General features: G+C 35.3%; 2 protein-coding genes and 1 pseudogene across 2 annotated transcripts; all 3 read left to right on the top strand.

The window, feature by feature from the left end:
• Positions 1-31,548: 31,548 nt before the first annotated feature.
• On the top strand, positions 31,549-33,966 carry LOC136854434 (piggyBac transposable element-derived protein 3-like; annotated as a pseudogene).
• Positions 33,967-52,366: 18,400 nt separating this feature from the next.
• LOC136854433 (uncharacterized) lies at positions 52,367-54,032 on the top strand. Its single transcript, XM_067130727.1, has 2 exons — positions 52,367-52,699; positions 53,085-54,032. The coding sequence occupies exons 1-2, from the start codon at positions 52,367-52,369 to the stop codon at positions 54,030-54,032; spliced, it is 1,281 nt and encodes a 426-aa protein (XP_066986828.1).
• A 97-nt stretch (positions 54,033-54,129) lies between these two features.
• LOC136854432 (uncharacterized) lies at positions 54,130-54,755 on the top strand. The gene is made up of 2 exons (XM_067130726.1): positions 54,130-54,247; positions 54,385-54,755. The coding sequence occupies exons 1-2, from the start codon at positions 54,130-54,132 to the stop codon at positions 54,753-54,755; spliced, it is 489 nt and encodes a 162-aa protein (XP_066986827.1).
• Positions 54,756-72,089: the final 17,334 nt, after the last annotated feature.

Below are 72,089 nucleotides of genomic sequence, written 5' to 3'. Positions count from 1 at the left end.
AGGTTTTTGCATTTCGTTTGGACTGCCGTGCGACTTCACTAAAACGGTAGCCACTACATTAGATTCACACATTCCCCGGTTCCTTTGTGATATTTATCGGGTCATAATCCGTTATCTGAAAAGGAGTTATTTCTAAAACGTAAAGTATATTAGTTATTGCTTTCTTCAAAGGTGGAGAAAACTAAAGAACTGAGATCTGGAGGACGGAAAAATAAAGAGTAATCACCACAGACATTGCATGATTTATTTCTTGCTGAATTTGAGGATCTGAATCAATATCCAGTCAACATTTACAAGGAAAAAAGAAAGAATCATAAATTTCTAAGATTATTATAAAAATCTTTCCCTCGGAACGAGAAAACGCTCTCCTGTTCCAATAGAATTCTCTGCGCCAGAAAGACAGAATTCTCTTTCGCCAGCATAGCACAATTTTTACATCTGGCTACCGCACAGCAATCCACTGTTATTCTCTTTAGATCACGTCAAAATTTGCCATAAATACTGATAAAGTATAAGAGAGTCAGTTATGGGAGAGACACTTCTTTTTTCAAGGGAGGGGGGAGTGTGGGTGTTATTAGGCCCATCGACATGAAGGCAGAATTTATTCGACAGACACATGTTTAAAAAAAAAAAAAGAGAAGGATATTCACTAGCGTAAACATCCAACTGAAGTGGCTTTCCTGATAGTGGATTACTTCTCATATTGTTATTTGTAATTACCAATTCTCCTCAGTGAATTTCCAGTATTGGTACTTGCATCTTTAAATTTAAATGCTTTAATTTGGTAGTTTAAGAGTGACGTAAGACATGATCCCCCCCAATTGCACAAGTTATTGCTCTTATACTGTAAATAAGGAGGTGCATTCATCATAATCTGAGTTTGGGAGGACCAAGAAAAAAACCTCAAAAATGAACGAAAGATAATATAGCATGAATTATTTCTTGAAGAAACCTGTGATTTGAAATAATTTTCGAAGAAAAGTCTAGCCAACAATTTCAAGAAATGAAGGAACGTATCATAAATTTCAAAGAGCAGTAACAAAAAATCATCCCAGTGGAAAGTGAAAATGTTTTCCTGTTCCAATAAAAGTCCACACGCATGGGAAATCAATTTTTTCAAATAAGCAGAATTTATAAGCCTTGTCCAGCGCATACGTTCCATTTATTGTTCTATTCAGATTATGTAAAGGAAAAATGGAAATAAAACGAAAATATAGTAATAAAAATACAAATGAGTCAGAGAGCGAATACGTAGATCTGGATCAAATTAAAGAGGATACGCTTAATTCTATGAAACTGTAATTTTATACTGCAGACAAAGCAATATCAAGTGTGACTAACAATCTAAGAGCATCAATATCTGATTTCAGTTAAATTGCTTATGAAATATCTACAATTCTGTTCTGGGAATAGAAGGTATACTGTGTCTGGTTCGTAAAACAGAGCTCCTGGCAAGCAAAGTTAAAAATGGTGCTGAACATTACAACACATTCCTGGCACAGAGTTCCATATCAAAAGATTTTCCCTAGGAATTTTTCCTGTCTCTGCTTATGTGACAAGAATTTAAGGAAGAATATGTTATAGAAAAACAGATAGAAACTGCAGTTTATCGAATTCAGTTTTACAGTATTAGAAAGACCAGAGTTCAAACCCTACATGTAGTAGGTAGTAAGTTGGCCAAGGCACCAGCTGTCAGTTGAGACACTACCACTACAGAGATTAAGGTCAAGGCCCTTCTAGGGTTGGCCAGCGCAGTCTGTTGTTGAGTCCCTTTCTGATCATAGGCTTTTCTATGCCCACATCAGCTCTGAATAATCTGGCATATCCCTTACTATGTTTTACTGTTGACACTCACATGAAAGCACTGAACGGTATGCAGACCGTTTGCCGAAAGACAGCTGGTCGAAGACAGTTCTTCGAAAACAATTAGTCGAATGATCAGCTGGTCGAGCTGTCGAGTGGTATAACGGCAATTCGTCGAAAAACTATTAAATATGCTTATAATAAAAACAAATGGAGAGGAAATTTTTTTATTAATTCTTTCATTTTAATAATACAAAGAACAAAGCCGCTTTTAAGTAAATTTAAGATTTGAAGAAATTTTAAACATGAATATTTTAATTGAAGTGTAAATAAAATCAATTTAACTAATTTTATAAATTATGTGCAACTGCTTTTAGGAAATTGAAGCCTTTTTTCTGTCATAATTACACACAGTATTTTCAAAGGCTCATTTACTCGAACACAAGTATTGTTTTTCTAGAAATACTCATTCCCATTACTCCATATTCGATTAAATTGTCATTACTCTCTTGTTCTTTTCGAATTTTTCTAAATAATTTGGGAATCGTCGGATGTTTCACCGAAACACGTCTATTCAAAAGCATTGTACCATCCTTCTGAAGGGCTGTTTGTCCATGGTAAACTGTCTTGTACTCTACTGTAAACTGACCACATATCTATATCAAAAGTTGGTCTTCTTCGTCTGCCTCTCTGAGTCATCCCTAGCCACGTAGTTTCGAAGCAAACTAAGAATTCACCTAACGCTTCATTGGACCTGCATCTGGAGACTCAATCATTGAACAGAGAACACACATCTTGAGGGGGTGCAAATGCGAAAACTTGTAGTTGTTTGATTAGAAAAGAGTTGTTAACATCTCTACCATGTTTGGAGACCATGTGACTGAATTTTCTCGCCAAAGACACTGGCCAAAATGAAAGAAAAACCAGAGATACTAAGTTTTGAGAAAATTTCTTAACGCTCTTTATAGCTGCCAGTTCAAAATCGACATGAATAAAGGAAACACATTGAGTTTTAGCTTGTTTTATAAAGCTGAATATTACATCAGACGTCTCTTTATCCTTCTGGTTTGTCAAGCAGTATGTCAACGGTAATGTTTTATTATCGCATATTAGGGCATGAATGGAATACAACTGAGTTTCAGTCGGTGAGCAATCAAATGTGCTGTCACAGAACCAAGCGCATTTCTGAGATAAGAGATCTAAATTTCTATCTGTGCCATAAATACTCACTTTGTCATCTTCGTCAAGTTTAAAATTTTCTCCTCGTATCGAGAAATTTAAATCCTCATTTTCATGCTTAGCCCTCGTCCTATTTACTGTGAGTAAAAGAGAAGACTTTTTGGGCAGTGCTCCAGCAACGCTTCGAGGTAAAGCACTTACAGCATTATCTGGTATGCAGCCAGTAACTTCTTCAGTTTCATAAGTCCGTTGTTTTATTTGATCAATTGCTTTCAAAGCAGTATTAAGCGAATCGTTGGGTGGCTGAGAGTGCTGAGAAGGCTGACAACCATCAATCACACCATCAATTGTTTACACTCCTTGCGTTTTTCACATCTCCAATAGACACGTTTTATCAACCAAGTATGCAAATCCTTCGTAAAGGAGTTTTCTTGCACCTCTTTTAGTCTCGATGAACTCCATTTTACTAAGGGGATATGGTTTTGAATTTAAAACTTTTAATTTTTTAATTTTTTAAACTAAAGCATGCTAAACTACGAAAATGCTTATTATATCCACATCATGATAACGTAAATGGTTAACGAGCCAGTTGAAAAAAAAATTAGCCTTTTTGACCAGTTGTCCTTTCCATCAAATGGTCATTCGACCTGTTTATATTTCGACCACTTGTCTTTCGGCCAACAGTCAGGCTACCTTGCACATCACTTTTATATATATAACAAGCCCTTTGTTGGCCGACTCGGTAGAGCTTCAGACTGTCATTCGATGGGCCGGAGTTCAATTCCCGCGGCCGGCTGATGAAGAGTTAGAGGAATTTATTTCTGGTGATAGAAATTCATTTCTCGCTATAATGTGGTTCGGATTCCACAATAAGCTGTAGGTCCCGTTGCTAAGTAACCAAATGGTTCTTAGCCACGTAAAATAAGTCTAATCCTTCGGGCCAGCCCTAGGAGAGCTGTTAATCAGCTCAGTGGTCTGGTAAAACTAAGGTATACTTACTTACTTATATATATAACAAAATGATATCCTTACAAATCTATAAACATTTTGTTAATAGTACTCAATCTGAACACATTTTATTTCATCATAAAACATACACATACCTATACCCATATCCATAACCAATCCATACCCATATCCATATCCATATCCATAACTTCCGGTTATGTACAAATATAAAGCATGGAAAAGGAATGAGGAAAGGGGAGGGGAGGGAAGAGTGATGGGAGAGGTGGAGGGAGGGGAGGAGGAAGGGGAGGGAGGATTATCATTTTTCCATGAGGAAGCTGAGGTTCCGGGGAGAGGGGAGCGTTGTTTAAGGACCACACTGCTTAAAACGTTTTGGGGGGAGAGGGAGGTGGGAGGAATGGGGACATACACACGCATAAACAAAGCCAAGGAAATATATTATATATATATATATATATATATATATATATATATATATATATATATATATATATATATATATATATATATATAAGCCAAAAATGGGGGAGAGGGAGGTGGGAGGAATATATATATAAACAAAGCTAAGGAAATATATTATATATATATATATATATATATATATATATATATATATATATATATATATATATATATATATATATATATATATATATATATATATATATATATATATATATATATATATATATATATATATATATATATTAATGTAAAAATAAAAGGTGGATTAATATATATTAATATTAGCTACATATAAAATATTGTATTAATGTAAAATAAACGGAAAAGGACAACATATATATGACATATATATATATATATATATATATATATATATATATATACATATACATATATATATATATATATATATATATATATATATATATATATATATATATATATATATATATATAAATATATATATATATATATATATATATATATATATATATATTTATTTATTTCTCTAGGGATGGCTATAGAAAATAATGTCCGTTGCCTTACGGGTTTCAACAAGCCTTTTGCGTGAAAGTTGCCAGACTCTGCCCTCCTCTGCCATGGCTTTAGCCAACCACACTCAGCTGACTGGCTGGTACTTAACTCTCTGCATTGGCCAGCAGAGAGAAACAGTTTTATAAAATCCTTACGTCGTTGGTTCTTGAAGAGAGAAGCTTGAGAAAACAAAGTACACTTTGCTGAAAAAGTTTCATCTAGCTCTCGATTGACGACTGAATAACTGAATAGAATCAAGAAATGATAAACCAAGTAGGAACTGAGGTAATTTTTTTCATTGTCTTATATATATATATATATATATATATATATATATATATATATTATATATATTGTCATGTTTATGTATATATATATATATATATATATATATATATATATATATATATATATATATATATATATATATATATATATATATATATATATATATATATATATATATATATATATATATATATATATATATATAATATGTAAACAGCAAAAGTACATCTGAATTTATTTTTGACGAAAAGAAACTTCCTTGTATTTATCGCATTCCCGCGAACAATCGTTGCCGCGGTGACGTTTTTCAAAGTTTTCGCTATCAAAGCCCTATCCAAAGGATTCAGTGGATGGTTACCTCTACGAAGCATTTATGTGTATCTGCCTTTTAGATATCAAATACAAAGCTGTTTTTCTATATACAATTGCTTGAAATATGTGCTTTAAAGAAATGCGATATTCTGTAATTCTTCTGAATCTGAAGAAGGATTAAGTTAGACCAGATTATTCTATACTTTCTAATGAGGGACCTTTCATTGCTTTAATGATTAATCATTCAATCATATTTAGTTACTTTTAAAGGCAGTTGAAGACAAATGCAAGTCTAAAAAGATATAATAACGCTAAAACATATCACAGGCAATTTACTTTACCAAATGAGGAGGGGGTTGGAGAATTTTTTCCTAGTTAGTATTCAAAAGATAATTATTACAAGTAACCATGAGCAGAACGGAGAGCTCAGCCAAAAAGAAAAAAAAGAAAAAAGAAAAAAAGAGGCGACTTCAAAGGACATAATTCTCGATAATCCCCAGGTAAGCGCTTCCTCGAGGAAACTTAAGAAGGATAAAAATTCCGAGTTTACGGACAATTAGGCTAAGGTTTATGTCCCCTGATCTTGGGTTTTTTATCGTACCCTCTTCTTTGCCTACGCGTTCCAGCAGTTTTCGACATTCCTTACATGGGATTAGCAAAATTTATTGTTTTATCTATAAAAAAAAAAAGAAAATATGAACATTTAATGAGGTTTGGAACAAAATATTTGTGGTAAGTCATTAGGGAAAATCGTAGTCCACACCAGATTTTGTTGTTCGTTGCAAAATTCTTTGCGACTTATTAAACGTAGAATGAAATGGTATTTTACTCTCAATGAGCTAATATTTAATCACTCCCAAATCTCAGATCAAGTATGTATGAGGTATTGCACGTGGCTCTCCTTTAGTTAATAGCCATTTCTAAAAGACGACAAGGTCAATTGGATACACACACACCCGCACACACACACACACACGCACACACGTTCTAACTCTCCTCCTCAACTCTCATTTTTCAGTCAGCTCACTTCTTAACAATTTCAGTGTTTCTGGCACTCTTATTTACTATGCTTCTCTAATCCCATATTCCCCTTTGTAATCTCTGCTCTGAAGGTTTACAGTGATCTTGTGTATTTAAAAATGGCAAAGCATCTTATTCTCGCACGGTTCTTGAAGGAGTTTGTGGACTGGGGTCCTGCCACATCTTGAAATGATTAAACTCAACTTTTTAAGACTATGATAGTATTTGATTAAATTCAATAAAATCTACTATTTAGGTGTTTGAAACCCTTCGTATCTCGCTGTTATAAACATTAAATCATCTTCTGCAATTTGATCCCTGGAATGCCTTTTGTATGGCAAGATTTAGCAGGGATTTTCTTATTGTTAACTCTGATGCATATGGCAGAGACCAAAGAAAGCCTTACAAAACTTATTGTATATGTTATTATACTCTACTTAAAACACATCTACTTTGTTATTTATTACGTTGTTGGCCGAACATTTTTTCCTCTATTCTAGTTGAATTTTACTGGCTTCTGTTTTCTTACAAGCTCTTTTCCTTTTATTCACCAACGACCGACTTCGATTTACTGCTTCTCGTATTCTTGCTTTTTCCTAAACATTTAACCTTCCATATTTCTTCCTTCACCTCACACGTGAGTTGTTTTTATCTAATTCTCAAATTTTCATTTCTTCATATTTGCCCTGGTGAACAAATATGAGCGGTATTCTGCATTCTAGTCACATTTATTGCCAGTTTGTTTGGGTGCGCAAGATAAACCAGATCTGAACCTTTCATTTCTCCCAACATTTTTGGTGTTCAGGTTATACCGGATAATACCGCGGCCATCCAGCCCTTTTTAGCGGTTTCCTCAAATTCACTGCATTTCCACACCTGCAAAACAGAGTTCGTCTCTCTAATGTTTTGTGTGAGTGCTAATGCTTTACTGTTAAGGAGATTCCATTACTCCTAAATTACACTTTGTTTCATATCGTTGGCTTCTATCTAATATCACTTCTTTATGGTTAATTATCTAACCTCGCCCCGCCACCCGCCCCCCCCCCGCCACATTTATTCCTTGTTGGAGGTTATTTGTTGCGCTTGTATAGTTTATTATCTACCTTTATTTTTTGTTCTTTCTTTTTCCTTTGTGAAATATCTCAACACACTAAGGATCTGAATACCGCTGCGCTGGTTTGCTTCCATGTTGCTTGGAGGTGACCATGTGAATGACTGAGGTGTGTCGGTCCTTGCCCTTGGAACGCTTTTGACCTTGACAGAAGATTAAAGAGGTGTGGCAGCAAGGCTAAAACCTTCTGTCGCATTGTCAAGCAAACACTATGTTTAACGTCACTGAATAGTCAAAGTAATTATTGCAGAATGTGCTTTTCAACGCGAGTACATTCGCTATTTAAATTCTTCCATTTTCAAACCAACAGTAAAATCCTTTAGCATACGCCGTATGCAGCGCTGTGGAGGCCGATGCAAACTTTTTCGTGTCGTTTTACATTGTTTATGATAAAATAGAAAAGAACGAGACTTCCATCTGAAGCATGCAATGGAAAAGTTGTTAACAAAATCAACTACGCCCGTATTGGCGTCAAGGCACAATGACGAAAAACCCGAACCTTGAGTTGCCAGACACAACTCGTGACACGTCGCTCATAAAATACAATGAAGTTCACGAACACATAATACTTGAGCAGGATAACAAGACACAAGTTTAATAACATTTTAAAAACAGCAGCGTTATTCTTGAGTACAAAATACATAATACCGAAACTGGTAAATAGGTTACCTCCTTGAAAAACGCCACCATCGGCTGCGACAATTGTGTCTACGTATTGCGTGGTCACCAAAATATTCTGTAAACATTGGCTAGACTACCCTCTTGCTCCGTCTGTAAGCTCCTTCACTACTCGTTAATAGAAATGAATTCATCAGCGACAGATTACTGTACATGTTATATGTATTAATGCACAATATCTTATATATAATGTGGGAAATATTACAGACACAATGCCGCAAATGATCTACATTCTCTCAGACCGCCATGAAGGCTTGGGGAAGGTAAAGCAGCAAAGAGTTCGTGGGGTCTGGAATCATAAATCACTTTCTAGATATTATTTTGTCCCGTGTCTTTAGTTTTTTTTCTTTGTTAAAGCCTTATGTTGACATTGATATATCTCTAATAGAATTATTTCTTACGGATCTAAAAATTTTCGTACTTTATTTCCCTCCTTGACAGATGTGGATCAAATGTAGTTGACATGATCAATGACCCCGACATTACTGCTCTCTAGATACATTTCCATTTATTTCGAGGTGGCTTTTTTATTTCTCTTCCAAAGGCACCAGTTCTTTCACAGCTTTGTTAGGCTATCGCGGAGAGCATGTCCTCGTTTCCTAAATCGTTCAGTTATCACTTTCTTTGGGGTTACTTCTCGTTCTACCTACTTCTCTCTCTCTTTCTCTCTTTACCCTCCTAAGAAATGCCTAAAGGCAAAATGTTAGAAATCCGCTAACAAGAAGGTAATCTCAGGGGGAACTTTGTAAACGTAGGGAAATTGCAAGAATAAAAATCATAGATTACTCATAAAACTAGCAATTTAATTAGTCTCTAATTTTCAAGACAAAGATACAACCTTGTCTCTTCATTACATTATGAAACTTGTTATATATGTTTCCAGCTAAATATATTTAAATATAACTACAGTTCAAATTAACAGGCTTATTATGTAATTCAGCACTACGGTGTTTACCATAAACCCAACTTTGTATATCTTTTGTGTATATGCTTTTAGTCATAGATAAATCACTAGATAAGAAACGTCTCTTAAGAATCCCATCTAACATTTGGTAGCAGAGCGTCTGATCTGGATATTATTCAACACTGAAGTTTACACCTTGGATTTATCGTTACTGTGGACTTCACAACGTAAAATCATGATGAGGATGGGAGGTGACTTCCCCTTCACCGCTGGGGATGTGGGGATTTGCGGTCATATGGCATGCTTTTACCTTCGTACACCCGGTGTTAGGGCCTTTCAGGCATGGAAACTGATGCCCCGAAATCGACCTGTTTGGAAATTTGCTGCCGGAGGACTCGGAAGTGATGGACTGTTTGGAGAGTGAGCCGTTAGGTATCATGGTCTTCGCTTGGATGAGTTCATAAATTCACACTCGCCAAAGCGTCGGATCAGCACTGATACTGAAGCACATCGTGAAGTAATGCTTGAAGTGGAAGAAACTTACTGAAGTAATGCTTTCATGTAGAAACGCGGTGATTGTAATGTCAGTCTTTGTTGATGCGATAGCTGAGGGCAACACATAGAGAAGATCTTGTGAATTTCCTTAAACGGTATTAGCGGCGAAATACTTGTGAGCTGTCTGTCTTTCCCAGAAGGTCTTTATGTATTTTGGCCCAGTTTGGCTTGGAACGATCCTAGTTCTCCCAGTGGTGATTTTGCTTAAAAATGAGTATGTTTTCATTTGACACTTGACACTAAAAGATGGGCATCATTCTGGTGATATTAGTAAGCTGGAAGAATTTGGAAAATAAACAAGATTACAGGAGAATTTGGATTTTTGCAATGTAAAAACTTGCAATGGCCCTGTTTGGTCATATAGATGCAGATGTGATGATTAAGCTGAAAAACTAGAGCTAAGAAATCCAAGGATGCGGAGGCAAAAGATTTTAATGGATCACTTCCGAAATATGACCGTTTTTAAGCTCAAGATGCTCACAATGGATACTAGATTATCTCAAACTTACTGTGATGTTTATGATACGGAATATGGGAACCAGACTGGATTACATTATGCACATGGAGTCAACTCACAAGACAAAGGTTGGTGATTCTCGAGTCGTTGGGTCCCATTTGACAAATGTGTTAGCACAACAAACCGAGATTTTGTCAAGGCTTTCGGAAAGCACCTCGAAAACGAAATCTTTTCCCAATACGACGACACAGATTACAAAAGCCAAACTACCACCGATTTGGGTTGGACAAACTTTTGAAAGATTTAAGGTTGAAATTGAAGATTGGAGCACTAATAACAAAGATAGTGAGTACAATGAATATACTGATTTAATTGAAAGCTTGAAGAAGAATGGAGAGAGTAAAGAATATGTAATTACAGTCGTAATAGATCGTACAGTTAATAGTTCTTTGAAGACCGTTCAAAATGTTTTTAGAAATTCTGGCAGAGAAATATGAAAACTAAGGCTGAAAAGTGTATGACATAATAGCGAGAAATTTCTTGATAAGTTTGAAAGTTTGATGGCTGAAATAGCTAGGGAAAAAATAAATACCTGTCTCAATTATGTAATGAGTTTGTTAATGATAAACGCAGCTTATAAAGGAGGACAAATAACTTCGGATGAAAAGACCCGCCTTAAAGAAGTTATTGAAGATGGGATGGAAAGAAAACCCGTTGATGAAGAAAATGTTGTTCATAAATTAAAGACTGAATTTAGAAAGCTGAAAATAGAAAACAATAGAGATTCTGTGGCAGTTAAATCTTTTGACAGCTCCTCTACGTTTTACACTGATAATAGAAGTCGCTATAGAAGTGGAAGGAGTTTAAAGAATCACCAAACTTCAACAGATATAGGAGGTCCACTTCGAATCCTGGATTTTGGAGGACGGAGTCCGGTAACTACAGAAGAGAACCTCCAGGACTCACCCAGGGTCGTCTTCAAGAACTCTTTAGATCATCACTTTCAAAACTCACACTTCTGTAGAAAGATTCAGCAGATCACCTAACTTAGGTTGCACCAGATGCGAAAGTTAATGACAGATTATAAAAATCTTGAAACAAAGTTGTGATAAGCTTATGAAAGAAATGACTGAATTGTGCTGAACTGATAAAGAATGCAAATAATGTCAGATTTGTGTCTGAAGAAACAAGGAGATCGTGATTGGTCGTACTATGGAAGTGCACTCACAAAAGTTGAAGAAGTGGAAGTTATGATTGCTTTGACACTGGGTGTCCAAACTCTCGTTGGAAGGGAATGGTTAAACAGATATCTCTGCTCAAATAACATATTAAAGCGAGGATTTGTAAAGTAAGACTTGTTCAGGATTTCAGGTTTGAGATGGACCAGTTTTTCACAGCACAGAAATAATTAGTCTTCCAGTGTCATGGAAAGAAAAAGATACTGGAAGATGGTTTTGTGAAAATGTTGGTGGATGCATATGTGATTAACAACGCCAAGAATATTTCTTTCTGTTTGGGAAAACACCTTGGGAATGGAATGTTGATATCATAATAATGTTATGGACATTAATTTACATAAATAAAAAGATTTCAGTTATACGACACTTTGGAGTGACATCAGGCTTTACAATTATATAAATGTGGCATCGGACAACAGATGAAACTGTTTTCTTTATAAAAAAGGAAAAAGATGTACAAAGTTATAGAAAAGTAAAGAAAATTCATGAGGTAACCAATCATAAAGGAGAAGAACAATTAATTTGGGCGTATAGAAATGCTAATTTGCTGAATGATGAAATCAGGAAAATTATAAAAAGAGTTGTAACGAACTGCAAAGTTTGTCAAATTTGAAAGATCTTGGGAAGGCCAAAGTAGCAATTCAAAAGTAATCGATTTTAATCAAATATGGCTATTGATTTGAAAACAGAATGGAAGTAAATACTTACTTTGGATGGTCTGCCTGCTTCACAAGATTTATTTCTGGTGTAGTCATTTCCAAACAAGCGAATGGAAACTATAGTTAATGCTTTAATAATGGCTGGAATTAAGGGTTTGGGTTCCCTTTCAGTTGGCTTTTTGGGCCCATAATGGAACCGAATCTAGAACAGGGCTTAAATGAATATGCAAGTAAGTTTATTTTACAGTAAAGTTTGGTCCACCATATTCTCCTGGAGTAATGGATTAAATGAAAGAAACCATCATCGGCTGATGTTATGAACAAGAGATGTGTTAGATGCAGACAAAAGATAGATTTTAAAAATGGCGATAAATATGGCAGCATGGACGCCAAATACAAATACAAATGTAAATATTTTGGGTACGAACTCATGAGATTGGTGACAGGAAATCAGTTATTTTCCCAGGAATCTCTGTTGGAAATCTAGCCACAGAAAGTTTATTCGATAGTGAAGCAGTGTCAAAGATTATGGAAAGGCACCATGAGATAACTAAAAACTTTAGGGAAGAAGAATATGAAAATAAGTTAATTATGGCTTCCAAGGTAAGCAAGGGTAGCTTTAATGACATAAAATGATGAGGGCGATCTTGTATTTTATCAGGAGAAAATCATAAAGTTGGTCTGGGCCTGTAAAAGTATTTTGTCACAGAAATAGAGATGTTTTTATTTGGGCAAATGGTGATTTAAAAAAGGTAGCTGATTGTAAAGTACAGCCTTACAGAGTATATGCCCGTGAAGACGATAATAACGATCAGCTGAATAACAAAGACACTGCCAGTAGTCAGGGGAAATATGATAAAGAAGAAAATACCTTTCTTGAAGAGAAAGATGAAGTAAAGGATGATTTACGAAGAAGCACGAGATCTCAGTCTAGAAAAGTTGAATTTTTAGTAGAGGCAGAAGTCGAGGAAAAAAAGTGTAACGAAATTAGTAACTATGAGGAAGAGAAAAATAAAAATAAATATAATAAAGGAACCACAGATTTTAAAAAGTGTAACGAAATTAGTAACTATGAGGAAGAGAAAAATAAAAATAAATACAACGGTCCACAGATTTTGTTGACAAGAAGGATGATGCAGGCATATTGGCTTAAGTCTGAAAAGCTGAATGTTTTGACTTTGACAATACGGCATATGTGGTGGGAGCTCAGTTAAGTATCATAAGTTACCTGGAATTGCTTTTAGTTAAAGAAAAAGAGTATAATAATCTCACGGAGTTCAATACTTTTGAAGAAGTCAAGGATGATGGACAACAGAGTGTCAGCAGTCGGTGGGTAATTACAAAGAAAGAAAAACACATGATGGTCAAAAGAGTGATTATAAAGCTAGGCTGTTGCCAGAGGCTTCAGGAAGAATGCAGGACCTCGTTGATTCTCCCACAGCTAAGTGAAAGAACGTATTAAAAATAATATTTCTTAGCTGTGGCAGTAAATGAAAAGTTTGATCTTCAACCATTGATATATAGGCTGCCTTCTTACAATCAAGGGCACTGCATCGAGACGTTTTTATTGAACCCCCGAAGGACTTGAAGAAAGAAGGTGTACTTTGGAAACTAAAGAAGCCTTTGTACGGACTTGATGATGCTAGTAGAAAGTTTTGGCTTAGAATAAAGGATATTTTTAAGCAAGAAGGATTGAAGAATGTGAGTGGCGATGAAGCATTTTACTATAAGTATGATGGAAATAATCTTGTAGGAATGGTCATTACCCATGTTGATGATTTCAGCATCGCAGGAACAAAAATATTTGTTAATAATATCATAAAAAAGGTTAAGAGTGTTTTAACTGTGTCAAAGGTTGAGAAAAATACATTTAGATTTACTGGCATAGATATACACAAATCAGAAAACGAGATTGTCATATCGATGGAAGATTATGCAAAAAGTATTGAAGAGATACAAGATATACGTAAAGCTAGTCCTGATGATCTATTGACAAAACAAGAAATGAAAGTCTATCGAAAGTATGCAAGTAAAATAGGCTGGCTAGCTGCGAATACTAGACCAGACTTATCGATAACTGCTCTATTAATGTCAATGAAGAATAACGATGCTAAGATAAGAGATCTTAAACGAGTAAATCATGTTGTTAGGAGAGTTCATAGCAAACCAAATAAAGTAATGTTTTCAAGAGTTGGTAACAAGGATGATCTCGTTGTATTTGGTCTAGGAGATGCTTCGTATCGAACTGATAGCAAGAGCATATATGGGAATCTAGTATTGTTGGGATCGAAGGAGACGTACAATGTGGTAATTATATTTTTGGAACCAAAGTTAATACAAAAAGTGTGTCACCTGCAAAGGCAGCTGAAACCAGAATTTGTCTAAACAGTTGATGATTCCGTATTCTTCACAATCCAATAGTCACTTATGTGTAAAAAAAAAAAAAAAAAACCATATTAAAGACTCGGCAACTGTTCCTGTCAGATTGTTTACTGATTCTAGACCCTGTTGGAACTGGTTGGTAGTACAAAGCAGGTGGAGAGTTGCTTTACTTCGAACACCATAACAGATTTGAAGGAAAGTTGGAAGATAATTCTGTGGACTCACAGCTGGCTCAACACAAAAGATATGACAGCAGATATTTTGACAAAGGAATGTAAAGATGACCCAGAGGTTCATAATATTTTAGAAACACATATTTTGTCAGGCTAAAAATAAAAATAACATTGTGTCTTGCGTTGATGGCGAAATTCGCATTTCAAATAAAGTCTAAATAAAAGTATTTATTAATATTTTATTTATGTGATGTAAAAATTTTCATTAGTAATCTGGTATGAATTCATTGACATTTAGTTATGAGAGTTTGTGTTATTTTTATATGTATTTTGGGTCTCCTGCTTATGTTTTTTTTTCTTAAAAAAAAAGGGTGGCGGAAACATGTTATATATGTTTCCAGCTGAATATGTATTTAAATATAACTACTGTTCAAATTTTTAACAGGCTTATTATGTAATTCAGCAATTAAGGTGTTTACCATAAACCCAACTTTGTATATCTTTTGTGTATATGCTTTTAGTCATAAATAAATCACTACATAAGAAACTTCTCTTAAGAATCCCATCTAACAAAACTATAATGGAAATGTGAATTATGTACTTGGGTTCAGGAGAGAAGGTGACATAAGTGGCCCCTTGCAAACCGTTCCCTATATTAATAAGTATTTCCTCAAATAATTCCAAGAAACCTTGAATAATCTGAGGGATTGGGTCAATAGCTAACTTCAAGAGTGACTGCACTGGTTATCCACAGTCAGTGATTCAGCTGTAACTAATGTTCACCAAAGAGAAAAATGCTCCAAATATATGGAGTATGCATGAAAAGTTGTATAATATTATTCTTGTCTGCTTCACGACAAAGTCATCCAAGATAAAAGATTCATATTAAAGATCTTTAAGAAACGAAAATCATACATTTGCCATTTATAATGACATACGTGCAAACCGGGGCGCATCGCAGATTAATTTCGAAGGTAAACGCTTTGAAGCTCCTTTTATTATGAAGACTGTTGATGGCGTTTCATTCACTGTTCAGAAAGTCACAGAAATCAAATCGATGTATAGTAGCATTTTAGATCGTATTTTGTAAGAAATGACACTGCTTATCCACGAGGCTTTCCAGCGACCTAATGGACATCCTTCCTCCTAAATCTCATTCCACGTGGAATTTCTTACTGACTGAATTATTGCGACAATGTGAACACGCTTTTGCCTTTAAGCGTAAGGAGGAAGATAATGAACACTAGAGTATAACATTTTACCCGTACTCATGTGAAAGTGAAAACAGAATGACTGACTCATGAAGTCTGAAGTGTTCCTTTTGGAACTAATGGATAATTATCTGCAACTGTAGTATGTGGGCAACAATTTCGATAGAGTGGTTAATAGAGTAGTTAATAAGTTAATAAGTTGTAATGGAGTATGAGGCGTCGATACAGATGTTATGACTCAAGTGACAACTTGCAACAAATAAACAGTACACAAGGACTGAGGAAAGAGTTTTCTCCATCCGAAGAGCTTTTTCTATCAGTACAAGTTCCCGCTCATTCCCAGTTCATGAAAAACCAAATCCGCGTCTGGAAACCCTAAAAATGATTGGGCATTTTTTCCCATTGGCACTCCCTGGAAAGTTAAGATAATTAAGGATCGCGTAAAAAGGTTAAGGCAGCCCCTAATGATCTCAGACCCAATTATCGTCATTTTTATTCCCCCACTTCCAGAAACTGGCTGGCAGAGTATGCGATCGGATACAATAGTGGAATCTTGGTGTGTTGTTTATTACTGAAACACATTGTTTTCTCGGTTCCTGTCATGTAAGGTACAAAGTAGTATTCTTTTTTTTTTTTTAAGACAACTAAACATTTAGGTAAAGATCCGAATTGCAGATAAGTCCATTTGTGCCTACTTAATTTCTTTATGTATTTCAAGACTACGCATATTATCATAACTTTATTTTCATAAGAATAAGAAAATATGTTGGAAATTTACCTCGTTCTTTTTAACACGATCAAAATAAATATATGCTATCTGGAAATGTTTTGACAATAATCTGATCAATATTTTTATACAGTAGCACAATATATATATACACACATATATACACACACACACACACACACACACATACATACACAAAAATATATATATATATATATATATATATATATATATATATATATATATATATATATATATATATATATATATAGTGAAATGAGCCTAATCCTCTTCAAGAGACAGTACCCATTTTCACATATCTCCTAAATAACCCTCAGATGGGAAGATGAACAAAGGAAGGAGACCCAATGTGATAATGCCCCTGTCCACCATGCATCTGTAAGACAGTGAAGACCCAGATCCTATAGGCTTGAACTTGTTCATACCTCCAGACATAAAGCACACACATATGAGCATCTGCCGTGTTTGGCCATACAACGATACTTTGGGGCATGACGTTCCTGGTGACGAGCGCCTCCCACGATAGGTCTGCCCTCAAAAGTGCTTGCCAAGGCTTACTTTGAAGAAACATCCATTGAAACAGACCACTAAGACAAAAGACCACTCCTCTGAATCCTAGAGACCTTCACAATGAACTGAATGAAAGATCCTTTCAAAAAGTTGTAGGTCTCATCATCTCCATCCCATTCCTTTGAGGGGTAGGACTCCTCCCAACCGAGGTCGATACTCCCAAGTCAATAAAGACCAGATGGAGATGTAGTTCAGTAACCGTATCTGCACTCACGTTGGAGTGTCAGCGGATATTAAAGGGTTAAAGTTTTGTCTCAAATGGTGGTTGGGAGTAAAGCCTATTGACATCAATCGCAAATATCTGTCTTACTGTTTTCTGGAAGAAGAATGAAATTAATTTTCATGGAGAACAGCCATTCCACTTTGTCCTTTTGTCATACACGTGTCTCAGGGTGTGACCATGTAATTATGACACCTTTCGAAATATTTCTGAACAAAGCCTTCAGCTATATTTTATCTAATTTACTGGAATAGTCCTTGAACGGAGTTATACTCTCACTGACCAATTGCAGTCCCTGAACAAACTTATAGCATTACCCATTCATATACGTGTTTTTATTGTATATTTTTGGTGATGGCGATTTGCATTAACGGTGATATTTTCCCCTTGGTGATAGTAATTATACTTCCTCGGCTTTACATTTCCAAAACTTGTCAAATGAATGACATATTTTGACCCACATCACATGTCAGCGCAGAGAGTGAAAGTGTCGTAATATTTCCAGTCTCGACGTGACATTTCAGTGGGAAGAGAGGTGGACCAACGAAGTCAGTCAAAAAGGGTGCCCCCAGTCACCTTACACTGTTGACGGCGGATTGTGGAAACCTTTTCTTTAGACTTTGATCTGTTAAATTCCTCTGTGGTATTTCCTATTTTTCTTTTCCTTATAAACAGCAGAGTTTAGAGTTAAGACTTCTTTTCTAAGCGATAAGTTATTATCATAATGAAGGTATGTGACCGGAAATTAAATCATTTTAAATATTAACTAATTCCAGTTAACACTGTCTTTCGTAAGTCATGTCATTCTTAATTTTGGAGTGTTTTTTCACATAATCTACATTTTTCATCAATTGTGTGGATCATTGGTGTTCTTTTAATAATTAAGATTTTTGTTTTTTCTTATATTTTACATATCGCCAAAGTTTGTCACGATTGTAAAGCACAGGGGTTCGTCCTTTAATGAAAAACCATAATTGTTTTCTCGTCACCGTCCCCTTAGGGTAAACGTAGATTTGGCAGCACTTGAGGAAAGGGATGTCACATTTCCCTAAATAATATTTTCTTGTGCTATTTCTAACAATATATTAATCACAGTACTGCCCTCATTTATAATTACACGTATTTCCCAAATAAATTCTTTTTAAATAATCAGAAGGAAGTCTCTATTTGCCGATTCGCTAAATGAGGAAAACACGTTTGGCATCGCTGCTTAAACCCTTCCTACACCCTCTTTTGACCAAGTAGGCTCGACGGACTATTAATTAAATCATTGCCAATTCTCAGTATCAGTCTTTTCGCCATATGTTGATTACCTGGGTGTGTTGAAATCAATTGTTAATTTTCTTTTCTGTGTTGATGCTATTACTAAGTCAATATTTCCACTATTATTATTATTATTATTATTATTATTATTATTATTATTATTATTATTATTATTATTATTATTATTATTATTATTATTATTATTATTCAGAACGAAAATAGTCCCGTATTGCAAAACCCAAGTAGTGTAATAAGTTCTATTTATGTAATAAATCCCTTGCTTGCGTTTTGCCATTCTCTCCTTGTGTGTGTCTGACGTAAGACTCGTAACAGACTGTCTTTGCTTGATTCCCTATTAGTCATTAGTGAAGTACCCTTCCTTCCTTTTAGCTCACACGGAGTAATAATTCATTCGTCCTAGTAGTCATTTGACAGTTGTATAACATAAATATTTCCAGTCTCGCCGTGTGTAATTGTGCTGTTGGTTAGAATTAAAAGGAGAACTCATAAGCTTTATGCTTAATATCTCGTTGATGCCATAAAGTTCTATTGCTTAATTTCATTGCTTAATTTCATTGTTCCTCTTAGTGTAAAATATTGCTATTCTTGCTATATGCTAATTGGCTCTTGTAAGTGAAATATTTCATTGCCTTCCCTTATTTAATTTAATTTTGATTGTGTATTTTATTTTACCCAAACTATTAGTTTTTTTATGTTATTAACGTGTGTTATGTTTATAGTTTCTTTTTTCTTTTTATTTTATTAAGCTTGGTAACTATTTTGCTCATGATTATTTGAAGGGATTGTTCAGTATTTTCGAAAGATTTTTGTGTCGACTGATTTATCAAGTGATCACAGAATAATTTCAGATCCTCACAGTTTTTCATTAAATTCTATAAAAGCGTAGATGACGAGTTATGTGAGTTTTTGTGAATAAACGCAGTCCCATCATTTCAAACCCTTAATGATCTTCCATTAAAAAGAAAGCGTTAGTATTGAATTAGGATACAGTCTAATTCCTGTCTACTGATAATATAAAAAAAAAGTAAGTGAGAGAGTTCATGCAAGGGCTATTAGTACTAGTGGAACTGAGTCAGGAAGGAAGGAAGAAGGGAGCATGTTATATTTATTACTGGAGTGAAAGGGAACCCAGAGACAAAGTCCATCGGGCGGAGGGTGACCATATGCACTCTCCCAGCCCATATATTTTTCTTTCCCTATTTCTTAGGCATCCTCCTCTATCCATCCTTGAGAATAACTTAGAATAAAAATACATGTATATATATATATGTATATATATATATATATATATATATATATATATATATATATATATATATATATACATATATATATATATTGTCAAGAATAAATATCCCTCCCTTCCTTGTATATTAATTCCAGCAATCAATTCTCAATTAATCTGTTATTCCTCTGTCTTTGAATCGGGCGTCTCAGGGAAACCGCGTTTGTTTGAACCAGTTCACAGCTGTTAGTAAACCTCCCTTCCCCCGGCCTTAAAGATCCTATGATGCTGGAACAATACCCAAACCCCCGTCTTCCCCCATCGCCTGAGATGGGGTGGCAATTAGTGTTCAGGAAGCCCAACAGGCGTATCGAACTTAGGGGATGGGGTAGGATTTTTTTCTGTAAGCCCTTAGTCCTAAGGTCTCCTTTTCTTTGTGATTTTGCTGGTGTATGACTCCTTGCAGGTACGTTGTAGCAAAAACCGAGATACCCCCCACGACGCCATGTTGGGGAAAACAGAAGCCACTCCTTCATCTGATCTCGTCTGTACTGGACGTGCAACATTTCCCTGCTCTGCTGGTGTGACGATTGTCGACGGACAGCCAAACCGATTGTTAGGTGCCAACAATGGTCATAAAAGGAGGGACATGTGGCACGATCGCAACCTATGCTTCCATACCCACCTGCCATCCAATTAATTCCTGGTCGCAGTCCGTAACAGTTTTCCGTTGTGGCCCCAAAATGTCCATACGGAGCTCCATCATTTGCATTACCTGAAACTATTTCACGTAATCAGGGCAAGACTGAATGTGATTATTAACATTGAACTCATTGTATTGCATATTGGCCCCATTTTAATCCACTTGCTTGTTGCCAAATCATTGCATTATTGTTCCCTGTGTTCTATTCTGAATCTGCCCCTTAGTGGTTATGTTGTGTCGTGTCTCACTGTTGATTTGCTAAGTTTCTGTAAATAAATCCCTGTAAATTGGTAAAAGAATTCTAATTCCAATATGGCGACCTTCCACCTTAAATTATAACTCCAGGAAAATTCTAAGGTAAGTTTTCACATAACTTATTCCTTTTGCTCATAAACTGGACTTCCTTGGTTTGTGGCAGCATCAATTATAGTTTTGATTAAATTTTTGATTAAATTTATCAATATATAAATATATATATATATATATATAGTTTATGATATATATATATATATATATATATATATATATATATATATATATATATATATATATATATATATATATATATATATATATATAATAGAAGAAGCCCATAAAAACGCCAAAAGGTAGAAAGTTATTGCTATATTTCAGAGACCAAATTGTCTCCCTCTGCTGGCAAGAATTTGAATGAAGAATATATATATATATATATATATATATATATATATATATATATATATATATATATATATATATATATATATATATATATATATATATATATATATATATATATATATACATATATATACATATATATATATACTGTATATATATGGAGATAAAGGAGAAGTTTTATAACAACTAACATAGCTTGATTAGCGACGTTTCGGGGCCTGTCCCATTACCACAGCTGTAAAGAGACGAATACATTTAAAATATAATAAAAAAAGACTCATCCTAAAAACGCCATAATAATAGGAACACAAACCTTACAGGTGTTCAATAATTTCTAGTATAGTCTTTGCTTGGCACTGTCCCAGTGGAGCAGCAGGCCCTTTGCTTTTTATCCAAGAACCAGATGCGGCTTGTTGGGGTGCTGTCCCATTTGGGGACTAAGAGGGAGCTTCTGGCTGATTCTCAACCTTCAAGCGGCACTATTCAGTGGGGTGCCCTGTCCTTTTACCGTGTTCACACACTGGTTTATTTGGGGGGTGCCCATTTTTGAGAGGTGGTTGAGAGTGGCCTGAGGTAGGAGCTGAGGGGTATATTTTACACCAGAAGGAACTAAGATGAGGATGGTGGGTATCCCAGCTGTCTGCCCAGCGACAGCACTCGGCTACCATCTTAGGGGCTTGGTCACACAGGTACACAATGCCAGTAAGAAGAGCGTAGGACAGGAAGTCCTTGAGCTGGTAGAGTTCGAGTATTTCATCCACAGAAGTAGCTTTTAGGAGTCCAGCCAATGCTTTAGTGCCTTGGTCTTGAAAAGCTATTCAGACCAGGTTTGATTTGCTTCCTTAGGTAGTCATTGCCATCATTGTCTACATCAGTTGGGAGTGATTTTGAAGGCCTTGACAATGGCCTTGTGGACCACTATGAGGTTTCCTTGATCCACTGGAGTGAGAGCATTGAAAGTGGTTGTGCCCTTTCCTTCAAGGTGTTTCCCCAGGATCAGGGATACTTCAGCTGGAGAGGGTGTGTAAGTCATAAAAACCTTCTCAACGTGGTTCAGATCAGGCTTCGGGCACAGCCTTGTCCCATTTTCTGATGAGGGTGCTGGCACTGCTGAGAGTTGTGTGGGGGGAGGGTGTAACTGGGTTGCGACCTCCTTGAGCTGCAAGGGCAAGGTAATCTTGCCTTTCCTTCTCCCACTCCTCTCTTTCTTTCTCCTTCTCCTGTCTTTCTGTCTCTTCCCTTTTCTTTGGGGCCAATCTTCCTTTCTCCCTCTCCTGTCTCTCTTTCTCCTTCTCCTGTCTTTTTACCTCTTCCCTCTTCTCTCTCCCCAATTTGGCAGAGTCTACCCTCTCTTGGACCCACTTAGTCAGGGCATGATCTGTCATTTCCAGTTTCTTTCCAAATTCCATGGAAAACTTGTAGTCCTCGTTTAGGGAGAATCTAGTCGACTGAGCCATATTGAGAGGATGCTTAGGTGGACGTGGCCCTCAGCTATGACAATAATAGTTTAGGAAGTGGAGTAGGTGTCAGTGGTGGTACCACTACTAAGCATGAGTGCCCCTTTGGATGACATGGCACTGGCACTCAGTCAGAGGTTGCTCTGAAGACTTAGGTGTGAATGATGTCAGGGTGTCTCGAAAGACTCAAGTTGCTCATGTTGAGCAATTCAAGGGGTCCCGTAGGACTCAGTTTGTTCGTATGAACAATCTCAGGGCGTCTCATAAGACTCAGTTGTTCATATTGGACGATTCAAGGTGTCTTGTCGGACTCAGTCTGCTCGTGTGAACAATTTCAGGTTGTCTCAAAAGACACAGATTTGTTCGTGATGAAGTATTGAGGGTGTCTTGGAATACTCAAGGTGGTTAGTGATGAACTATTCAGGGTGTCTCATTGGACTCAGGTTGGTCGTATGAATGTTTTCAGGGTGTCTTGAAAGAATCAGGTTCATGTTGAACAACTCAGGGTGTTTCATAAGACTCAAATTGTTTGTTCTGAACAATTCAGGGTCTCGTAGGACTCAGGGTTGTTTCTGATGAACTATTCAGGGTGCCTGAAAAGACTCCTGGTTGTCTTGGAAGACTCAAGGGTGTTTGTGTTGAACTATTCAGGCTGTCTCGAAAGACTCAAAGGTGTTCATGTTGAACTATTCAAGGTGTCTTGAAAGACTCAAGGTTGTCTCGGAAGACTCAGGGTTGTCTCGAAAGACTCAAGGTTGTCTCGAAAGACTCATTTTGTATTTGTTAGGAATGATGTAGGTTGTCTCATAAGACTCAGATGTATTCGTTAGGAATGATTTAAATTGTCTCATAAGACTCAGATTTGATCATTATGAAAGAATTAGGAGTTCAGCACAATAAATAAAGTAAGCCCTAACAAAGGATTTCAGTTTACTCAGAGACACTGGGGGAGGGGGGAAGGGGCTGATGCAGTAGATGGGGGCTTACAAAGAAACTGTACAACTTTCATGTACAATAGTTAGGAAGTTTAGGTCGTTCAAAAGGGAAATTAACGCATGGAGTGATGAGGAAAAATGAGCCTACAGTATTCTAATACATAGAATTTGTGGTGACAGTGTATAACATTACTTTAATTTACCATGCATGCTGCCTAAGGATCCCGTGAAAGAGAAAAGAACAAATTTATGTTACTCTACTGGACCTGTAAGTTGGAAAGTCTGGGCATTCTTTCTGTCATCTGGGAGGTTTCTTGTGTTTATGAATGGAAAAAACATGCATTTTACTGTCTTACGGTCTGCTACAAATGGATGGAAAAAGGGACCTTTTATGTGCTGCAGGTTCATGGTTAGAATCTCTGAAGGCTACTAGTATGGTGGATGTCCTCGAACTCTTCCAGCTCGATGATTTTTATTTTATGCCCCGCCACCTCTCGCCACTTATCTGTGCGATAAGGCACCTAAGACAGTTGTCGAGTGCTGCTGTTGGGCTGACATATGGGATATGCATCATCCCCATCTTAGTTCTCATGGACGAAGATTATATCCCTCCTTGCCTGCCTCAACCAACCCCTGCAACCTCATGAGAATGGGCACCCCCATAAGAAACCCGTGTGCGGGTATTGTAAGAGAATAAGGCACCCCACTGAACAATGCTGCTTGAAGGCTGAGAATCAGCCAGAAGACCCCTCTATGTCCTCAAATGGGACAACACCCCAATGAGCCACACCTGGGTCATGGACGAAGGGTAAAGGGCCTGCTCCATCCAATGGGACAGCGCCAGATAAAGATTATAGCTGGACTTATTGCCCCCACTTGCAAAGTCTATGGGCACTCTGCCCAATGGGTAAAATGCCCTAATAATAATAAGTCAAGCACTCCCGCCCTGCCTTGGCAGCCACGGACCCGACATCCTTAGGTCCTCCAGCCCAGGGTCCCATTTGTATGGCACTTCCCCGAGATAGGTGCTGCACCAGCCAGGTAAAGGCATTTGATGACTGGCGCATAATTGTCCCTCATAAGGGAAGACAAGGTTCCCTGTGGAGCTACCATTAACAGACGTAAACTCATCATGATTGAAGGTATCAGTCACTTTAAGATGATACTTCCTACTGTCAAGTTGAGGATCACGAGACCTCATAGATCTGAAATCTGCGATCCCACAGGTGCCAGATACATTCCTGGGGTTTATGACCTCCTCCTGGGGCAGGACTTCCAGTCCCCATCCAAGTTACAACAACCCAGGGGTCCAAATCCCCCAAATCATTCATTAGGCACCAGTAAGCCTCAAATGCCTGCATTCGTTCTACTGCCAGTGCCACCTGAGTGCAATGTGCAGTGGCCCCCTCTGTCAAGATCGATTCCCGATTCTATTCCAGTGTCCAGCCCTGCCCCAGTGCCAGTGCCAGGGCCCCAAAATGATTCCCCTCCAGGAGATCCTACTCTTGATTCACAATCTCTGCCAGTGTCACTTGGGTGCACTGAGCAGTGCCAAGCTCCCTCCGTCCCGAATGACGAGCAAATTCCAAATCAATTATTAATGCCTGGCCCTGCCTTAGTGCCAGTACCAGAGCACTTCCCCGATCTCCATTCCAGAGATCCCAGTCCGGGTCCCCTCCCTTCTCCATGCTTGGCTCTGCTACCAATGCTGGTAAGGGAGACAGATCCTTCTGACCACAGCAGAAGCTCGCCCAAAGGTGCGGCCTCGCAACCCGTGCCTGAGCTGGTCATTCTCACCTGCAAGCCTCTCACGCCCCCGACGACCGCTTCCGCTCTGTCTCAGTCCGCCGTAGACACAACAGTGAGTAAGGATTCTGCCATGTCTCAACTGGCCGATGAACTCAAGGAACTGCAATGGATCATGATAGAGCTTGTAAAAGGGGGCCCTGCATCAGCCGTCAAAGAAGCCGACAATGATGGCACTCAAATACCCTCCCTGGGCTTGGTTCCACCAATTCCCAAACTGAGACAAACCATCAAAGTAAGAGAGGTCTATGGAGGAAATACCACGGGAGTGGATAATCCCAGGTAGCTTAAAGAGAACCTTCGAGCTCTCCTGGCACCAGTGCCAAAATGGCACAGTGCCACTCCTTTATCCTATGAAGACTTTGGCACCTCTATCCAGAAGAGGATGTCAGGGTCCTTTACCTATTTATTTCCTTTATAACTCTATCCCTATTCTTCCCCTTTAACATTTCCCTTCCTTACTTTTGATTATTACTCACATTTATTTTATGCCTTACCAAGGCCCCATTTTACTTAAATCATCTCAGCCAATGCAGAGTGCCATTGACAGATATACCAACTGCATAGGTCCTATGACTTCCCTTCCATGCCTACCGCAGCCTGACGCATTTGAAATACATGCTTTCGCCATTATTATATGAGTGCCAACTTGGCACAGTGCCATTATTGTAGATGCTGACAAATGATCCTACAGGAGGAGTCGTGCCCTCTAGCTACCTTTGTGGCCTTCTTCGGCTAAAGAATGGACCTAACCATTTTCCATAAGGTAAGGAATGTAATTTTGGCATGTTTAATCATCATCTTTTATTAACAATCATTGATTACTCTGAATCTGTCACCTATTTTCTTTGTGAATCTCTGTAATAAGTCTCGAGTCTCAGACTCGCGACCTTGTGCTTATAGTGCCCAAATGGCACTGAGCTGTTGCTCAAGTATTGTGGAAACACCTAACCCAGACCACATTTACCTTACTGTGATGCCTCTTCATGGCAGACTACTGTAACTGCATGTGAGCAAAATTTGTAATTGATTATTATTAAGAGTGCATGAAGTATCTCTAGAATTAACCTAGAATTAATTCATTGTTTTAACTATACCATTACGTTGTGAAAACTGTTCTGATTAATGCTTCCTTAACATAATAGGAATTTAATGATAAGAATTTGTCATTTCTAGCAGAATGTATTTATTCTGTCTTAACATAAATGTCACAATGTTGTTTTGCCTCTTGAAATTAATTGTCAAATTATAAGGCACCAAAGGCAAATGGGAGAGAAATAAAGTAAAGTCTTTAAGTGAGTTTGCTTGCTAGTAATCATTCTCACCCAATCTAGGGTGTGAATGCTAACTTGGTTGGGGAGGTGCGATGGATGGGACCTCTTTTCCAAGCCACCTGTGTCCATTTTTACATCTGTAATGTAGCAGAGAAAGAAATTATATTAATTTCAATTGTTTCAATTACTAGAATTGTGGGTTTTCACTTGCCCCTTCATAAACTCTTTCCTTCATTCCCCAAAATGGTGAAGGCTAACGCTTCTCTCTGTTCAAAATGACTGCCTAAGGCCTTGTTCCCAGGTGATCATCAAACCCTCTTGGCGTCAAGAGTGATAAGGGAGGAGCCAAAAAAAAAGAGAAAGCCGCGCCCTGTTAACCCTCCACGAGGTTGACTGATACCATGTGGTCATTATAGAAAATGTGACAAAGATTGACCTTTGCGCCATCTGCGAAGATGCAATGGCGTAATCTCCAAAGGTTATTTATGAAAGATGCAACAGAAATAGAGAGAGAGAAGCGCACAGAACACCACCCAGGACAGATGTCCTTAACCTTGCCTGACCCTCGAACTTTCCACGTGTTCAACCCCAAGGTTTGAACCAGTATACCTTTTTAGTGCATTTTAATTCCCTCCTCCATTGCTAGTGCCCTATCGAATGAGGACACCGTCAACTTGACAAAGGTAACGTACCAGAATAAGGTTTCTTAGTCAGTCACGATTCCTGCTATTTCTCTGTCTGATTTTTCATTTATTTTCCACTGTGTGATCACCTTCAGTAATTTGTGTTGGAGCATTCAGTGTTAATGTAATTATGCATTTAGTGTTGAACTGAGTTATTTGGCATCATCTGTGCATTCCTCAGTTCCCTTTGAGTGTCTTATTATTCTTGCAAGTAACCGTCTTGCATATATTGCAGATAGGCCCTGATTGTGGAATCCCTCGGCTCTGTCCCATGTGCAGTATCCCTTCTACCCACCTCTGCGATGTTTCCTGTTATGAAGACATCATCGGCATAGAATATTTATTTTGTGTAGGATTCATTCATTTAGCAGGCCTTTATTATTACCTGCTCAGTAATTCGGCATTCTTCTGATCTGTGTTTGTTATATAAATATAATTAGTTAAGAGAACCCTTGAGTTTATGTCATTTTCCCTCACATGAAGAAAGCCCTAAGCCACAGATTTTCCCTTGTTTGTCTACGAATTATCCTAATATTGAGTCAGATGTGTGTAATAAATATAAGGAACTCCCTGCATTCATCCGTTGCCACCCAGAATAAAGTAAGTATCCCTAGGGCATTTGTTGCAATATATAATATATATATATATATATATATATATATATATATATATATATATATATATATATATATATATATATATATGTATGTTAAAATGCGTATAGTCCTGAGTTCTTGTCTTCGCTGGTTCGATCCCACGAGACGACGAATATATTATCAACTAAAAAATTCCCCTTCGGTAACATATGAAAAATATATTATTTGTAGTGATATTAAAGGACGTTTGTAGCTTACTGATTGAATGTGCATGTGATGTGATAAAAAACGTCATATATATATATACATATATATATATATATATATATATATATATATATATATATATATATATAATATATATATATATATATATATATATATATATATATATATATATATATATATATATATATAAATAAATATATACATATATATATAATATATATATATATATATATATATATATATATATATATATATATATATATATATATATATATATATATATATATATATATATATATATATATATATAATATATGTATATATATATATATATATATATATATATATATATATATATATATATATATATATATAATATAATATATATATATATATATATATATATATATATATATATATGTATGTATATATATATATATATATATATATATATATATATATATATATATATATATATATATATATATGTATACATGTGTGTGTGTGTTGTGTCTGTGTTTACGCGTGCATGTATGTGCGTGCGCGCGTGTGGGTGTATCATGCAATCCCAAACTGAACTTTAACCTTTCATTTAAAACTCTGTTCTGTTCATAAGAAATTTCCTTCCTAAATTAGAATCTACACAGATCAGAGCACAGTATAAAAAACTGTAAGAACAGAATATGTAACAATACCTGCGAATGCTCGATCTCTCTACACCCTAAACTAAAAGCAAAAAGGGTAAACAAAACGAGTAAAAAAACGAGGTGGAAAAGAACGCAAAAAATAAACAATTCAGGAACCAATCATGACGATTCCTCCAAAATGCTGAAGTGCAGCAACCTACAACTAAAATCCAACCACAGTTTACATAATCTTTAGACAACAGATTTATTCGTGTAGAGAGCGGTTCAAATATGAAAAGAAACTTACGTGAACAGCGAAGGACAAGAACAACTGAAATGCTTAAAAACAAACTATGAAATTTCTATCTATGTCTTTAAGGGACAGCTCGTTGGTTGATATATATTAACGTGAATTTTGTTCTTTTATTCATATTTCAATATAACATAACTAATGTGGTGATTTGAAAATATAATATAGTTCACGTTTCATCTTCAAAATAGCTTAAAGCTTCGTCATAATGAACGTATAACAGTATACTCTGTGAGTTTTATTTATTTAATAAAAGAATTCTAAGAAGGCCAATGGATTCTATCTCAAAAAAACTTGCCTGATAAAATAAAAAAAAAAAAAGGGGGCCGAGGTGAAAGGCTGGGGAGATAAAACACAATTTCAAACGTTTAAATTCCATTTTTTTTAGAATATACCAATAAAGTGAGAGATGGATATTTTACATTAGGTCTTAAAACCTATCCCAACTATTCAATAAACGGATATGTGATGCATATCAAAACTGTAAATATTGCAATGGAGCCATCCTCTTTAACAACTAATACTCTTCCGAGCGCATTCGTTGGACTGCAAAATATGAAATAAATCTTTCAGTTAAATTCTGGAATAAAATTTCATACCTTAAATCAGACTTATACCGGGTAACTGGACTCAATACCCAAATAGAATTCCTTATCTCTACCATACATCTTTGTGTCTTCCAAATAATGATCTGGAAACCGGGCAGTTTCAGACCTAGTGAAATATTAGATTTGGGAGCAAAGAATTGTAGGTCTTTAAGAAATTCGTATCGTGTGTCTAGATCAGTTGAATTCCAAGAGGCTGTGTCTTAGCTAGAATTTGGCTGCATTTTCCTTTCAGTCGTTTTCCCAAATTTACGTGGAATTGTCAGCTCATGTAATCAGGGTTGTATGTATACTTCTGAAGGTCGACTCATAGCCCTTAATGAAAAATAAGAACTAAAAGTTTTCCAGTAACTAAAAGCTCATCAGGGACAGCTCCAATTCACGCTTGAAGTCATACACATACATTTCACTGAATGCTTCCGAACGTATGTTACGATTTGCTTTCTTACAGGTGCAGCGCTGAAGCAGGTATTACGCTAGTTTCCGGTCAGGTGAAACATCTATACTTCTAGGATGAATTTTCAAGGGTGCGTTTTTCACCATTAAGTAAGTTCATTCAATAATGTTTTTGTTTCTATTTTTGTCCCAAGGCTTGATTTAAGGAGTCATGCCTGACTTTCTTTTCCATCACGTACGATAGTTTGTAACTACTTGCAGAGGTAACAGTTTTATGTTTTAAATATTAAGACACAAATGGACTCTCAATGTTCAATCCACCAAACCTGGGAAAATTTAACCCAAAATGAGTTATTTTTAAGCACTCCTTCCCTAAAGGGGACACTAGTCAGTAAGTCTTGGACTGGGAGTAGGGTAACAGGGACCTGATCAATTTAGCCATCAAGAGAAACGGTTGAAGTGAGAGTCACTAGCATTGAAGTTCCAACAAATGTTCGAAGCCTGGCCAAAGGGAGGAACGTTTACCACATCTAATTTTTTTAGTGTAAGTTATTTCCAAGGTAGAGTAAATTTGACTTTAATTAATTATGTCTGGCTTAATATATATATATATATATATATATATATATATATATATATATATATATATATATATATATATATATATATATATATATGGTGAATGTCCAGAACAATCTGCATGCATAAAGTACCAAAATTAAAAGTAAAATGTAATATTTTTCATATTTAAAGCGTTTTAGGCCACTTCTTATGATGAGAAACACCCACAATTTTGCCATATTAGCTATGGAGGGGTTGGGGACAGGTATTGTCTAACCTTATGTCAAAAATCGAAAATCATGTGGGGAACTGTGAGAAGCATTGTAAAAACTCATTACAACAAACTCCAGTAAGATTTCGAGGATGCCGATTAGATAATCATTTATCATGCTCAAAAGTGTTCAGAGACAAAGTGTTATTATTTTATATAGTGAAAATTATTCATTTTCTTATATCTGACCACAGCACAATTGTCCAGTGTATGACATATAACCTTCAGTTGTTATCATGGCATGTTTCACAATGCAGTTAATTTAAATGAAAGGCAAGTTTCAAATGCATTTAAATGAAAGATACTAGGTCTGTATGCTTTTGTGAACGTTCTGGCTAATTGGTCTACCATTCTTCTGTTTGAAAATCGCATCTTGAAGCTGATTGGTTGACTTTGAGGGCAGCCATGTTTGTTTACTTGTGCACTGTATTTCCTCCCCTATTATCCCCGTCATGGACGAATTATCAGGTATGCTACTTGTATAATTAATTTACCAATGAAAGTTGAATGTACCCAGATTACAGTGAATCAGCCAACTCCTATAATAATCTCAGTTAATGAATTCTATGAGATGGTTTATGTGGATGGCGTTTTAGTCATATTGGTCACTTGCTAACCGATATTGGAAAACATTTTAGCAACACATGTGCTACCCAAAAACTTAGGAATATCGTGTTATTTTTGGTCGAAATTTATTTTTAAAATAGTCTCCCATTTAATATTTACATTTTCTTTGAATACGCTTATGCAGATTGAAAGAAAATTGACCTAATTATTGGGGAACTATAGTATTTTACAAAGAATTTATGTATTTTATTTCACTTTTTCAGGTTTTGATGTATCTGTATTCAATGCAAGATCCATAAGTAGGCAGATTTGTTAAGAGAGTGAGGGAATATTACTTACAGAACAGGTTAGGTGATGAAAATTCAGGTGAAGAAGATAACCTTGATACCGAGTTTGATTCAGCCATAGGCACCCCTATCACAACTGACATTGATGAAGGTATGTGAGATTGATAATATGTGAGCATGACCTGTATGCTTTTGGAACACACACGCTCACACACACACACACACACATACACATATATATATATATATATATATATATATATATATATATATATATATATATATATATATATATATATATATATATATATATATATATATATATATAATGCATAATCAGAAATGTGGAAAATTGACTACTGATGACAAAATTTTTTTCAGAATTTGTATTTCCTTTTGGTTAAAAAACTTAATTCTCGCTCCAATATCACTTTAGAATTAGTGTAATGAAAACTTACTTGATTCCTATTTGATTGCCATTGATAAATTTCTAGTAAGTTTTTTTGTTCTTTGTAGCCCCCTGAAGTTCTTAATTTTGATATATACTATAGCCTATCATCTATCTCTCTTGCAGCTCTTTATATTCATTCATATTTACAGACATGACGAAAGAACGTGCAGATGAAGTAGTAGTGGAAGACAAGGTTGAGAATGAAATTATTTCTGATGAGAACAGTGTAGTCATTGGCATTTCACCTGGTAACTTATGAGTTATTGAAAAACCTGCTGCTGTTCCAGCAAGTTCACCAAGAAGAATTTTGTGGTCAAAGAAATCAGATGCAATTCCTTCAACAGTACCCAACTTTGTCCATCCTGATAATGATTCCTTGCATAACACTGACTCTGATGTCTATTTAGGAAATACAATCTGGCATTTCAGGAAGTTTTTCACATCAGATTTCCTAGATCTTATTGTACACCAGTCTAATCTTTATGCTACACAAAAAGATGTAAACAAACCTCTCAATCTAAATAGGGATGAATTGGAGCAATGGTTAGGGCTGCTAATTTATGTTTCCATTATTAGAACTCCCCAGGCACGTTTGCATTGGTCTGGGGAACTATTTGGAAAGTATAGAGATTATACCGCCATGGTTATGAGCAGGAATAGATGGTAAGCCATAAAGTCAAACTTGCATATGAGAGATAATAATGACGAAGTCAGTGATGACAAACTTTTCAAGATCAGACCTATGGTAGAGTATTTGAGAAGCAAATTTCAAGAGCTCCCAATGCAACAAAATATTTGTATTGATGAGCAAATGGTTCCTTTCAAGGGAAGGCACAGCATGAAGCAATACCTTCCGATGAAACCCAAAAAATGGCGATTCAAGATACTTGTTCTTGCAGATAGTGGTGGGCTCATCCATGGTTTTATTCCTTATACAGGGCTTATTCTTCCTGTAAATAAAGAGGCTGTCCCAGACCTTGGTCCATCATCAGATATTGTTTTGCACTTGGCTGAAACAATACCAAGTATTTAATAGGAGCCATATTCTTTACTTTGACAATTGGTTTACTTCAGTGTCACTGCAAAAACATCTAGCTGAGAGAGAAATCTGGTGTTGTGGGACAGTTAGGCTCTGTCGGCTTCCAGGGTTGAAATTGACTTCAGATGCTGACTTGAAGAAGAAAGGGAGAGGGACTTTTGAGGAATGGAGGTCATCTGGCGCTGGCAATCAGCTCTCAGCAGTCAAATGGCTTGATAGCAAAGGTGTGACCTTGCTTTCCACATTTGCTGGAAGCCATCCAGTTCATAATTCAAAACGTTATGATAGGGCATTAAAAAAAGTAGTAGAAATCAAACAACCAGACATATTAAAGTTGTATAATAAGAATATGGGTGGTGTTGATTTGGCTGACTGTCTTTTATCTTTATATAGAAACCCAGTGCGATCAAAGAAATATTATCACAGGCTTATATTCCACATGACTGATTTGGCTATCAATCAAGCTTGGCTCCTGTACCGACGAGATTATGAGGCAGAAAATATTGCACAGGAAAAAAAGGCATAGCCTGCTTACCTTTGGGATGTCAGTTTCAGAGTCACTCATCAGAGCAGGTACGTATGTACCCACTAGAGGTCATCCATCTTTGAGTGAGAAAAAGGCAAATCCACTCAAGAGAGTAAGTAAGCAAATGGGTCAAATAAGACCACAGAAGTATGTGATACTTGATAAAGTAGGCCATTTCCCAGAGGTGAAAAATCCTCGTCTCTATTGCAAACGTATTGGCTGTAAAGGTAAAACTAATGTCAGGTGCATGAGGTATTGTGTCAACTTGTGTCTAAATGCAAAAATCAATTGCTTTTTACAGTTCCATATCTAAGACAGTGTAAACTTTATCCTGTTTTGCAATTTTTTTGCTCTTGAGTATAAGAATGTTACTCTAATTTTTTTCTTATTTGCATTACAGGACTTTGATTTTTAGTTACATGAAGTATATATGATATTCATTGCAGATTTAGATGTGTCATTACAGTTCTAGAATGGTTCATGACCAAATTGGAATCTGGTGATGTATAATTTGCTATATCAATAATATTTTACAAAAAAATGTACAAAAGTTGTCTCAATGTTGTCAAAATAATAAAAAAATATAGTTACAGCACTCTCAGGCATATTTCCTCTTCCTAGTTATCAGTATGACTAATTAGTCACGTGACAGTAGAACTGTATATATTACAGTACATAATGAAAAAAGTATTCTGGGACATTTATGAGGTTCATATAAGTATAAAAACCAAAGCATTATTTTTTTGGAATAGGGAAAATATAAGTGGACAACATAGGGTTAATACTTGGCTTTCAAGCTAAAACTAGTTATTTTCAGTTGGAATTCTAAACATATTTTCACTTAGTAGAGGAACATTGCGAGGTGCCTTGCAAAAAAAAACCAGTGGCTTTAACAGGAGTTCCCAAAATGCAAATCCACTTTTGTTGTCTTTGACGTATTTATGAATAATCTCGTTCTTTTATAATCGAGATGAAATATTTAACAGATATAACTTCCTTTCAACAATGTGATGACAATTAAAAGGCGAGTTATTCCTGAAAACACATAAATTACCGTCGGTGTTGGAGCAGCCATCGTAAATCAAAAACGATGTCTTGCAATGATATGTGGCAACGTCCAAAAATGCACCCGAACAATACCTGTCTTTCTTCCCCGGCCCCTTTTTAAAGTTGAACGCTTTTGTTGAAGAAACTTGAGTAATGGTCAAAGCCTGATCCTCCATTTTTCTTTCAGATTTTTTAAAATACGTATTTACATTTCCCTCAGACACGCAGCCATGTGCACGCGGATTCATCCACAGAAAAACGTGCACGCACACAGGCGCGTATCCGCTCACGACAATAAATCTTTCTTCGAGAACATACGGAAAGCGTAGCTTACTATCGTTCACTATAATAAATTCTGGAAAATGTCAGTTCCCCCCAATGTAGCATATTTTCTTTTAGTTACAGAGGTATGAATGAAGGTACAAAAGCACTGTGCCATCATCATATTTTGGGAATTAGTTTTTTTTTTAAGTTTAAAATTATTGACGAACTTATGACTTTCCTTCAAGAAGAACCTGTATGCAAAAAATAGTCGAAAGACAGCCAGACATACTGCAGAAGTTTTGCATAAAGTTAAGTAAGTACGAGAAAGGAGACTTGAATAAGGAGTAGCAAAAGACAATGAATCAGTAAGAAATCTGACTTACAATATTGATTTTGATTATTATTTTACACATGAAATTTTGAGTACGATAACATGCTAAAAAATAAAATATTTTACTAGCGTGATTAATGGTCAATTGGCACTAATGAAGATTTTTTTTCCCTCTTCGCTCGCGTAACAGGAATGCAGATACCTTTTGATGCTGCAGATTGAAAATGAAAATTAAGTCAAGCACAGATATAATCTAAATATTATAAATTTTCGATTTCCGTGTATGGAATACCTTGAGATCCACGCTTAAATGTTAAACTGGAAATGTCTGAGATTTTCTTTGTGATTTCCTTATACTTGTCGCCAGTTGCATCTTTCCACTCTTCCTTGCATGTATCACAGTCCAAAGAATTTTCTTCAATATGAAAATTTTGTTATCTGAAGCTTCTCAAGCGAATTTCCAAGGGAATATAAAGGACTAAACGTATTGAAATTTGGAAATTTTGCCACATGGAAATTTCGTGAGACGAGACATTTTGCCTAATGCTACTCTGCTAAAAACTGAAACCGTTGTTTTGATAGTTTTGAATGTTTAACAATAAATCTTGTAAATTGACATCTGTTTCTTGATTTATCTTCATCCCTTTTAACACACCTGTAAAAAAAATGCATTTAAGTTCATGTCTTTAAAAATTTCCCGGTACAGGACGGAATGAATCTTTCCTTTCCAAAAAGAAAAAAAAAAGAGCGCGAAAACCAGAATAATGTATATATACGATTTTTGTAGCTCGACTGAAGATCTTGCTCTTTGTGTCTTTTCGTGTGAATGGCACTCGTCAGGATGATAATATTTCTCACTGTTATTAATACCGTCAGTTCCCTGAGGAGAACCGTCCGAACACACCGCAACCTAAAATAAAAGCAGTTCTTATCGTTTCGCTGCAATAAAGAACTTCCTTTTTCTCGGAGATTACCGGGCGTAACAAAACCTTTTTGTTCGAAAGAGAATAACGTTTTATACTGCGGTGCTTTTGAAAAGAGCTTGAATTCTAAGTACCCTTCTCGAGTGCGTCTCCCTTTGTTCCCACGTCATATCTTATCAAAAGGTAAGGCCATTCGAGCCTTAATGATAATTATATCCAAGCCTTGGCTTCGCTTGTTAGCCATTAGTGCTCTGAGTCTCTTCTCCACTCATCGTTCGGGAGGATTTTTGTATAATAATGTGGTCAGTCATTTCTGGCAGAAAAGGAAAGGGTGAAAGTACACACTCAAACACACACATATTTATATGTACGTATGTATATAAACATATGTGTGTGTGTATATATATAATATTCATATATATACATATATATATATACATATATATATATATATATATATATATATATATATATATATATATATATATATATATATATATATATATATATATATATATATATATATATATATATATATATATATATAGATAGATAGATAGATAGATAGATAGATAGATAGATAGATAGATAGATAGATAGATAAATAGATAAATAGATAGATATGTATGTATGTATGTATGTATGTATATATATATATATATATATATATATATATATATATATATATATATATATATATATATATATATATATACTGTATATATAGCCATTTTCAACGAATATTTAAACGTAATTGGTGAACTTACCTTGCTGCTGATTTCACATAAATAAGTAATAAAGAAAAATCTTTCCCTAATCACATAGAATAGCTATATTAGGGTACCTAGGATGATAGTCTGGGTGCAGGAAAAAACTACGAACTTAATAATAAACTGAAATGGAAATGTAAACATAAAAGTTTAAAAAATGACTCATCTCGAATTATATTATATTGCATTTTGTTAATTCCTTATCTATTCATTCTTTTGCATCAAAGTCACTAAAAGAAAGATGCAACTGTTTGTCAGTATCAAATAATTTCATTTTGTCTGGCTAATTTGATTTCATTTGAAGGAAGTTAAATTTTGAAGCTAAAATTTGCAGGAAGATAAAACTTAAATGACATGATGCCTGAAATCCTGCAAGGAAAATGACCATGCTGCTTTTCAGCATTTATCCTGATTATATTTTGTTTGAGTCCTCCCTTGTAGATAAAACTCAGATAAGATAGGATAAGCTGTATCAGTAACCCATACCCACAGTTGATCATGATATTTTCTGAAGATTATCAAAAATTTACTTACTAAAATGCTTTTCTTTCTTCTCTTAACGTTTAACTTTTTTTTTGGGGGGGGCACATCGTATTATTTTACGTTTTCACGTTTACACAACAGCTGAAGCATCACTTTATTTAGAGAAAATGGCAACACTTTAATTTTACGTTGTGAATGTTTCTGCGAATTCAGGCGGTAATGAAACGTAATTTTTTGGCTGTGTGCCATGAAGTTGCTGCGCTGAGTGCAAGCGAGCAATTCCTTGTATATTGTAAAATTTTGGAAAGTTTATTTTGATTTCGAGTGAGTTTCAATTTCAAACTCTGGATTAAACTGCTTGTACCTCGCTATGGTTTGTTACTTTTGCTATCTGAAAAAGAAAATTCTACTACTGTTTAAATGGTATCTACAATATACAGGGCACTGTTCACGGGAATGGAAAAAGTAGATTGTACACGAACGCACACACACGTTTCACGACAATTGCTATAGTCGCATTTTCAAGGCTGCCACATTAAAACATCGATATATAAATTATAAAACAAAATAAAAACGGGGGGAATAGGCACAGGACATACCTAAACCGTAGCAGTAACAAGACTAAAACAAAAGAACACAGGAAGAGCAAGAAAAGACGAGAGAAGAAAAAAAAACAAAAGATTATATATACAGTATATATATATATATATATATAATATAATATATTATATATATATATATATATACACTGTATATATATATATATATATATATATATATATATATATATATATATATATATATATATATATATATATATATATATATATATATATACTGTATATACACACACACACGCACACACACTTAGCAATTTCTACGGCATCCATTTTGTAGAGTGGATACTTTTTCATCAACGTGTATCTGGTATACTAGTTTTTTGGGTCATGAAGAGATATTCCGTTTTAATGGTTATACTACGTCTAATGTCTCGATTCGCGCTCTGACAGTCTTCTGCTCTACTGAGGGTTACAAAAGGTAATAAGTCAAGATGCAAGTTACATGTGTATCTATGGCAGACGAGCCACCTAACCTAAGAAGACTGCAACGCTTTCGGAACCGGAAGCAACGGCGGCAACACTCGGCCAGTCAGAATCCAGCATACCAGTTCACTTGTTAACTGCGACCCAATCCGTCCGCTGTAATGAATTCATTCATTTTGTTACTCAGAGCAGATGACCTCGGATCGAAACGTTAGCGGAAATAATTCCAGAACATCAGAACATCTTTATATGACCTTTATGTCGTTTTTTGTATGAAACGCATGGAGAAGCCTCCGTATAAATTTATTGCCTTAGAAACTGCTATTATTATTATTATTATTATTATTATTATTATTATTATTATTATTATTATTATTATTATTATTATTATTATGAGTAACCGCTCCCAACCTACATAGGAATATGCGTTACTTATCACTTAAATTGCTAATGATTCCTCTTCAAATGCCTTAATAAATTGAGCAGGAAATAAGCATTACTTCCCCGAATGAAATTCATATTAGCGGTATATATGACATATTGGTATCATATATATGATGAATCCTTTGAGAACGTAATATTAATATCTCTTTTCCACAAAATACTGAGAAAAGCTGTTGCATTTTTCGTCTCCATTAGTGTTAATCTATGACCTATCACCTTACTTGCTCGGTCTGTCGTCGTGCACTGCATATGCATATACTGGTTATTCGTATATATATATATATATATATATATATATATATATATATATATATATATATATATATATATATATATATATATATATATATATATATATATATATATATATATATATATATATATATATAATATGTGTGTGTATATATATATATATATATATATATATATATATATATATATACATATATATATATATATATATATATATATATATATATATATATATATATATATATATATATATATAATCAGAAAACTACAAACGTCCTTTAATATCAATTCACTCTACACTCGGAAGGAATATATTTTCATATATGTTACCGAAAGTGAATTTTTAGTTGATAATAAGTCCACCGTCCCGTGGGGTCGGACGGTGGACTTATTATCAACTAAAAATTCCCCTTCGGTAATATATATGAAAATATATTCCTTCCGGAGGTAGAGTGAATTGATATTAAAGGACGTTTGTAGCTTTCTGATTGTATATGAATCACGGTGATGTGATAAATAGTCATATATATATATATATATATATATATATATATATATAATATAATGTGTGTATATATATATATATATATATATATATATATATATATATATATATATAATCTTCATACCACGAAGATGAGATATGTCAATATTGTCCAGAGGAAAAAAGAGAATAAAACACTCTAATAGCTCGATAATTTCGCCTTCCTATTACAACTAAACAGAATGAGTACATACACAAAAATCACATTGTTTCTCACGGGAAAAAAATTAAAATAAAAAGCACTTGTCAAAGTTAAAATTAGGATGTTTAGATCATAAACAAATGAGCAAGAGTTAGCAATTCAGAACAGCTAAAAGAGAGAATTATTCAATAATTTTGTGTTAGGTCATTTAAAATCTTTCTCTGAATTTGTACCGCTGTGAAGCAATGTGAAGGAATAAAGGGCCGAATTTATACATGCCCTGACTAATATTAAAGTTTTTTCATTTGCTAAAACTTATACAAGCCGTTTCTAATAAATTTCTTGTCATCATATAATTTTACTTGACAATATTTCTGTTTTGTTCCAGAGGATAGGACAGCCACAGATTTTCACATGTAAATTAACAGCGCTGTTTGGAGAATTTGTTCTTACGCAATATCGATGTAAGGAAATGCTCTTATTAATATCTTTTCCGGTTTGTCCCAGGTAGAATTTGCCACATTCACAAGGTATTTTGTAAACCAAACCTTCTTCTTGCTTAAAGGATAAACAATATCACTGAATAGAAGGGTGGAAATGGAGAACCAAAGTATTGCTCATGTCATATTCCTTTTTGGTGCTTGTTCTATGATAGGTTTGTTTAGGTAGGAATAAACATTCTTCTATTTCCCTGATTGAAAAGTGGTTTTTTTATGTCAATTCAGGTGATATTACTAAACTCTTCGTCCAAATGCTCGGGGTTAACTTGTCTAAGTGCTCTTAGAAAATGAGATCTGAAAGCCACGGACATTACGTGTATGAGTCGATTTTGCATTGATCATTAAGTTGTTATTTGTAGCTTTTCTGTTAGTTTTGAATTTCAGGCCATTGTCTGTTCTTATTACATTAGTGTCTAAGAAGTTTATGGAGTTATTTGTTTCTTTCTCCATGGTGAATTTTATTGATGGCACTAAGATCAGATAGAAATCTATCAATGTCGTGGTTTACACACCAAACTGTAAAAATATATATATATATATATATAATATATATATATATATATATATATATATATATATATATATATATATATATATATATATATATATATATATATATATATATATAGGTATTTGTGTTTATGTGTTCGTGTATGTGATTATATAAAGTTATCCTACAGAATTCAGCACTTGATAAACGACTGTTTTGCAATAATTATACGTGATACCTTAAGAACAGTATTAAATGGCATTCATACTAACCTTTACATGATGATCAAAGAGAAAAGAATTTTCTCTTATTCACGCCCTTTGAACGTGTATATAAAATTATAAGGTAACAGAAAAAAACCGTTTAAAATTTATTGCGAGCTATTAATTTCGACAACGATGAAAGTCTACGCTAACATAAAATAGCTGAGGTAAAATAGTTATGCATGGTGTAATGCTACTAAAGGTTTATGCGAAAATACTGTAAATTCGTTTGACAATGAATTATCACAGCGTCACTCAAATCCATATTACAGTGGGTGATATGGGTGGCCATGGAGTCGACAATAATAATAATAATAATAATAATAATAATAATAATAATAATAATAATAATAATATGGAGGGGACCTTCTCTGAGGCCAGTAGCGTTAAAAACAATAGCTGTTTCCACGACATTTAATTTGTATAGATTCTTCGCTATTCGCCTTACGGCATTCTTTTTATCAACGTGTAGCTGATATATCAAGTTTCCTGAGGACGTATCAAGGTTTTCTGTTGCCTTAGTGTTATTTCCTCCATCTAGGCGAGCACAAAACTGAATGAATTGAGACATGATGCACAAGTATGTACTGCACGGCAGGTGGGTGGTTTACAGCAGTTGGTGGGTTGACTAGTGGATGAATTCAGTCCACTAACCCACCCGCCAACTGTAAACCAGTCGCCTGCTGTACGCGTAAATAAGTGTGCATCATGCATCTCAATTTATTTAGTTTTGTACTTTCATAGATGACCGCCAGAGTGCTTGTCGAGACGTTAGAGGAAATAAGACTAAGACAACATAAAACTTTTATAAGTCCTTTAGGAAACTTGATATACCAGTACGGGGAACAGAGAAGAATCTATACAAATAAATGCCGTGGAAACAACTATTATTTTCAATAACAATAATAATGATAAAATTAGTAGTAGTAGTAGTAGTAGTAGTAGTAGTAGTAGTAGTAGTAGTAGTAGTGGTGGTAGAAGCAGTAACATATTTCACTCTGCATCTGAAAACTTTCTTAGAATGTGAAGCCAAAAAGTATCTACTTATAGACGTTCATTTATTCTGAGAGTTCTGTGACTTATATAGTTTTTCTAAGGAGGACAATAAATAATCTTGTGATATTTGCAATTTACGCTCCCTCTGTTATTACCAAGATCAAAATTTTTAAAATGGTGTCCTGTCATAGATGATACTGGAAGTATTACTGAAAAGTAATCAGCATATACTATAAATTAAATGTATATCGTTGATGCCCACACCATTCCTTGTTTAAATGGGGCAGTTTGTATACGCCATTATCTGTTTTCCTTCCGGGTCCCTGAAAATGGCTTCTTCTGAGCAGGGCCAATGTTTATTAGCTAATAATAGTGACTCACACTGTTTTTCTTGAAGCTGCTACATTACACAAATCATTCATCACAGGTGCTATTGGGAAATTTTCCTCATGCTTGTAGGCGGTGTAGAATACCAACTAATGCTTAGCGGAATTAAAGACGTCGTTGGTGATTTTTGACCCCCTCTCTTAAACTGGCATAATAGCGCTATACTGTGTGAAGTTTAGATTCCAATCTATCAGGTCAAATGAGCATATACGGGTTCTTCTCCAATAGTCTTTCATAAATAGATGCCATTCCTTCTTAACAGGCTTCGGTCAATTATTTTGCGGAACTGATATCGTACTGTAGCTATTTCGGTAGCATTAATTTTATTTGGGTATTTTTTATATACCTGATGATTTTTCATCCTTCGAGTTGAAGAGAATATCAGAGTTCTCCAATATTCGCTGGAGAGTTTATTAAAACTTATGTTCCACCGTTTCATGTAGACTCCTGTGCTTGATCACCGAAAACGGATCAAGTTTAACTGATATAACAGTCTGAGGATGAGCTGCAGTTAGGAGGAGGGAGGCGGGGGTGTCGAGAGAATAGTAGGTTAAGGGGTAAGAAAAAGATGTTAGGAGGAATAGCAAGAACGATAACGAAGATAATAAATGCTATTAACAGGTCAGAATGGTGGGCTAACCCACCCTGGCCGCTTGGAATAATTTATATGTGGTGCTTCAGCTAACCTCTTACGTTACTGCATGACTTCGGGAAAGAAATGGGAAAACGGCGTAGAGAGGGTATGGAAACGTATCATTACTTGGGGTTTCTGCTCAGTCGCCACAAGCACACGCATTCTCGCAAACTCATTCATTCTTTACACAAATTTTACATTAAATATAATTTGTTATCATTATCTTCGTTATTGGTTTTAAAAGCAACGTTTAAAAAAGGCAAATCAAGCGTATTCATTTACTAAACATGGTTTTCCAGGTGATGTTGCGATGATAGGTTGCGGGAGCTTTTGAAAATGTCATTTCACAGTGGCCTCATGCATTAAATACATGAGAAGGCTGGAAATATTTCCAGTAAGATAAATAGGACATTAAGTCTACTCCCACGTGATGAACCCCCGCTCATCATATACTGTATAAACAGTAGAGTTGCTAACTTCCTCCAGAGGAAATAATTCATCATGCTCGGCAGGCAGCCATTAGAAGCTCAACGTCATATTCCAAAGCACACGACAGACCATATATCTGGGTGATGATGATACACTTCTTACAAAGTTTGCCCCGTAACTTAAAAGAAAGCATAATTTACAACTAAGATTTGACAGCCAAACCCTCATTAGTGATACTGAGATTTTGAACACTACTCTAGACACACAGCGCCTCAGATTTCTGAAAGCGTTTTTATATATATATATATATATATATATATATATATATATATATATATATATATATATATATATATATATATATATATATATATATAAACTGAAGTCTACTCTGAATGCTGTGAAAGAAGGTGAAACAGGAAGATCATTTGGCACCAGAAAGTAAAATTCCGGCACCAGCTTCCATCTCCCGAAATGTTCAGCTTGTTATTATAATACCATCCGAAGTAGTTACACTGGGTCTGACCAACACCTACACGAGCCATATGAAACGCCAAGCAGTGAGTAGACAAGATCAGCACAACAGCAGAGAGAGACCTTCAAAGGCCACCGCTAGCCAGTCATAATTCAAAACAGACAGCAACGCTACCTGGGCAAAACAATGGAAGTCAACGAATACTGTAGCTTTATACTCCTTTAAAGATTAGCTAAAATTCCTCATACCTACATCATACTTCAGATCAGAAGCTTTAATACGCTTCAGTGAATAGCAAGGAACTTTTAGATCCCAATCATTCGGGAGAAAGAAAAATCACATAAATAAACAAATATATATTGATTCAGTATCATTACAAAGGTACCATAATAAACGATTATTTTCCTGCCTTTCTTGCTCTTATATCAAAACTGCGTTTTAGTTAGGGGGTTGTCAGCGATGACACAGAGAGATTAAACTTATGTCAGAAATCCTGCGCAAGTAATTAGCTAATATTTTCCTTATGATGTCATGACTGCTTGAAAAAAGCATGAGTTGTTCTGTTTGTATCATTCTGGACAAGACTTCTAATTCAGGGTGAAGGGCTGCTAAGTGCTCTACAGTAAGAGTCTCAGATTTACAGGTGTGACTCAAAATGCTTGGTCTAAATTCAGAATAATCATTGTCGAATTATAATTCATAAATATATCTGTAAATGTTCAGGAATATTTGATTTAAGAAACTCCTTCTGATTCCAACAAAACACCAGAATAAAATCGCTCGGCGGTATCAAAAAAAAAAAAAAAAAAAAAGGAAAAACGAAAGGGAGAAATCGATATTCGCCCACTCAGCATCCCCCTACTTTCGCTTTGCCTATGGAGAAGAAACAAACTCTCGAGATTTTTTCTCTCTGCGATAAAATAGACTATCTCTTTTAAGGGGAATTTTTTTTCCTTTCAACGAGGTGGTCAGAGAGAGAAAAGTTAACCTGCCTCTTTTCGATGACTTTTCTTAGCTTTTTTATCTATGGCTTTCCGGTGTTCAAAAGTACCTCCATCATTACATTACGTAGCAAAAATTATATTGACAAATATTACTTCCTCATAATGGGAAAGGCATGTTCGACTTTCTTTTATTTTTAGAATTAAATGAAGTAGGCAAAGGGCTTGGAAGATAAACGAGTAATTGTGTCTTTTAAGGTTTGGAGCTAGGGAGGAGTTGACACCTGTGGTACGAGGAATACTACAGTGCTTATAGGAAATGTTAAAAAAAATAACGCTTAGAATAAGATATTTGAGGGTACATATCGTCAATATAAGCGTATGAAGTGATGTATAATAGATGTGTCAGTCATTATTTTTTCTCTAAAGCTCAAGTATTTTTCTTCACTCTGCTACAGCATTGCATTGTTTCATGGTCTGAGTTCCCGATTTACTCATTGGGGCTGATCTTCCAGAAGTGGCTAGTTTAATTTGAGAGTTTGAGCAAAATAAGAAAAAAAAAAAACTCAAAATTTCAGCCGTAAATTACCAATACTATGAGAGGAGAGTGGCCAGAGTTTCTTTCTCTCATTATTCTCAAGTGAAAATAAAATTTTACGAGAATTCATTCAAAATCTTCAATATTTCAAAGAACTAGATTTATACTTGTGCTGCTATTTTACAAAATATTTTACCACAAATCAGATATAAAAAGGAAGAAAGGCTGAATTCAAATATAAAAAGGAAGAAAGACTGAATTCACTGCTATAATTTTTCAGCAAGAGGTTTGAAAACGGCAGCCCTCTGCCAGGACTAACTGTGACGTATTTGATGTCGACATGAGCCTCAGCCGTTTTCAATATCCCGTGGGGCTCTGGGCCGTAATCGAGAGAGAGAGAGAGAGAGAGAGAGAGAGAGAGAGAGAGAGAGAGAGAGAGAGAGAGAGAGAGAGAGAGAAGAAGTTCATTCTTCCAAAATGTTAATCACTTTTTGCTAATCACAAGGCCAACCTCGTGGTTAAAATTTCCCAAAAACTTATTCTCAGTTTTTTCCGTATTCTTGTTTACTAGCAAACAAACAGACTGACATACAAACTAGCCAAACCAAAACGGTAATCTCCTTGTTAATTGTCAGTAACTGCTAGAATGAGGGCGTAGATCCGTTGCTAAAAGCAAGAACATAAAATCCATAGATTAATAACCTCCTCAAATACCAACCTCCCTGAACTCCCTTACATATATATAATCTGTTATACCCCTACAGATCAAACACTTCTTTGAAGTGCTACGTAACGTTGCCTTGCGATCTATCTTCAGGAACACCATATCTACAAATTATCCCCTTAAAGAACGCTATAGCTACTTCCTCAGCTGACTTGTATTTCAGTGGGAAACTCTCGACAAAGCGAGTCAACTCGTCAACAACTACTAATAGATGTCTATATCCATAAGCAGATTCTGAGAAGTTACCCAGAATATCCGTATGCACTCTCTGAAACGGCCTATTTGGTATGGGATATGAACCCAAACGACACGACACCGTCGTCGCCGGCTTATTCGTATTGCAAATAGCGCAAGTCTTCACAAAGGCCTCTACTGCGGAAAACATATTTTTCCAAAAAAACTTTAACCTGACGTTTTCATATGTCTTGTCAACACCTAAATGAGGAGAACCAAATTTACAAATAGGGGTATAACATATATGCCTCAGCATTCACTACTGTTATACTAACAGACTATGGCCCCTTTGTTCTCCTGCCTCTCTCAAGGTTTTATTCTTCTTTTCAACATCCTTCCCCTTTTTCTTTTTTAATATTCTCACCAAATCAGTTATAATCTGCATTATCTAAATACTTCCCACCTTATTCGTCTCTATCTTCAGCAAAGACTGCAAATCAATTACTTGATACTGTAACTTGAAAAATCTATCGAGGAAAAACTGTAGAGATTCCAACGGTTCATTAGATAAACAGTTTTCCTGCTCTGCTCCTGATGCGATACCTATGATTCACCATGATTGGTGATAGCTACTCCTAAATGCCTTGAGTCACTAATTTCCCGTCTTCCCCAGTGTACGTTAACCTTCGTCGCTTAGTCTTCTAGGTTCACACTAACTATTCTAACCTTTACTTAAATTTTACATCAGTCTTTTACCTCCTACTACATCGCAAATTATGTCAACATCTTCCTGATTTTTTCCTCTTACCAAGCACACTCACTGTTGTATACCTGCTAACACCCAGTATGTATGAATGGAACAATTAGTTAACTGCAGTATTATGCTCTTATAAATATATTTGGTGTTTAAATTATTATCAGTATTATTCAGAACATGAACCCTATTCATATGAAACAAGCCCGCAGGGGCGATTCATTTGAAATCCAAGCTTCCAAAGAATATGGTTTTCATTTGAAATAAATAACAGAAAGTAACGGGAAATACAAAAAAAAGAGATCGCTTATTAGTGAAGAAAAAATGAATTAACAAATTAATAAATAAGTTGATAAAATCATAAGTAAATTATTAGAATACAATAAGAATTGTTTTAGGGCAGCAATGCGTTGTATCTTCGCTTGAACTTTTGAAGTTCCAATTACACAATATCCTCGAAGCGACTGTTTCACTACCAACAGCGTAAAGAATAAAGGACCTCTGGAACTGACCAGTTCGAAAGCTAGTCATATTTACTGCATATTTGCGCTGTTGTTCAGCGAATCTGGTTGCACTCAGCAGGAATAAATCGGGGATCAATTGTGAATGTGAAAGATTCTGTTAAAATACAACTTATGAAAAATTGACGAACAAGAGACCATCAGTCGATGGTCCAAGTCATAACTGATAATGTTAGGAAACAGAAACCTACCATCCGAACCACTCTATCTAAAAGAGATTAATCTCTGTCAGATGCACGGAGACAGTATTCTAGTAAAGCAAGGACAAATGATCTAAAACAGGTTGCATCGGTTTTTTCGCTGTTATAGATATATGAGGACTTATGTACAATACCTAACTTCCGTGAGGCATTTGCTGAAACTTTCATTAGATTTTTCTTAAGAGGAAGTTGTGAGTCAAAAGGTACACCTAGATTAGTTAAAACCTCAGACTCATTCAGCAGAGTCCCATCCGCCTGAGGGGGAGGATGAGGTGTAAAATTTGTACAAGATCTGCTAATCAACAGTGTTTTCGTTTTAATGAAGTTCAGTCTCATACACAACCAACTACATCATTTACTAATCCACTCCAAGTCACAACTGAAGCTAAGGGCAAATTCCTTTCTCATAAATGGCGACTTTGGTACACCAACAAGTGTTGCAACATAAGTATACTGAACAATCTTGTTTTCCAGGCCAACGACCATATCACTTGTATACACTAAAAATAAGAGGGGACCATGAACACTACCTGGTGCACTCCAGACATAATAGGTCTTGGCTCACTAAAGATCCCATCAACAGCAACTTGCTGCTGCCTGCCTACCAGGCAATCTTGAAGTAAACCTAAAACATATCCACCCACTCCATGATTCTGAAGTTTATAAATAAGTGCCTTGTGATTTACTAAATCGAAAGTAGCATTAACTCTATTTGAATTACTCTATGTTTGAAAATGGCATGTCAAATCTAAAAGAGCATTGCAGGTACCTAACTGCTTCTTATTTGCATATTGACTATCAACTAACAATCCTTTGGATTCTGCATACTTATATAGTGGCTTAAAAAGAAATTTTTCAGCAACTTTGGACAGCACAGGTAAAACAGAAATTGGCCTGTAGTTACTGCAGTCTGCAGACATACCATCTTTGGAACAGGCACTGTATTGCCAAGCTTGCACTCATATGCATAAATACTATGTTGACCTAAAAATCTAAAGAATCTAGTAATCTTTGGAGACAACACACTAGAAACCTTCTTAAAAAACATAGTGAAGAAACTACCAGGATCTTCTCCATCCCAGGTATCAAGATTATCAAAAATTTTCTTAATATCCCTCGAGCGAAATGAAAAGTTTGTAAGAATAGGTTCAGGATGACAAATATCAAGGAGAGGGACATCCTCAGCTGATTACTCAGATTCAAAAGCTTGATGAAGCTTAAAACGATAATTGCGATTAGCAAACCAAAAGCATATTTTTATAACCAGTTTAAATACAAAACCACTTTTGAGACCCTCCCCTCCCCTCCAAAACACAGAGATATACACAGAAGCTTCTACAAAAGAACATATGAGTCCAACTTCGTGTATGTATTTCCTTGTGAATAGGTATACAATTTACATAAGTTTTCACACTGTATTTCACTCCATGTTCCAAAAGTAGTTCTTTTTTATCTGCGCGTTTTTTCTTATTGTAGCAAAGCTATAAGTACTTCTAAAAAGTTCCATGCTCTACGTTTGGTAGAATTAGCCACTTGAATAGTGTAGTGGGTTTTTCTATGCTCTGAAAAGGTACTTTCGTAAATATATTACCTTCGAGCTAAAATGAATCGTATTGAATGTCGTTTCATGCCATTTCACATAAGATTTATAATATTCTGTGCGTTGTTAAAGCTTTAACGCATTTTGTCTTTGAATTAAAAACTTGCTTCTTTGAACCTTTCAATCATTCCCCACCAAATCACCCATAAAAAATTGTCGAGTCGTATCCGAAGAAAACTTTTGAGTGAATAAAAAGAATGTGAGAAATCCATTTCCGTCCTTTTAACGTCTCCCTATTTTTGATCTGCCTCTAAAGATAAGAGAAATTCTTTCAGGATTCTATTCAGGTGGTAGGGCAAAGGGTCGGATCCTTCACCAGTTGTCTCATTCAGGGGAGAAAAGAAGAATGAGAAAAGAATGATGAAAAAAAAGCGGCTTGTACAGTTCACAGCTTCACCTTCCTGGAGTTACTTTTTTATATTAAGTCTATGAAACGGGCTATTCTTTGCCTTTGAAGACAGTTATATATTAATACCAAACTACTCTATGGCATTTCTTACATGGGAAGAACTGTTTCATTAAAAAGAATCATATCTTGCAGATGATTTTTTTTAAATTAATGAAAGAAGCGAAGCCTACACGGAATCAAGTGATATCTAATACTATGTTATCAGTAAAAAAATTGGTAGAAATAAATATTCATCGGAGGAGGTTCCTAAGAAATGCTGAGATATCAAGTATCATTACATTCATATTCAACAACACAACGCTGAATTTGAGTTAAAGTCAGTTTTTTTTATGTTCAAATACAATAGACTTTTCTTTAATTTTCATCACTCCAGGTCCAATTTACTAAACATTAAAAAAGAACTAAAAAACATAATCTCATCACTCTTATTTAATTATCTGTATTATTTATATCACATCACTGCATATCGCACTTGTGTTGCTTCATAATCCAAAAATACTTCTACAAATTTGAAGCTCTCCTGATATTAAACCTTGACTTGGTCTTAGTACGGCCGACTGTAACAAAAACTATAAATGAAGAGTCTATGACTAATTAGAGTATGTACTACTGATGCAGTTAGTGACACATGGCTCATATATATATATATATATATATATATATATATATATATATATATATATATATATATATATATATATATATATATATATATATATATATATATATATATATTCTAGCTGACCAACCTGGTGCTGCCTGGGAAAACTCGAATAACAACCGATAAGCTCTCTCCCTCTCTCACTCTCTTTCTCTCTCTCTCTCTCTCTTTGTGTGTGTGTGTGTCTCCTCCCAACACCCCTCTACTCTCTCTCTCTCTCACGTCCTCTCCCTTTCCTGTTAAGATAGTTGCTTCAATTTCATTGCCCAGCATTTTTAACATTTTATATTTCACCCCTTCTCAACCCCATTCCTATCGGTGCTGAACTTGGGCTTCAAAGTCATCAGGAGTGTCACTATTCATCTAAGCAACCTCAAAAACTATGGGTTAGACAAATATCTGTCGTTTTTGGTTATCTTTACATGTCGTCCCCTTCCCACTGCTTCTCAGTCCCCCCCTCTCCTATCCGGGCTGAACTTGGACTTGAAGGGCATCGAGCATCATTATTCATCTCAGTAACCTTAAAAACTATGGACGAAACTATAATATCTGGTATCTTCGGTTTTTAAACATGTCACCCCTTTCCCACCACTAGCCCCTTTGGTGCCAGTGATGTCTTACCCCCACAGTATTCTTTCCAAGATAGTAAGTCATATGTATACCAAGTTTGGTTGAAATTGCTCAATGCTTTTCAGAGTTACACTGGAACATACACACACATACATACACCCATTTATATATATATATATATATATATATATATATATATATTTATATATATATATATATATATATATATATATATATATATATATATATATATATATATATAGATATTTATATTTATATATATAGATACATACTTATATATACATACATGTACATATATATATATATATATATATATATATATATATATATATATATATATATATATATATATATATATGTATTTATATATATAGATATTTATATTTATATATATATACATACATACTTATATATACATATATGTACATATATATATATATATATATATATATATATATATATATATATATATATATACATACATATATACATACATATATATATATACATATATATATATATATATATATATATATATATATATATATATATATATATATATATATATATATATATATATATATATATATATATATATATAACCTAGCCACTTTCATGGGTGCCGGTCCCAAGCCCGGATAAATAGGGAGGGTTGGTGTCAGGAAGGGCATCCGGCCGTAAAAATCTGTGCCAAAACCATGGAATGAGCCGAAATATGGAAAGAGGTAATGCTAGGGCGTACTCCATAAACGACGCACAGAGACATCGCCCTAACTCTGTGATAAGGCGAGGGCTACTGCATAAGGAGCGAGTGCAGCTAAGAAGCGAGCTCACATTGGATTTAGAGTATGTCAGCTTAATGTTGGGTCCATGACTGGGAGAGGTAGCGAGTTGGCTGACCTGATGAGGAAAAAGAAAGTAGATGTTTTGTGTGTGCAAGAAACGCGATGGAAAGGAAATAAAGCTAAAGAATTGGGTGATGGATATAAGCTGTACTATAGTGGAGCAAATAAAAAAGGCAGAAATGGAGTTGGCATAGTACTGTCTGGTGAGTTGAAGAATACAGTGATAGAAGTACAAAGAAAGAATGACCGTATCATCAGATTGAAGATGTGCTTTGGGATGAGAGAGTCTGAATATTATAAGGGAAGTTTCTGGAGAGACATGGATGGAGTAATGCAAGAGGTGGAAGAACATGAGAGGGTGATAGTGGGGCAGATTTGAATGGCCATGTTGGATGTGAAAATGAGGCGATTGGTCGGGTGCATGGGGGCCATGGAATTGGGGAGAGAAACCCAGAAGGGGAGAATGTAGTGGACTTTGCTGTGGCACTCGACATGGCAATAGTAAACACATTCTTTATGAAGAAAAGGGAACACCTAATAACATATAGGAGTGGGGGAAGATGCTCCCAAATAGACTACTTCCTATATAAAAGGATAAAGCTGGGGGAGGTCAAGAACTGCAAAGTTATCCCAGGCGACCATGTAGCCCCCCAACACAGACTGCTATGCATGGATTTGAAGCTAAAAAGGGAAAGAAAAACCAAAGCTAAAGGGATAAGGAAAAATTAAATGGTACAAATTAGTGGGAGGAGGATAAGAAGAGAGAGTTTAAGAGGAGGGTTTTGGAGGACATTGATATAGGAATTGAAGATGTTCAAGAATGGTGGGCACGAAATGCAGCAGTAATTAGAAGACATGGAAAGGAGCTGCTGGGAGAGACATCGGGGATCATATGGGAGGAAAGGGAGAGTTGGTGGTGGGAGGAAGACATTGGGAAAGTAGTAAAAGATAAGAAGGAGGCAAAGAAGAGATGGGAAGAGTCGCAGTCAGTGGAAGACAGAGATCGGTTCAGAGAGAAAAACAAGGTGGTGAAAAAGATGGTAGCCCAAGCTAAAGCAAAGGCGTATGATGATGTGTATAATGAGCTGGGGACGAAGGAAGGATTAAATAAGATGATCAAGCTATCAAAGGCTAGAAATAAGAGCACCAAAGATATTACACATATCAAACAAATAAAAGATCAAGATGGGGTAGTACTTAGAAAGGAAGAAGACATCATGAAAAGATGGAAAGAATATTTCGAACAGCTGTTAAATGAAGAAAATAATAGACTAATAATAGGGGATGGGCAGGTGAACATTGGCATGGTGATGAGGTTTTCTAAGCAAGAGGTGCTGGATGCACTGAAGAAGATGAAGAATGGGAAGGCAACCGGACCAGACATGATACCTGTGGAGGCATGGAAGGCATTAGGGGATGAAGGAGTGGATATACTTTATGATCTTATGATAAAGATCCTTGAGCAGGAAAAGATACCAAATGAGTGGCATGGGAGTATACTGATCCCAATTTTCAAAGGGAGAGGAGATGTCCAAGAGTGTGGTAATTATAGGGGTATTAAACTAATGTCCCACACTTTGAAGATACTGGAAAGGATGATAGATGCCAGACTAAGGGAAGAAGTAGAAATAGGTAAAGAGCAGATGGGATTTATGAAGGAAGAGGAACAACAGATGGTATATTTTGTCTGAGACAACTAATGGAGAAATTCGGGGAAAAACAAAGGGACCTACATATGGTATTCATTGACCTTGAAAAGGCTTACGACCGAGTCCCCAGACAAGAGGTATGGAGGAGCCTGAGGGAGAGGATGGTGCCAGAGAAGTACGTGCGATTGATACAGGAGATGTACCGGAATGTATTTACCAGAGTGAGGAGCAGTGTTGGGGAGACGGAGGGTTTTCAGGTGAGAGTAGGATTACACCAGGGGTCGGCTCTTAGCCCATTTATTTTTAACATAGTGATGGACGTTATCATAGAGGAAGTAAAGGGAGGCAGTACCGTGGAACATATTGTATGCGGATGATATTGTCCTGTGTGCAGAGAGCAGGGAAGATCTGGAAATGAAACTGGAAAGATGGAGACAAGTACTGGAGGACAGAGGAATGAGAATAAGTAGATCTAAGACAGAATATATGTGTACCACCAATGATGGGGGTGATAGGGGAAAGTGTTCAGCTTGGGGAGAATCAATAAAGAGAGTTGAAAACTTTAAGTATTTGGGATCCTTTATTAATGCTGGAGGACGTATGGAAGAAGAGGTAAAACATCGGGTACAGGCAGGCTGGAACAACTGGAGAGCGGCCTCTGGAGTTCTTTGTGACAAAAAGAGTACCGCTGAGGTTAAAGGAAAATTTCATAAGACGGTGGTAAGAACAGCAATGATATATGGCACTTTGAAACAGCAAGCTTGAGAAAGACAGAGGAGAAGAAGATGGATGTGGCAGAAATGAGAATGCTTAGATGGATGGCTGGGGTGACGAGAGAGGATAGGATCCGAAATGATTACATTAGGGGGTCTACTAAGGTGGTGGAAATATCAAAGAAAGTGCAGGAGGAGGCTGAGATGGTATGGACACCTGTTGAGAAGAGATGAGGACCACGTTGGTAGACATACTATGGGGATGGAGGTCAGGGAAGAAGAAGAGGGAGACCAAGAAAGAGATGGAAGGACTGTGTGAGGGAGACCTGCGTGAGAAGGGAATTGATGAGGCAGAAGCACAGGATAGAAATAGATGGAAACGGCTCATCCATAAACGGCGACCCCATATAAAAATGGGAACAAGCTGGGAAGAAGAAGAAGAGAAGAATATATATATATATATATATATATATATATATATATATATATATATATATATATATATATGTAGAATCTACTGCTCACTTTGGCCAGATACATATGTAACTGTAATTTTTTACTGCCCTATTAACTTCTCGAATTCCTCGCTTTTTTGGATATGCTTGTCACTACAAAGCCATAAGTTCCAAGTGCAAGAAATCGAAGTGGCAGTGATGTCCAGTCGCGGGAAAGGAACCCGCGTCATCATAATCACAAGGAGGTCACGTTACCAACCTGACCTTCTCACAGCCGTTTCGATTTCTTTCACTTGGATCTTACGCTTTTGTAGTGACATGCATATACAAAAAGCACGAAGAATTCGAGCAATTAAGAGGGCATTTGTATTATTACAATTATATATATATATATATATATATATATATATATATATATATATATATATATATATATATATATATATATATATATATAGTATATATATAGTATATATATTACTAACAGGACCTCATTCAAATTAGATGGTATCTAATGGAGTATTTATTCAGAAAAAGTTACAAGCATTCTTTGGCAAACAGTCCTCATTATCACGTATCCGTACAATGACCAGACACATAGTCCAGCTATATTTATATCTGTGTGCTGGGTATTTTAATCCTATAATTACCTTACTCCTCCAGTGTGATCCCCAGTCCTCGTGACCTTGGCCTTTCTCTGCCCGCATCTTCTTCATCCAGGCGTTCATGTCCCGTGCGTCCTCTTGCGTTTTTCCTTCTTTCCTTCGTTTCCTTGCTACTGTGGAGTGTACGATTTTACTTGATATGCTGTCTGCAAACCCGTTTCCGGTGTTCCCTGACATTGTGTTGTTAGCACATGTTATGAAGGCGTTCTCTACAACCAGTCTGGCTGTTTTGTTGGTGTTCCTGTATAGAAAACTCATATTTTCCCAGTCTATTTTATGGTCATTTTCCCAACATTGTTTAGCAGCTGCCAACGTTTGATTATAATGCTAGATAATTTCAAATTGATAGGCAACTACAAAAACACTGTTAGGAATAAAATAGAAACAAAGAGTCGGCAGAGGGGGGAGAGACTGGGGGTGGGGGTATATATGGCAGCGTGTCTACTGTAGGCTGTGAAGATGGGTACTATTATGAAACTGGCAAATCCTGTAAGAGCGAAGCAAACAACACTTGCAGAATATATATATATATATATATATATATATATATATATATATATATATATATATATATATATATATATATATATATATATATATATATATACACACACACACATATATATATATATAAAATATATATATATATATATATATATATATATATATATATATATATATATATATATATATATATATATATATATATATATATATATATATATATATATATATATATATATATATATATATATTCCCACAGAATGCCTAGCTCAACATGTCCATTTTCTTAGGTAACATACTGACATACTCGGGCTCACACACACACACACACACATACACACACAAAATATATATATAATATATATGTGTGAGTGTGTGTGTGCGTATAATATACACACTGTGATCCTCTAGAATGGGAACTCTTTACTAGTGTATTTCCTATTTGGAACACAGAGCTTCGAAATAAGAAAATTTCTCAATGTGTATAATCATCTCCCTAAGGTTTTCCTTCAAAAAATTTTAAAAGAGGATGCGCCTGATACCCATTCCCTAAAACATGCTCTCGCTTGATGGCACAGGAGAGAATTCACCCGCGGAGGGGAGAAACTTGCTTAATGAGTCATCTCATCTCACATATAAAAAAAAGTAATATGGTCTCTTAGTAATGCAGCTAAGCTCTTCAACTTAATTTTATTTTTACAAATACTAAGGCAGGTCTGTTAGGTAAACATTATGATAATATTTCACAGAAAAAGTAAGTCGTTATCGATACGCCCTTTGCTTAACCCTTCGCTGTTTTATATCAGTCTTATTACTGAGGCTTAAAATTAGGATTATAACATTGATTTACTCTATTGAGGACGTCACTCGATTTTGATATAACTCTAACATTATATATTAATTATTTTCCAGTCACTCAAGAAATTCGTATTTAAGCTTTTTAGATATGAACCGAAATGAAAAAGGGAGAACAAATCATCTTCCATATGTAAGAAAAAAACTAACTTTTATTTCTGAACAATCTTGTCGCATCCCAAGAAAGTGTAGGTCATGAACCCCTGCAAATGTATAATAGTTATAAGAGAAAGTACATCTGGTATTCTGAAGCTGACCAATAAGTCTTCTAGAGTCTGTCATAAACTTTAAACGACACATTGCTGTCTTTCGTCAATGCGCTCTTTTGGTCTTTAGTTTCAGTTTGCTGTTGTTGAATATGACGTCATGAAGTGAGAAAAGGATGAGATGGATAACAGATTATTGTTCAGAACGAAAGTCATTATATGAAATAGTTAAAGTGAAATTTGATTATTTCAATTGCGTCCATTGTTGTTTATTAGAAAATAACGACAACGATAAGAATAATTCCAGTACGTATAATGATTATGATTATCATTAATATTATTACGGCTACTGCACTTAGAGTTGTTACAGAAATCTGATGATATCTTTTTTATTTAAATTTCAACTAAGACGAAAACACGCCATTTTTTAAATTTCTGAATTGTCAGTGTGACCACGAAAATAATGAATAAAAAGTATGAGTCTTGGCCAGAATATTAAAGACTGAAATCCCTGTCACACACACTGGTAGATACCAAGAACTAGTCACTCGATTTCATGTCCTCAAGCTCGAATGTGCAGGCGGATGATGGCTGTTATCAAATACTTACTAATATGTCCTGCAAGAAAAAATAGAGGGAAAGGTGTGTTTTCCTGAATACAAGAAATAATCAGTTGAAATCTAAGGTAAAATACAGTATATGCATTAACTTTAAACCAGACTTATCAAGTAAATTCCGGTGAAGTACGTAAATGAAGTACGAAGACTTATATATTAACATGTCAAACCCCCGCGTAAATTTTATGCTGAAGTATGAAGTAGCTTTCTTAACTGCATTTTTATTGTGATAAATCTTGTAACTTCCTGAAAGAGAACTGTTGTATGTAATTTCTCTGAGTACTTTCGTTGTAACATGCAATATTATCGGCGAAATTAAAGAAAGCATGAGGTACTGTCAAGCATTTAATTGATATTGTCCACATTTGGAGTATCTTGTTTCTTGCCAATAATTTGAAGTGAAAGGAATAATAGTTTTTTTTTATATTTTTTTATAATACTATTTATTGTTATTGTTTTTATTGGCCGTTACATTTATTCTCTTTTTTCCTTTTTACTATACCTCTTGGAACTGTATGTCAGTTTTTCCTAAATTTATCTCTTCCTGGAATTTTGTATTTAAGTGGAAATAATAATGCACATTTATATGTGCAGATACATCCCCTGATTAATTTCGTCATTTTTTTAGTAATAAGTAATCATCTATTTATTATGATTAAAAGGAGTTATATTGCTAAGGTTCCATCCAATATAATCTGAAAACTCAAAATACGAAATCAGTATTAAGCTGAATATGCTAAAAGCACAAACAAAGGAATGTAAATGAAAAATGAATATCTCCCAAACAAAGCATCTTGGCAAACACCAAAATTATAAAAGGGATTTTTCCCCATTTCAACTTCCTAATAATAGTCGTCTCCATTGTATTGTCTTTCTATCACAGTTCCTTTAAATGACCACTTCCCATAATGGTTACGTTACATGCATGTCTGTGTGTGTGCATGACTAATCATGGCTCCATTTTGAAACATCTTTTCCAGCAAGGAATTGGAGCCTGTAATCCCAATGTCCAGCTATCACTGTTTCTCGCCCAGCAATGCCATACATTTCACACAATGCCTTTTCACCTAAGGTCTTCCATCGTGCACAAACTAATATACATATCCGGTTGGCACACCTAGAAATCCACCTAAAACCGGGTCCCAGGCTTCTAGAACAGTCTGTCTAGAACACAGAGACAGCAGCTCCTCTGAATTAGCATGTGTCCAACAGTGGCTGTAAACAAAAAATGTTGAATAACAGATGTCCAGGTCACATTCCTATTGTCTCAAGCATTTACACAAATTCCTACATACACACATGTACATAGCTCAAGTCTACCTACCTGTGTCATCTGCAACACAGATTACACTCATTCACTTCTTTGGTGCAGTTTCATGATTAATCGATAGTTGCATCTGAGGAGAGTGCTTCTGCTTGAAAAAGCACAGCCATCTACATAGTAAGTAAATGACAATACACATGATTATAATAATCATTAATAACACACCGAGCACACATGACAAGACCAACTTATGGCCACTGAACAGTCCAATATAATCTATATCATCACTTGATTTAACATTGCTAACTTTGTGAACTCTACTACAGCCATGTTGATTGTGGATATGTTGCAGGAAGATGTTTGCTGACAAATTATAAATCCTCTTGCTCAGGATAGTAAACTCTGTAGATACTATTCTGCATGCTCCATTGAAGAGCCGTGACCCTTCTAACAGGATTGATGTCGACCCCTTTTGACACATTTCCGTCAATCTGCAGCTCCTACAGAAGATTGCTGAAGTTGTTTCTAATGGCATCACCATCTAGGCACTAGGAACTGGTCTAAAAGTGGTCAGAGTCACGTCATGTGTCAGGTGAAACTCACAACTCCCTGAAACTATATTCTTCATTTTAAACCTCTATTTTCGCAAATATATCTATCATGGACTAATGTACACCTGTCTTGATAATCGATGGCTGTTGATTGAGATCTGTCCCCTATTACGTACATAGTTTCTAGTCCTAACATCACTACTGTATTATTATTATGTGTGTTAGGAAAAGGTTATATTATATAACTATGAAAAGGGTTATTTGCACTCTTAGGTATCTCCACAATTAACCCCCTGTCTGATAAATATACCATATTATCCCATAATACGTGTATAAATCACTACCTGTGAAAATTATGTTGGACGCCACTTATAAGCTGAATTCATCAAAACTGATTCTAACACCCCCAAAGGTAAAACATCTTCAGAAATACACCCTTTGGCCACTGCTACAACCACTCTTACTTGGGAATGGATCTCGTCTTGCAACAATTCGGTCTCTTTCTCAATACTTAAAAGCTTCGTATGTACAGTAAACAAAGCTATTGTCATATCAAGGTCACCCCTAACCCCCTGAATAGTGACTTGTAAGACATTGTACATTTTCCTCAAATCCTTAAAATGCTCACATAACTACATTACTCCCACTTACCTATTCCAAAACTCTCCCCTGATCAGCTACCTTAGCCTCCAATGCCTCAGCTTTAGTCAGGCTTGTAATTGCCACAGCCACTACTATCGCCCCTACGTCTAAGGCAACTGCCGTCCTTTTACTCCTCCTACCCCCACCACACAAAATCTGTGTATCATTTGGTTTCGTGTCCGGAACCCACAAGATTGTCTCTGTAATCATGCCCTGAATTCTATCTGCTGCAAGCTTAATCACTGTGAACAACTGTCTTTGTTGATCTTACATGTTATGTTTCGGTTCGACCTCCTCTAATGTCCTCATTAGCATTTCAACACTACCCTGAGAACATTCCAACTCCGTTCTAGCCAATCCAAGATCTTCAAATTCCACACTCATGACAACCCTGTCATCATCGGGCCAAACTTGATGATCCTCTTCAATTACCACACCAGTTTTAGATAAACCTTCCCCACTGCATTCACAGCTGCCACCAAGGCAAAGAGCAGACAAAATCTCTACATCTGAAAACAGAGGAAAAAAGAAATTTCATACATAACTGCTAAACCCCAACAAAAAGAACCAAAAAAAAAAAACAATAACAAACACTCCCCCCCCCAAAAAAAAAAACAATCAAAGAAACCCCACTAAACTTTAAACAGTTCTTTTAACTATAGAAATGTGTATTAATCTCATCACACCCGTGTCTTCGTTCAAAACTATGAACCTATTTCCCCTTTTCTTTTCTATAGAATGAAACGGCCTGTCAAACTTGGGACCCAACTTATAATTCAAGCCATTTCTGACATTAATCTTCAAAAATACATTATCCCCAAATGCAATTCTTACACCATCCGATTTCACATTGCTTCTCACGACCATTCCTTTCAGCTGTAGCAACCAATGACTGAACCGCATCATCACAACGTGAAGGTATCAACAACAAATCAAATGCACCCTGAATTGGATAACCAAAAATGCTCCACCAGTGACACACCAGTGATGTCACTAACCATTGTATTTATGCTATGTCTAACCACATATATATATCTATCCCATTTAGTATCATTGCCACCCACTGTGACTCTAAGAGCCTCGAGCACTTTCCTATTGGCTTGCTTGCACAGCCCGTTAACCTCTGGCCTATACAGAAGAATATTCACTGTCTGCATTCCCATGACCTCTGCAAGACACTCTAACATTCTATTCACAAATTCTCTCCCACTATCTGTAATAAGTACCTCCAGGACCCCATATTTACAAATATACCCATTAAAAAATGTTACAGCAACCTCATCTGCCGACTTATTCTTTAACGGAAAAATCTCCACGAACCTCGTTAATTCATCAACAAACGCTTATGCCCAAACCCTGACTCACAAAAGTTCATCAAAAGATCCATATAAACCCTCTGAAAAGGCCTACTAATGATAGGAAAAGACCCCATTTTACACAATGTAACCCTCACTGGTTTACACAAATTATACACCGAGCATCCCTTCACAAATATCTCCAATGAAGAAAAAATATTTTTCCAGAAAAATTTATCACGTACTTTCTGATACGTCTTCTCAATCTCCAAATGTTGACCACCAAATTTACAACATACTATCTCCAAAATCACTAGAATCAACTCCTTTGGTACCACAATCTGTGTTGTATCACCCTTGTCCTCACTACTCCTCAACTTCTATTTTATTCTTCTCGCCAACAAATCACCCTCTACCTCCAAACCCGAATAAGAATACCTATAATCCTTTCTCACTAATTCACCTCTAAAGAATGCCTTTGAGTCCACTAAAACCCCATCTTCATCTTGTTTCTTCTCCGCAAAACTAATATCCCAATCCACACACTTGCTTGTTGCATTACACACATGTCCATCCTCCGTGTTCACAAAACTCCTACTGTGAGCATCCGCTACCACATTATGTTTACCCTCAATGTACTTAAGCTTAGCATCAAAATCCCTAATTATCAAAAACCACCTAGCCCTCTTAGGAGACAGATCAGGCTTATCAAAAAGATCCAACAACGGCTTATAAATTGTAAGAAATTCCACCTTATTCCCCATCAGCAACATCTTAAAATGCACAAAACTAGATACCACTGCAAAAGCTTCCTTATCCACCGCCGCCATTCATTACTCCCTTCTGTCTTGATCTTTCTGCTATAAATAGCTACTGGATGCAATTTACCCATAAATTTCTGCTTTAAGCACCTACCCACTCTTGACTGGCATCCACCACTAGCGTGAACGGTAAAGAAAAATCTGGGAACTTCACAACTGGAGGACTCATCAAAGACTATTTAACTCCCTGGAAGGCTGTCTGCTGAGCCTCATCCCATGAAAACTGTACATCATCCCTCAATACAGCTGTCAAATGTGCTAAACAACAGAAAAACCTTTTACAAATCTACGGAAAAACCCTGCCATTCCGATGAACGAGCGGACGTTCTTCTTAGTTTTGGGTGTAGGAAAATCCGCAATCGCTTTGACCTTCTCGTCATTTACTCAAACTCTTTCTTTCGGAATAAAATGTCCTAAATATGCAATCTGTCTCTTCAAAAAATCACTCTTGGCTAGTTTAACCTTTAGACCTGCCATTCTAAGCCTCCTTAGGAGTTCTGTGAGCACTTCTAAATGTTCCTCTATAGAATTCGTAGCAATTAATATATCATCGATATAAACAAGCAAATTTTTTCCCAGAATCCCATACAAGACTGTTTTCACTAGCCTCATAAATGTAATAGGACTACCCGCCAAACCAAAAGGCATCCTTGTAAATTCATAATGTCCCTTCGGGATCTAGAATGAGGTCAATTTCCTACTCTTCTCACTCAATGGCACTTGAAAAAACCCTTGCATGATATCAGTTGATGAATAGATATCCCTACCTCCAATCATCACAAACAAATCTGGCAAACACACCACAGGATAGCTGTCTGAAATGGTCTTCTTATTTAATTTTCTAAAATCCACATATACACGGATTGAACTATTCTTTTTAGGTACCACCAACAATGGGAAATTAAATGGTGATGAGCTAGGCCTAATTATACCTTCCTCCTCCCACTTATTAACCTCTTGCTCAACCTGCTCCCTAATCTTGAAAGGTATCCCATACGACGGGACATAGATGAGCTTCGTCACCTCCTCTAAATCACCTGATGCTCCAAAACATCAATCAACCCCAATTTATCACCTTCAGAACAATAACATCTGCTATTCAGCTAACACCTCAACTGACCCCTCTATGCATACGTATGTACGTAGGAATTTGTGCATATATATACTATATTATATATATACTATATGGTATATATACTAAATTATTTATATATACTATATGGTAATTTTACTCTGGATCTGGAAGGTGATTGCCTTCCGGTTCTCAGCAATTGTTTTGGGATGAGGTTGCTAGTCCCATGCCCTTATTTAACCTTGGTTACGACCAACACATTCATATAACCACCAGGCACCAAAATCGCTGCAATAATCAGAGGAGGAACAATGCATACAACTGTACTCGCCTAGGAATAGAATCTGGAATCACTCAATCAGAAGGCGAGAAGGCTACCAAGTACACAATAAGACTCACTTGGATGAGGTTACAACCCATATTCCTCTCCCCATCCTGCCACATAATAATTCACTGCATAAGTAAATTGGGGCGCAATGTATCGATCTCCTATCCTCGCTGTGTGTGAGATATTGCACGGATGTGTGTAGGTATTTATTTTGTTCATTATTACTTCTATAGGAATCCCTTATAAACACATGACGGAGGTGCATAAATACTATTTTCATAAGCTTAATCAGACATTACTTGGAAACGCAGACATTATCTATTTCCAGTGTAAATAATCAACATTTTTCCCGCTTTAAAATGGCACCCTTCTCCCACACAGTCCCTTTCGGAGGTTCATATTTTCAGCTTGCCTAAACCAATTTGTTCTCAAAAGAAATTCAATTACATTTAAAGGCAGCCACAATGGTGCCGTTACCGACTGAAGTTATAATGAAATACAGAACTTTTCAAAGAAGTAATGTCATTTATTAGACTTCCTAGGTAGAATTGAATTTCCATTCTCTTCCGAGAGACGATTTTGTTTGAAAAAAAAAAATAATGGCAGACTCTCTGGTGGGTTTCTTTGCGATAGTTTCTAAAGTATTTCCAAGCTGATTGAGTGTGTGTAGCCTTTAATATTAGAGGATTTATTTTCCATTTATTTGTTTAATATCGTAACATCGCTGATTAATTCCTTTTCTGTTTTTTTGATGAGAGCAGCATAAGCACAATGCATAGCATATAATTATATTTATGAAAAATACTTTTATACTTCACAGTCTGTTTATGAAATTCGCTGAGATGTGGACAACACGGGATCATTTACTGCTAAAAAAAATAACACTTCAGCAAGTCCCTGAATTTTTTTTTTTTAATTTTCCCTTAAAGTCGAAACAAATTATTCAGAACGAAGAAGGATTGACAAACACTTGTCATTTGTTAATGTTCATGAATAATGGCAATTCTGTGCACTACAAAGAGAAATTTTGCATATTAAAATTTTTCTTCCAACCGTGGAGAGAAGCGGCCTCATAAAATTCCCAATTTCATGAATTAGAACAAAGGGAGATGGTAAATAAGGTTTTAAAGGGAGACCGAGGTCCTCGGAGGTATAAATGCAATAGAAATGTGAAAAAAAATACTGAATGGCTGTTCTTAGATCGATGTAGATTACTTTAAATGTGTATACTGCGATAAAAAAAAAATTTCCTGAAGACATTCCTTAATTTGCAAATAAAATTTGTTCTCAGAGCAGACTTTTCTCTGGCTAACATGAGGAAGCATGCTATTGAGTCCATTTCAAATAAACGATTTCTACAGCCTTTTATTTCCTCGACGTTAGTATTATGCTAATGTGTACTGAAAGTTGGTATTATTCTGCTCGTAGCCCCCCGTACAAGATTTCATGAGATAGTAAGAGAATGGTATCAATCCCTGAGTGCTGTCGAACGGCAAATTTGCAACAAATGTACCGTAAAACTTGGTAATTCTTCGGAAGTCAAGAGAACCTAAACATAAATTTAATATATTTGATAAATAAACGTGAGAGTTCTTCTCCTCAAGTTATCGGCTTCGTTTAGGGTTTTTACTCTAAAAAAGTTATGAGAATGAACGGGACTGTTCATGATCGGTTATTGAGGGTAGAAAACTTAATGGATTTCTGGAACTTGCCAAATGTTATTCAGTTTGGTCATGTATCATTTTATGTTTTAAAGTGTTAATATAGAAAGAAGCAAGTTTACACAAGACAAAAAAATGAAAGTATAATCTCCAAAGTAAGTTTATAAGTGTAAAATCTGTTGTAACCCTTTAAATGCTGCATGCATTTAATATAATATAATATAATATAATATAATATAATATAATATAATATAATATAATATAATATAATATAATATAATATAATACACTGTCCTTTGCTGACCAATCAGCTAGAAAGGTGTCCAAACTATCAGTGCTTCGCATGTCCGAACGAGCTCATTCAGTGTATTACTACAGAGTTCTTTTTACTCACCGAAAAATTAAGACATTGTGAAACTAGAAACTTATGAGGGGATTCGAAATCTCAGATTAAACTATGTAGTCTACTGAAAATGGAAGTTTCGTATGGAAATCTTAAACCAAGAAGTAAAAAGAAAAAATCCAAATTTCTTAGAGTAAAATCTTGATTCGATTTTTTACACAAAACTTTTTCTCTTGGGATGTACGCAGTTTTCTGGCTCTTCAACTTCTATATCTAAAATCAACGTAAACAGCTTGTTAATGTTGTGTGTAATCTCATTAAAATAAACATTTTTGGAATAAATAAGACGAATCTTGTTTTATATTTTGATTAACAAAGACATTATTATAATGTCATTCTTTATGAAAACCTAATATTAATCTTTTCAACTGTCAGTGATAGTACAAAACAGCTTAGCAATAGAATTTCTACCTGAAATAGGATAATAGAAACAAACTCAAAATAAATTTTAAGTCAATTGATGACAGCTTTAATACTGATGGCAGAAACACTTCTTCGAAACTGCAATACCAAACACGTACAGCCAGGCTGCTGTATATTAAGTGCAAAGGACGGTTAACTAAATCTTTAGTCTTATTTATAAAAAAAAAAAAATGAACAACCTTTTCCCCTTAGTCTCCTGGCATTTAATTATGTAGTATCAGCAAAAAAAAAAAAAAAATAAAAGAAAAACTTTAAATATGGGATTCCTATACGCGTTGTAGTTTTCCAAAATGCACTGTAATCTTGAAAGGATGCTTCTTATAGGGAAAATTCGCCAATCACTTGAGAAACATTTATATAAATACATTATTTGCAAAGTAATTTTAGATTCAAAACAGGTGCTTCCAGATAAAGGATTAAATAGAATTAAGCCAATTAACACTTTGAACCCAACTTGTAATTTGGTGGAATTTAATTAATTTTAGTAGTTCCATTGAGAGAGAGAGAGAGAGAGAGAGAGAGAGAGAGAGAGAGAGAGAGAGAGAGAGAGAGAGAGAGAGAGAACTGGTAATCCATGAATCTTGTTTATAATAGAAACATGATTCTAGTGCCATAATCTAATGCAGCAAATTCTCTAGTTTGTTTCAGGGAATGAGTATACAAAAATGAGGGTTACTGAATTCTTTTCAACTCACTGTTTAATGAGCAGCTATTTTATGTGTAGTTTTTTTATGGCCTGGAACTCAGCAGTGGTATGAGGGTACATTATCTCATATATATATATATATATATATATATATATATATATATATATATATATATATATATATATATATATATATATATATATATATATATATATATATATATATATATATATATATATATATATATATATATATATATATATATATATATATATATATATATATATATATATATATATATATATTATATATATATATATATATATATATATATACATGTATATATATTTTCATGATGTTGCCTTGTAATATGTATATCATCCCACAGTTTTGATATATTTACTCTTCTATTTATCATGTGTTATGTGTAATAATAATAGTTGTTGAAATATCATTTGTAGTGAAATGTCAGATCTCAAAAGAGTTAGTGATTTAGGTAACTTAACAGCATAATTTAGAATTAATATCTTTCCTGATAATAGCGTAGTAGAGGGAGAAAGAGAGTCGAGTTTTAGACCAGATATGTCATCTGTAACCAGTTAAGATAAAGCGCTGACAGGTTGGGAATAACAATTGCTGATCCGTTCTGGAAACAACTCTGGTTTTTCGTTTTGTTTTTAAAACATGCCATTCATAATTAGCCAGTTGCAGTCTGTTTGATCATGTAAAGATTTCTGTAAAAGCTTTGTCCCATACGAGAAGAGGATGAATGATTTCGCAATGCTACATGTATTACATATAATTTTCTGGTAAAGATGTGTATTTTTTTTTTGAGAAATATGAACCAGTGTTGCACTGCAGCACATGGCAATTGCGTCATGTTTAAGATTACATTGCTCTGATCATGTATGCCGTTTTGAGAGTAAGAGTACATGTCTCGATCGATTATGTCATATATTGTCCCGATTGTGTTCAAAACATTTTGTTGGAAGTGACATCACCTTCCTTTTTCTAGAACCTTCTCTTGTATCTCGTTCCCAAAATGCCTTAATGACGTCCTCTGATTTTTTCATTTTCTACTGGAATCCTGAAATCTGCTCATTCTGACTTGAGAGACCGTTAGAATTGGCTCCCCCTCTCTCTCTCTCTCTCTTTCTTCAAAAGAGAGTAATTATTAACGTAAAGCGTTAGTGTGGCCACTAGTATTAATCTTAGCTTTTGAGATCTGAGTATAGGAAAAGAATATAAATTTGGGAAAAAGTGTTTTGTGAATCTAAAGCAGCTGCAAGTGATTATACAAAGGTTTTCACAAGCTTGTGTAAGGTAAACTGAATTTTACTGATTATTACCATGGTATAATAGGGTATATTGAGAGAATTTTTGCATAAGTGAAATTATTGTTGATAAATCTTTTGTGTATTTTTATGTGTTCTTGTGTTTGCAATCTCTTGATTTTTTGCATTTTATATATTTGTGATTTAACATTTATTTACTTAGCATTTTAAACATGTCTTAATAATTTAACACTGCATACTTGATTTTATCATCTTTTATAAAGATTTTATTTTCAATTCTTGAGTAATTCTTGATAGTTTGAATTTTGCTTGATTAATTTAATTTCTTGATAAACTAAAGTTTTTGCTATTTAGTTTTGTTTAATAATTTAATTGAAGAATTAATAAAATTTTGTGTTGTTTTCAAGTAATAGAAAATTTTTCAGATTATGAACTCTAATTATAAATTTTGAATTTAAAAATAAATTTTTGTATTTGAAATTTTTAAAAAATTTTTTCATTTATTGACCTCCAGTGAAAGGATTAATTGTGTGGATAAGGCAAAGTGATAAATGTTCCTTTAGTTTTGCTGAAGTGAATTAAGACCAGGGAAACAGTTAAAGTTGTTTGGTGGAGTGATGCCCTTTTACTCTAGTATGTGTCTTGTTTAATTGTTGATACCTCACGGTTATTTTGATAAACTTAGTTTGAGTTTCCATGTGATTGATGAGCTTTTAAGGGATCACTGTTACCTTAGAGTACTCAGTCGTAATTATTATTGTTATGAGAGTTCAGGTATCTGGCTAAAGTGAGATAAATTTTCGAAATCTGTAATTAGTTGTTTAATAACTAGGTACTTGTACTTGACAATATATATATATATATATATTGTATATATATATATATATATATATATATATATATATATATATATATATATATATATATATATATATATATATATATATATATATATATATATATATATATATATATATGTGTGTGTGTGTGTGTGTGTGTGTGTGTGTGTGTGTGTGTGTGTGTGTGTGTGTACATATCTATGGTAAGCACAATAACCTCTAATATCTCCGATTTCTTTACTCTTTTTGGATACGCTGGTCATTGCAAAATCAAAGATCCAATATGAAATTCTGACGCCAGTGGAAGGATTTGAACCCGCACCTGGTATATCAGAATGAAGTAAAGTTAACTCGTTAACCTCGCAGAAGGATACAAATCTAATCCCGCCCACATGTTCACATATCCGTCCCATCAAGATACGTATACAAGAGCTGAAATAGATACAGCCTCACTATCTTAGCCAAGTGTTTAAAGGTATATTGCTTTTTAGGCTGGAACGCATACGCAGATACATACAAACATATATATGTATGTATATATATATATATATATAAATATATATATATATATATATATATATATATATATATATATATATATATATATATATATATATATATATATATATAATTTACTGGTCACTGTATTATGTCTTATAGTAACTCAAAATTATGAAGAAATCAAGATGTTAAGAGTTCACTGGATACACATACACACATACTTTATATATATATATATATATATATATATATATATATATATATATATATATATATATATATATATATATATATATATATATATATAAGTATAGCTTCTCAACTGCTTCACAGTTTTGAGTCACATATTGTAATAAACTCTAGATCTAATTGAGTTTTTGGTGCTTTCAGGTTCTTTTTCCTGATTATTAATCTGTACCAGTATGATAACCGGTAGGACCCCCTGTCAGAAAATAAACAATTCAAGTCAAAATCTCAAAAAGAGTAGGCAAAGAATACGCTAGGCAAACTAACAAATACTTCTGTTACAACAAATGCCCTAAAGATAAAAGACGCTCCCCCTGAAAACCGGAGCAAGGGGGGAAAAGACACACTCGCGAAAACAATACACACTCAAGACCACAATTCGTCCAGCTCACTTTTACTCAACAGATCAAGGGACAGAAATAAGTTAAAGGTAGAAAAACAACCATTACACCTGGGTGTAAATTGCGCTAACACATGATAGGAGAAGAACCAGAATAGAAAATATCCTTAAGCATGCAGAAACTATTATATTAACAAAGACAATTACAAAATAATATACCTTAACCCCAAACACTTCCATAACCGAAGACATATAAATATGGAAAATGACAAGGTTATCGATAAGACGTATCTACACATATTAACAAGTGAAGTGCTACCGTAGATCATCGTCCTGAAACCAGTTATGAATCTCAATACGGCGTACGCTGGAAGTCCATAAAAATAAGTAAGAATGATCCCAAAACACATCAAGTTTATCTTACTCAAATCTTCGGCGTTGGAAGAACCCGTCTCGGTCCCAGAATGCTATGAGACTGAAGCTAAGGCAGATGACAGGTGTAGCAACAAAATACAGGACACTCGGGAGGGTAAAAAGGGCGCCACCAAGGAACACAGTCTAACATGAGCGCCGAAACAGCACAAGGGGTCACTAAGGTGGGTGGTAAAGAAGTTGGCACCATGAGCAGGAGTCGCCAAAAGAGTGAGGCCAAGAGTGTTGCAAACGGAAATGCTGCAGAATCTGCCTTTGGGAGCACAAAAGTGCGTAACATCTCTCAAGCGGGACCACTGACACACTAAACTGGATGCGGCACCCAATAACGCTACAACAATCCCGAGAGGAGTCGGCAGCGGGCGAGAAACGATCAGACCATCACCAAAAAAAAACATTCTTACATGGATGATGTATCTATTGAAACACAACTACCGTTGAAGGGAGGTGAAAACCCCAAGTCCAGCCTTCAAGAGACAACGACATAAACAAAAACGAAACAAACAAAACTGGACAAAACTAAAGATACACTTTACGATAAATAAATGGGTCTACAAGAAATAAACTTACGTCAAAAACATTACAGTGTAAAATTAGCAAAAAAGTGATCAGTAGATCATATATATATATATATATATATATATATATATATATATATATATATATATATATATATATATATATATATATATATATATATATATATATATATATATATATATATATATATATATATATATATATGAAATGAGAAGAAATTACATTATGAAAGAGATATATTAAGTATATATGGAGATAATTCTCAACATACCAACGCTTTTTCTATTCAGTGACCTCGCAAGTAGGAGTATGCGTTTGCTTATTCAGCGTCTTGAGTTCAGTCACTGTTGAGATTCAGCTTTGTTCGTCCTGTTGGAAACCACGGAGGCCTGTCTACGTGAGAACAGATGTAGATTGAACAATTGGTTGTTCGGTGACCCAAACATTGCTCACAGAGCTCTCAGATACAGCATCGCGTGGCAATGATGGAAATTTCCATCATTAAGTCATGGAAATTTTTGTTTCGGTTATAATCGGATTATTGGGCGGTAAACGGAAATATATGTTCATACATTAGTTACAAAAGCGCTAAAGTGTGATGGCTCAGGCGCAGAGCTTTTTACTCCTTGGTAAGTGACAAAAGCTCCTGGGCGTGTTTTGGGACACTAGGGAATTGGAATTCCCTTTGCGGAAAGTCAGTCTTGAACTTTAAACCTACTAACTTTTACAAGTTTTACCATTGTTATTTAGTGATGATTCTTTTGACATTATTTAACATTTTATC

The sequence above is a fragment of the Macrobrachium rosenbergii genome, chromosome 29, assembly GCF_040412425.1.
Source record: "Macrobrachium rosenbergii isolate ZJJX-2024 chromosome 29, ASM4041242v1, whole genome shotgun sequence".
Lineage (NCBI taxonomy): Eukaryota > Metazoa > Arthropoda > Malacostraca > Decapoda > Palaemonidae > Macrobrachium > Macrobrachium rosenbergii.
This window is presented reverse-complemented; position numbering and strand designations above follow the sequence as displayed.

Bases quoted from the DNA above. Each gene is read 5' to 3' on its own strand.
- LOC136854432 (XM_067130726.1), top strand. From the start codon at position 54,130: ATGGAGGAGCCTGAGGGAGAGGATGGTGCCAGAGAAGTACGTGCGATT. The intron at 54,248-54,384 runs GTGAGAGTAGGA...TCCTGTGTGCAG, and splicing joins GGGAGACGGAGGGTTTTCAG to AGAGCAGGGAAGATCTGGAA.
- LOC136854433 (XM_067130727.1), top strand. From the start codon at position 52,367: ATGACTGGGAGAGGTAGCGAGTTGGCTGACCTGATGAGGAAAAAGAAA. The intron at 52,700-53,084 runs GTGATAGTGGGG...GGTACAAATTAG, and splicing joins AGGTGGAAGAACATGAGAGG to TGGGAGGAGGATAAGAAGAG.